Consider the following 72,089-nt stretch of genomic DNA (forward strand, 5'->3'; position numbering starts at 1 on the left):
TTTTCTCTGAATTATCCATGTTTTCATGTAGTTTCCTATATTCTGCCTTCTGGTCCAAGTATAAGCTTTGCCCACTTTATCAAACAACTTCCTACACAGGGTTATGAACTGAGGCAGCTTGGGAACATTGTCTCTCAACTGTGTTATAGAGTGTAGTTCAACATTTCAGTGAAGTGTAAGGCTTTCCAAAGCTGCCGAACGTGTTTCTTTCTCTATTTCAATGGTATTCTGACTTGTATAACACACATTTACCACTCTAGAGTCCTTTAGGGAAAGAATATAGGATTCATACAGTGTTTCATGTGATCTTAACTCGAATTAAGGATTTCCCTTATCTTAGCTACCTTTTCTACACTAAGAACTGACTTGGAGAATCTCTTTAAGCTGTTCTAAGCGAGTTCTCATCTGTTTACAGTCATTTTCTCTGAATTATCCATGTTTTCATGTAGTTTCCTATATTCTGCCTTCTGGTTCAAGTATAAGCTTTGCCCACTTTATCAAACAACTTCCTGCACACTGTTATGAACTGAGGCAGCTTGGGAACTTTGTCTCTCAACTGTGTTATAGAGTGTATTACTACATTTCAGTGAAGTGTAAGGCTTTCCAAAGCTGCCGAACGTGTTTCTTTCTCTATTTCAATGGTATTCTGACTTGTATAACACACATTTACCACTCTAGAGACCTTTAGGGAAAGAATATAGGATTCATACAGTGTTTCATGTGATCTTAACTCGAATTAAGTATTTCCCTTATCTTAGCTACCTTTTCTACACTAAGAACTGACTTGGAGAATCTCTTTCAGCTGTTCTAAACGAGTTCTCATCTGTTTACAGTCATTTTCTCTGAATTATCCATGTTTTCATGTAGTTTCCTATATTCTGCCTTCTGGTCCAAGTATAAACTTTGCCCACTTTATCAAACAACTTTCTACACACTGTTATGAACTGAGGCAGCTTAGGAACATTGTCTCTCAACTGTGTTATAGAGTGTAGTACTACATTTCAGTGAAGTGTAAGGCTTTACAAATCTGCCGAACATGTTTCTTTCACTATTTCAATGGTATCCTGCCTTGTATAACACACTTTTACCACTCTAGTCTCCTTTAAGTAAAGAATATAGGATTCAAACACTGTTTCATGTCATATTAACTCGAATTAAGGATGTCCCGGATCTTAGCTACCTTTTCTACACTAAGAACTTACTTGGAGAATCTCTTTGAGCTGTTCTAAACAAGTTCTCATCTGTTTACAGTCATTTTCTCTGAATTATCCATGGTTTCATGTAGTTTCCTATATTCTGCCTTCTGGTCCAGGTATAAGCTTTGCCCACTTTATCAAACAACTTCCTACACACTGTCATGAACTGAGGCAGCTTGGGAACATTGTCTCTCAACTGTGTTATAGAGTGTAGTACTACATTTCAGTGAAGTGTAAGGCTTTCCAAAGCTGCCGAACGTGTTTCTTTCTCTATTTCAATGGTATTCTGACTTGTATAACACACATATACCACTCTGGAGTCCTTTAAGTAAAGAATATAGGATTCATACAGTGTTTCATGTGATCTTAACTCGAATTAAGGATTTCCCTTATCTTAGATACCTTTTCTACACTAAGAACTGACTTGGAGAATCTCTTTCAGCTGTTCTAAACGAGTTCTCATCTGTTTACAGTCATTTTCTCTGAATTATCCATGTTTTCATGTAGTTTCCTATATTCTGCCTTCTGGTCCAAGTATAAGCTTTGCCCACTTTATCAAACAACTTCCTACACACTGTTATGAACTGAGGCAGCTTGGGAACATTGTCTCTCAACTGTGTTTTAGAGTGTAGTACTACATTTCAGTGAAGTGTAAGGCTTTACAAAGCTGCCGAACGTGTTTCTTTCACTATTTCAATGGTATCCTGCTTTGTATAACACACTTTTACCACTCTAGTCTCCTTTAAGTAAAGAATATAGGATTCAAACACTGTTTCTTGTCATATTAACTCGAATTAAGGATGTCCCGGATCTTAGCTACCTTTTCTACACTAAGAACTTACTTGGAGAATCTCTTTGAGCTGTTCTAAACAAGTTCTCATCTGTTTACAGTCATTTTCTCTGAATTATCCATGTTTTCATGTAGTTTCCTATATTCTGCCTTCTGGTCCAGGTATAAGCTTTGCCCACTTTATCAAAGAACTTCCTACACACTGTCATGAACTGAGGCAGCTTGGGAACATTGTCTCTCAACTGTGTTATAGAGTGTAGTACTACATTTCAGTGAAGTGTAAGGCTTTCCAAAGCTGCCGAACGTGTTTCTTTCTCTATTTCAATGGTATTCTGACTTGTATAACACACATATACCACTCTAGAGTCCTTTAAGTAAAGAATATAGGATTCATACAGTGTTTCATGTGATCTTAACTCAAATTAAGGATTTCCCTTTTCTTAGCTACCTTTTCTATACTAACAACTGACTTGGAGAATCTCTTTCAGCTGTTCTAAACGAGTTCTCATCTGTTTACAGTCATTTTCTCTGAATTATCCATGTTTTCATGTACTTTCCTATATTCTGCCTTCTGGTCCAAGTATAAACTTTGCCCACTTTATCAAACAACTTCCTGCACACTGTTATGAACTGAGGCAGCTTGGGAACATTGTCTCTCAACTGTGTTATAGAGTGTAGTACTACATTTCAGTGAAGTGTAAGGCTTTCCAAAGCTGCCGAACGTGTTTCTTTCTCTATTTCAATGGTATTCTGACTTGTATAACACACATATACCACTCTGGAGTCCTTTAAGTAAAGAATATAGGATTCATACAGTGTTTCATGTGATCTTAACTCGAATTAAGGATTTCCCTTATCTTAGCTACCTTTTCTACACTAAGAACTGACTTGGAGAATCTCTTTCAGCTGTTCTAAACGAGTTCTCATCAGTTTACAGTCATTTTCTCTGAATTATCCATGTTTTCATGTAGTTTCCTATATTCTGCCTTCTGGTCCAAGTATAAGCTTTGCCCACTTTATCAAACAACTTCCTACACACTGTTATGAACTGAGGCAGCTTGGGAACATTGTCTCTCAACTGTGTTATAGAGTGTAGTACTACATTTCAGTGAAGTGTAAGGCTTTCCAAAGCTGCCGAACGTGTTTCTTTCTCTATTTCAATGGTATCCTGCTTTGTATAACACACTTTTACCACTCTAGTCTCCTTTAAGTAAAGAATATAGGATTCAAACACTGTTTCTTGTCATATTAACTCGAATTAAGGATGTCCCGGATCTTAGCTACCTTTTCTACACTAAGAACTTACTTGGAGAATCTCTTTGAGCTGTTCTAAACAAGTTCTCATCTGTTTACAGTCATTTTCTCTGAAATATCCATGGTTTCATGTAGTTTCCTATATTCTGCCTTTTGGTCCAAGTATAAGCTTTGCCCACTTTATCAAACAACTTCCTACACACTGTTATGAACTGATGCAGCTCGGGAACATTGTCTCTCAACTGTGTTATAGAGTGTAGTACTATATTTCAGTGAAGTGTAAGGCTTTCCAAAGCTACCGAACGTGTTTCTTTTTCTATTTCAATGGTATTCTGCCTTGTATAACACACATTTACCACTCTAGTCTCCTTTAAGTAAAGAATATAGGATTCATACAGTGTTTCATGTGATATTAACTCCAAATAAGGATTTCCCCGATCTTAGCTACCTTTTCTACACTAAGAACTGACTTGGAGAATCTCTTTCAGCTGTTCTAAACGAGTTCTCATCTGTTTACAGTCATTTTCTCTGAATTATCCATGTTTTCATGTAGTTTCCTATATTCTGCCTTCTGGTCCAAGTATAAGCTTTGCCCACTTTATCAAACAACTTCCTACACACTGTTATGAACTGAGGCAGCTTGGGAACATTGTCTCTCAACTGTGTTATAGAGTGTAGTACTACATTTCAGTGAAGTGTAAGGCTTTACAAAGCTGCCGAACGTGTTTCTTTCACTATTTCAATGGTATCCTGCTTTGTATAACACACTTTTACCACTCTAGTCTCCTTTAAGTAAAGAATATAGGATTCAAACACTGTTTCTTGTCATATTAACTCGAATTAAGGATGTCCCGGATCTTAGCTACCTTTTCTACACTAAGAACTTACTTGGAGAATCTCTTTGAGCTGTTCTAAACAAGTTCTCATCTGTTTACAGTCATTTTCTCTGAAATATCCATGGTTTCATGTAGTTTCCTATATTCTGCCTTCTGGTCCAAGTATAAGCTTTGCCCACTTTATCAAACAACTTCCTACACACTGTTATGAACTGATGCAGCTCGGGAACATTGTCTCTCAACTGTGTTATAGAGTGTAGTACTATATTTCAGTGAAGTGTAAGGCTTTCCAAAGCTACCGAACGTGTTTCTTTTTCTATTTCAATGGTATTCTGCCTTGTATAACACACATTTACCACTCTAGTCTCCTTTAAGTAAAGAATATAGGATTCATACAGTGTTTCATGTGATATTAACTCCAAATAAGGATTTCCCCGATCTTAGCTACCTTTTCTACACTAAGAACTGACTTGGAGAATCTCTTTCAGCTGTTCTAAACGAGTTCTCATCTGTTTACAGTCATTTTCTCTGAATTATCCATGTTTTCATGTAGTTTCCTATATTCTGCCTTCTGGTCCAAGTATAAGCTTTGCCCACTTTATCAAACAACTTCCTACACAGTGTTATGAACTGAGGCAGCTTGGGAACATTGTCTCTCAACTGTGTTATAGAGTGTAGTTCAACATTTCAGTGAAGTGTAAGGCGTTCCAAAGCTGCCGAACGTGTTTCTTTCTCTATTTCAATGGTATTCTGACTTGTATAACACACATATACCACTCTAGAGTCCTTTAAGTAAAGAATATAGGATTCATACAGGGTTTCATGTGATCTTAAATCAAATTAAGGATTTCCCTTATCTTACCTACCTTTTCTATACTAACAACTGACTTGGAGAATCTCTTTCAGCTGTTCTAAACGAGTTCTCATCTGTTTACAGTCATTTTCTCTGAATTATCCATGTTTTCATGTACTTTCCTATATTCTGCCTTCTGGTCCAAGTATAAGCTTTGCCCACTTTATCAAACAACTTCCTGCACACTGTTATGAACTGAGGCAGCTTGGGAACATTGTCTCTCAACTGTGTTATAGAGTGTAGTACTACATTTCAGTGAAGTGTAAGGCTTTCCAAAGCTGCCGAACATGTTTCTTTCTCTATTTCAATGGTATTCTGACTTGTATAACACACATTTACCACTCTAGAGTCCTTTAGGGAAAGAATATAGGATTCATACAGTGTTTCATGTGATCTTAACTCGAATTAAGGATTTCCCTTATCTTAGCTACCTTTTCTACACTAAGAACTGACTTGGAGAATCTCTTTCAGCTGTTCTAAACCAGTTCTCATCTGTTTACAGTCATTTTCTCTGAATTATCCATGTTTTCATGTAGTTTCCTATATTCTGCCTTCTGGTCCAAGTATAAACTTTGCCCACTTTATCAAACAACTTACTACACACTGTTATGAACTGAGGCAGCTTGGGAACATTGTCTCTCAACTGTGTTATAGAGTGTAGTACTACATTTCAGTGAAGTGTAAGGCTTTACAAAGCTGCCGAACGTGTTTCTTTCACTATTTCAATGGTATCCTGCTTTGTATAACACACTTTTACCACTCTAGTCTCCTTTAAGTAAAGAATATAGGATTCAAACACTGTTTCTTGTCATATTAACTCGAATTAAGGATGTCCCGGATCTTAGCTACCTTTTCTACACTAAGAACTTACTTGGAGAATCTCTTTGAGCTGTTCTAAACAAGTTCTCATCTGTTTACAGTCATTTTCTCTGAATTATCCATGTTTTCATGTAGTTTCCTATATTCTGCCTTCTGGTCCAAGTATAAGCTTTGCCCACTTTATCAAGCAACTTCCTACACACTGTTACGAACTGAGGCAGCTTGGGAACATTGTCTCTCAACTGTGTTATAGAGTGTAGTACTACATTTCAGTGAAGTGTAAGGCTTTCCAAAGCTGCCGAACGTGTTTCTTTCTCTATTTCACTGGTATTCTGACTTGTATAACACACATTTACCACTCTAGAGTCCTTTAGGGAAAGAATATAGGATTCATACAGTGTTTCATGTGATCTTAACTCGAATTAAGGATTTCCCTTATCTTAGCTACCTTTTCTACACTAAGAACTGAATTGGAGAATCTCTTTCAGCTGTTCTAAACGAGTTCTCATCTGTTTACAGTCATTTTCTCTGAATTATCCATGTTTTCATGTAGTTTCCTATATTCTGCCTTCTGGTCCAAGTATAAGCTTTGCCCACTTTATCAAACAACTTCCTACACACTGTTATAAACTGAGGCAGCTTGGGAACATTGTCTCTCAACTGTGTTATAGAGTGTAGTACTACATTTCAGTGAAGTGTAAGGCTTTCCAAAGCTGCCGAACGTGTTTCTTTCACTATTTCAATGGTATCCTGCTTTGTATAACACACTTTTACCACTCTAGTCTCCTTTAAGTAAAGAATATAGGATTCAAACACTGTTTCTTGTCATATTAACTCGAATTAAGGATGTCCCGGATCTTAGCTACCTTTTCTACACTAAGAACTTACTTGGAGAATCTCTTTGAGCTGTTCTAAACAAGTTCTCATCTGTTTACAGTCATTTTCTCTGAAATATCCATGGTTTCATGTAGTTTCCTATATTCTGCCTTTTGGTCCAAGTATAAGCTTTGCCCACTTTATCAAACAACTTCCTACACACTGTTATGAACTGATGCAGCTCGGGAACATTGTCTCTCAACTGTGTTATAGAGTGTAGTACTATATTTCTGTGAAGTGTAAGGCTTTCCAAAGCTACCGAACGTGTTTCTTTTTCTATTTCAATGGTATTCTGCCTTGTATAACACACATTTACCACTCTAGTCTCCTTTAAGTAAAGAATATAGGATTCATACAGTGTTTCATGTGATATTAACTCCAAATAAGGATTTCCCCGATCTTAGCTACCTTTTCTACACTAAGAACTGACTTGGAGAATCTCTTTCAGCTGTTCTAAACGAGTTCTCATCTGTTTACAGTCATTTTCTCTGAATTATCCATGTTTTCATGTAGTTTCCTATATTCTGCCTTCTGGTCCAAGTATAAGCTTTGCCCACTTTATCAAACAACTTCCTACACAGGGTTATGAACTGAGGCAGCTTGGGAACATTGTCTCTCAACTGTGTTATAGAGTGTAGTTCAACATTTCAGTGAAGTGTAAGGCTTTCCAAAGCTGCCGAACGTGTTTCTTTCTCTATTTCAATGGTATTCTGACTTGTATAACACACATTTACCACTCTAGAGTCCTTTAGGGAAAGAATATAGGATTCATACAGTGTTTCATGTGATCTTAACTCGAATTAAGGATTTCCCTTATCTTAGCTACCTTTTCTACACTAAGAACTGACTTGGAGAATCTCTTTAAGCTGTTCTAAGCGAGTTCTCATCTGTTTACAGTCATTTTCTCTGAATTATCCATGTTTTCATGTAGTTTCCTATATTCTGCCTTCTGGTTCAAGTATAAGCTTTGCCCACTTTATCAAACAACTTCCTGCACACTGTTATGAACTGAGGCAGCTTGGGAACTTTGTCTCTCAACTGTGTTATAGAGTGTATTACTACATTTCAGTGAAGTGTAAGGCTTTCCAAAGCTGCCGAACGTGTTTCTTTCTCTATTTCAATGGTATTCTGACTTGTATAACACACATTTACCACTCTAGAGACCTTTAGGGAAAGAATATAGGATTCATACAGTGTTTCATGTGATCTTAACTCGAATTAAGTATTTCCCTTATCTTAGCTACCTTTTCTACACTAAGAACTGACTTGGAGAATCTCTTTCAGCTGTTCTAAACGAGTTCTCATCTGTTTACAGTCATTTTCTCTGAATTATCCATGTTTTCATGTAGTTTCCTATATTCTGCCTTCTGGTCCAAGTATAAACTTTGCCCACTTTATCAAACAACTTTCTACACACTGTTATGAACTGAGGCAGCTTAGGAACATTGTCTCTCAACTGTGTTATAGAGTGTAGTACTACATTTCAGTGAAGTGTAAGGCTTTACAAATCTGCCCAACATGTTTCTTTCACTATTTCAATGGTATCCTGCCTTGTATAACACACTTTTACCACTCTAGTCTCCTTTAAGTAAAGAATATAGGATTCAAACACTGTTTCATGTCATATTAACTCGAATTAAGGATGTCCCGGATCTTAGCTACCTTTTCTACACTAAGAACTTACTTGGAGAATCTCTTTGAGCTGTTCTAAACAAGTTCTCATCTGTTTACAGTCATTTTCTCTGAATTATCCATGGTTTCATGTAGTTTCCTATATTCTGCCTTCTGGTCCAGGTATAAGCTTTGCCCACTTTATCAAACAACTTCCTACACACTGTCATGAACTGAGGCAGCTTGGGAACATTGTCTCTCAACTGTGTTATAGAGTGTAGTACTACATTTCAGTGAAGTGTAAGGCTTTCCAAAGCTGCCGAACGTGTTTCTTTCTCTATTTCAATGGTATTCTGACTTGTATAACACACATATACCACTCTAGAGTCCTTTAAGTAAAGAATATAGGATTCATACAGTGTTTCATGTGATCTTAACTCAAATTAAGGATTTCCCTTTTCTTAGCTACCTTTTCTATACTAACAACTGACTTGGAGAATCTCTTTCAGCTGTTCTAAACGAGTTCTCATCTGTTTACAGCCATTTTCTCTGAATTATCCATGTTTTCATGTACTTTCCTATATTCTGCCTTCTGGTCCAAGTATAAGCTTTGCCCACTTTATCAAACAACTTCCTGCACACTGTTATGAACTGAGGCAGCTTGGGAACATTGTCTCTCAACTGTGTTATAGAGTGTAGTACTACATTTCAGTGAAGTGTAAGGCTTTCCAAAGCTGCCGAACGTGTTTCTTTCTCTATTTCAATGGTATTCTGACTTGTATAACACACATATACCACTCTGGAGTCCTTTAAGTAAAGAATATAGGATTCATACAGTGTTTCATGTGATCTTAACTCGAATTAAGGATTTCCCTTATCTTAGCTACCTTTTCTACACTAAGAACTGACTTGGAGAATCTCTTTCAGCTGTTCTAAACGAGTTCTCATCTGTTTACAGTCATTTTCTCTGAATTATCCATGTTTTCATGTAGTTTCCTATATTCTGCCTTCTGGTCCAAGTATAAGCTTTGCCCACTTTATCAAACAACTTCCTACACACTGTTATGAACTGAGGCAGCTTGGGAACATTGTCTCTCAACTGTGTTTTAGAGTGTAGTACTACATTTCAGTGAAGTGTAAGGCTTTACAAAGCTGCCGAACGTGTTTCTTTCACTATTTCAATGGTATCCTGCTTTGTATAACACACTTTTACCACTCTAGTCTCCTTTAAGTAAAGAATATAGGATTCAAACACTGTTTCTTGTCATATTAACTCGAATTAAGGATGTCCCGGATCTTAGCTACCTTTTCTACACTAAGAACTTACTTGGAGAATCTCTTTGAGCTGTTCTAAACAAGTTCTCATCTGTTTACAGTCATTTTCTCTGAATTATCCATGTTTTCATGTAGTTTCCTATATTCTGCCTTCTGGTCCAAGTATAAGCTTTGCCCACTTTATCAAACAACTTCCTACACACTGTCATGAACTGAGGCAGCTTGGGAACATTGTCTCTCAACTGTGTTATATAGTGTAGTACTACATTTCAGTAAAGTGTAAGGCTTTCCAAAGCTGCCGAACGTGTTTCTTTCTCTATTTCAATGGTATTCTGACTTGTATAACACACATTTACCACTCTAGAGTCCTTTAGGGAAAGAATATAGGATTCATACAGTGTTTCATGTGATCTAAACTCGAATTAAGGATATCCCTTATCTTAGCTACCTTTTCTACACTAAGAACTGACTTGGAGAATCTCTTTCAGCTGTTCTAAACCAGTTCTCATCTGTTTACAGTCATTTTCTCTGAATTATCCATGGTTTCATGTAGTTTCCTATATTCTGCCTTCTGGTCCAGGTATAAGCTTTGCCCACTTTATCAAAGAACTTCCTACACACTGTCATGAACTGATGCAGCTCGGGAACATTGTCTCTCAACTGTGTTATAGAGTGTAGTACTATATTTCAGTGAAGTGTAAGGCTTTCCAAAGCTACCGAACGTGTTTCTTTTTCTATTTCAATGGTATTCTGCCTTGTATAACACACATTTACCACTCTAGTCTCCTTTAAGTAAAGAATATAGGATTCATACAGTGTTTCATGTGATATTAACTCCAAATAAGGATTTCCCCGATCTTAGCTACCTTTTCTACACTAAGAACTGACTTGGAGAATCTCTTTCAGCTGTTCTAAACGAGTTCTCATCTGTTTACAGTCATTTTCTCTGAATTATCCATGTTTTCATGTAGTTTCCTATATTCTGCCTTCTGGTCCAAGTATAAGCTTTGCCCACTTTATCAAACAACTTCCTACACACTGTTATGAACTGAGGCAGCTTGGGAACATTGTCTCTCAACTGTGTTATAGAGTGTAGTACTACATTTCAGTGAAGTGTAAGGCTTTACAAAGCTGCCGAACGTGTTTCTTTCACTATTTCAATGGTATCCTGCTTTGTATAACACACTTTTACCACTCTAGTCTCCTTTAAGTAAAGAATATAGGATTCAAACACTGTTTCTTGTCATATTAACTCGAATTAAGGATGTCCCGGATCTTAGCTACCTTTTCTACACTAAGAACTTACTTGGAGAATCTCTTTGAGCTGTTCTAAACAAGTTCTCATCTGTTTACAGTCATTTTCTCTGAAATATCCATGGTTTCATGTAGTTTCCTATATTCTGCCTTCTGGTCCAAGTATAAGCTTTGCCCACTTTATCAAACAACTTCCTACACACTGTTATGAACTGATGCAGCTCGGGAACATTGTCTCTCAACTGTGTTATAGAGTGTAGTACTATATTTCAGTGAAGTGTAAGGCTTTCCAAAGCTACCGAACGTGTTTCTTTTTCTATTTCAATGGTATTCTGCCTTGTATAACACACATTTACCACTCTAGTCTCCTTTAAGTAAAGAATATAGGATTCATACAGTGTTTCATGTGATATTAACTCCAAATAAGGATTTCCCCGATCTTAGCTACCTTTTCTACACTAAGAACTGACTTGGAGAATCTCTTTCAGCTGTTCTAAACGAGTTCTCATCTGTTTACAGTCATTTTCTCTGAATTATCCATGTTTTCATGTAGTTTCCTATATTCTGCCTTCTGGTCCAAGTATAAGCTTTGCCCACTTTATCAAACAACTTCCTACACAGTGTTATGAACTGAGGCAGCTTGGGAACATTGTCTCTCAACTGTGTTATAGAGTGTAGTTCAACATTTCAGTGAAGTGTAAGGCGTTCCAAAGCTGCCGAACGTGTTTCTTTCTCTATTTCAATGGTATTCTGACTTGTATAACACACATATACCACTCTAGAGTCCTTTAAGTAAAGAATATAGGATTCATACAGGGTTTCATGTGATCTTAAATCAAATTAAGGATTTCCCTTATCTTACCTACCTTTTCTATACTAACAACTGACTTGGAGAATCTCTTTCAGCTCTTCTAAACGAGTTCTCATCTGTTTACAGGCATTTTCTCTGAATTATCCATGTTTTCATGTACTTTCCTATATTCTGCCTTCTGGTCCAAGTATAAGCTTTGCCCACTTTATCAAACAACTTCCTGCACACTGTTATGAACTGAGGCAGCTTGGGAACATTGTCTCTCAACTGTGTTATAGAGTGTAGTACTACATTTCAGTGAAGTGTAAGGCTTTCCAAAGCTGCCGAACGTGTTTCTTTCTCTATTTCAATGGTATTCTGACTTGTATAACACACATTTACCACTCTAGAGTCCTTTAGGGAAAGAATATAGGATTCATACAGTGTTTCATGTGATCTTAACTCGAATTAAGGATTTCCCTTATCTTAGCTACCTTTTCTACACTAAGAACTGACTTGGAGAATCTCTTTCAGCTGTTCTAAACCAGTTCTCATCTGTTTACAGTCATTTTCTCTGAATTATCCATGTTTTCATGTAGTTTCCTATATTCTGCCTTCTGGTCCAAGTATAAACTTTGCCCACTTTATCAAACAACTTACTACACACTGTTATGAACTGAGGCAGCTTGGGAACATTGTCTCTCAACTGTGTTATAGAGTGTAGTACTACATTTCAGTGAAGTGTAAGGCTTTACAAAGCTGCCGAACGTGTTTCTTTCACTATTTCAATGGTATCCTGCTTTGTATAACACACTTTTACCACTCTAGTCTCCTTTAAGTAAAGAATATAGGATTCAAACACTGTTTCTTGTCATATTAACTCGAATTAAGGATATCCCTTATCTTAGCTACCTTTTCTACACTAAGAACTGACTTGGAGAATCTCTTTCAGCTGTTCTAAACCAGTTCTCATCTGTTTACAGTAATTTTCTCTGAATTATCCATGTTTTCATGTAGTTTCCTATATGCTGCCTTCTGGTCCAAGTATAAGCATTGCCCACTTTATCAAACAACTTCCTACACACTGTTATGAACTGAGGCAGCTTGGGAACATTGTCTCTCAACTGTGTTATAGAGTGTAGTACTACATTTCAGTGAAGTGTAAGGCTTTCCAAAGCTGCCGAACGTGTTTCTTTCTCTATTTCAATGGTATTCTGACTTGTATAACACACATTTACCACTCTAGAGTCCTTTAAGTAAAGAATATAGGATTCATACAGTGTTTCATGTGATCTTAACTCGAATTAAGGATTTCCCTTATCTTAGCTACCTTTTCTACACTAAGAACTGACTTGGAGAATCTCTTTGAGCTGTTCTAAACGAGTTCTCATCTGTTTACAGTCATTTTCTCTGAATTATCCATGTTTTCGTGTAGTTTCCTATATGCTGCCTTCTGGTTCAATTATAAGCTTTGCCCACTTTATCAAAGAACTTCCTACACACTGTTATGAACTGAGGCAGCTTGGGAACATTGTCTCTCAACTGTGTTATACAGTGTAGTACTACATTTCAGTGAAGTGTAAGGCTTTCCAAAGCTGCCGAACGTGTTTCTTTCTCTATTTCAATGGTATTCTGACTTGTATAACACACATTTACCACTCTAGAGACATTTAGGGAAAGAATATAGGATTCATACAGTGTTTCATGTGATCTTAACTCGAATTAAGGATTTCCCTTATCTTAGCTACCTTTTCTACACTAAGAACTGACTTGGAGAATCTCTTTCAGCTGTTCTAAATGAGTTCTCATCTGTTTACAGTCATTTTCTCTGAATTATCCATGTTTTCATGTAGTTTCCTATATTCTGCCTTCTGGTCCAAGTATAAGCTTTGCCCACTTTATCAAACAACTTCCTACACACTGTTATGAACTGAGGCAGCTTGGGAACATTGTCTCTCAACTGTGTTATAGAGTGTAGTACTACATTTCAGTGAAGTGTAAGGCTTTACAAAGCTGCCGAACGTGTTTCTTTCACTATTTCAATGGTATCCTGCCTTGTATAACACACTTTTACCACTCTAGTCTCCTTTAAGTAAAGAATATAGGATTCAAACACTGTTTCATGTCATATTAACTCGAATTAAGGATGTCCCGGATCTTAGCTACCTTTTCTACACTAAGAACTTACTTGGAGAATCTCTTTGAGCTGTTCTAAACAAGTTCTCATCTGTTTACAGTCATTTTCTCTGAATTATCCATGTTTTCATGTAGTTTCCTATATTCTGCCTTCTGGTCCAAGTATAAGCTTTGCCCACTTTATCAAACAACTTCCTACACACTGTCATGAACTGAGGCAGCTTGGGAACATTGTCTCTCAACTGTGTTATATAGTGTAGTACTACATTTCAGTAAAGTGTAAGGCTTTCCAAAGCTGCCGAACGTGTTTCTTTCTCTATTTCAATGGTATTCTGACTTGTATAACACACATTTACCACTCTAGAGTCCTTTAGGGAAAGAATATAGGATTCATACAGTGTTTCATGTGACCTAAACTCGAATTAAGGATATCCCTTATCTTAGCTACCTTTTCTACACTAAGAACTGACTTGGAGAATCTCTTTCAGCTGTTCTAAACCAGTTCTCATCTGTTTACAGTCATTTTCTCTGAATTATCCATGGTTTCATGTAGTTTCCTATATTCTGCCTTCTGGTCCAGGTATAAGCTTTGCCCACTTTATCAAAGAACTTCCTACACACTGTCATGAACTGAGGCAGCTTGGGAACATTGTCTCTCAACTGTGTTATAGAGTGTAGTACTACATTTCAGTGAAGTGTAAGGCTTTCCAAAGCTGCCGAACGTGTTTCTTTCTCTATTTCAATGGTATTCTGACTTGTATAACACACATATACCACTCTAGAGTCCTTTAAGTAAAGAATATAGGATTCATACAGTGTTTCATGTGATCTTAACTCAAATTAAGGATTTCCCTTTTCTTAGCTACCTTTTCTATACTAACAACTGACTTGGAGAATCTCTTTCAGCTGTTCTAAACGAGTTCTCATCTGTTTACAGTCATTTTCTCTGAATTATCCATGTTTTCATGTACTTTCCTATATTCTGCCTTCTGGTCCAAGTATAAACTTTGCCCACTTTATCAAACAACTTCCTGCACACTGTTATGAACTGAGGCAGCTTGGGAACATTGTCTCTCAACTGTGTTATAGAGTGTAGTACTACATTTCAGTGAAGTGTAAGGCTTTCCAAAGCAGCCGAACGTGTTTCTTTCTCTATTTCAATGGTATTCTGACTTGTATAACACACATATACCACTCTGGAGTCCTTTAAGTAAAGAATATAGGATTCAAACACTGTTTCTTGTCATATTAACTCGAATTAAGGATGTCCCGGATCTTAGCTACCTTTTCTACACTAAGAACTTACTTGGAGAATCTCTTTGAGCTGTTCTAAACAAGTTCTCATCTGTTTACAGTCATTTTCTCTGAAATATCCATGGTTTCATGTAGTTTCCTATATTCTGCCTTTTGGTCCAAGTATAAGCTTTGCCCACTTTATCAAACAACTTCCTACACACTGTTATGAACTGATGCAGCTCGGGAACATTGTCTCTCAACTGTGTTATAGAGTGTAGTACTATATTTCAGTGAAGTGTAAGGCTTTCCAAAGCTGCCGAACGTGTTTCTTTCTCTATTTCAATGGTATTCTGACTTGTATAACACACATTTACCACTCTAGAGTCCTTTAAGTAAAGAATATAGGATTCATACAGTGTTTCATGTGATCTTAACTCAAAATAAGGATTTTCCTTTTCTTAGCTACCTTTTCTATACTAACAACTGACTTGGAGAATCTCTTTCAGCTGTTCTAAACGAGTTCTCATCTGTTTACAGCCATTTTCTCTGAATTATCCATGTTTTCATGTACTTTCCTATATTCTGCCTTCTGGTCCAAGTATAAGCTTTGCCCACTTTATCAAACAACTTCCTGCACACTGTTATGAACTGAGGCAGCTTGGGAACATTGTCTCTCAACTGTGTTATAGAGTGTAGTACTACATTTCAGTGAAGTGTAAGGCTTTACAAATCTGCCGAACATGTTTCTTTCACTATTTCAATGGTATCCTGCCTTGTATAACACACTTTTACCACTCTAGTCTCCTTTAAGTAAAGAATATAGGATTCAAACACTGTTTCATGTCATATTAACTCGAATTAAGGATGTCCCGGATCTTAGCTACCTTTTCTACACTAAGAACTTACTTGGAGAATCTCTTTGAGCTGTTCTAAACAAGTTCTCATCTGTTTACAGTCATTTTCTCTGAATTATCCATGGTTTCATGTAGTTTCCTATATTCTGCCTTCTGGTCCAGGTATAAGCTTTGCCCACTTTATCAAACAACTTCCTACACACTGTCATGAACTGAGGCAGCTTGGGAACATTGTCTCTCAACTGTGTTATAGAGTGTAGTACTACATTTCAGTGAAGTGTAAGGCTTTCCAAAGCTGCCGAACGTGTTTCTTTCTCTATTTCAATGGTATTCTGACTTGTATAACACACATATACCACTCTGGAGTCCTTTAAGTAAAGAATATAGGATTCATACAGTGTTTCATGTGATCTTAAGTCGAATTAAGGATTTCCCTTATCTTAGCTACCTTTTCTACACTAAGAACTGACTTGGAGAATCTCTTTCAGCTGTTCTAAACGAGTTCTCATCTGTTTACAGTCATTTTCTCTGAATTATCCATGTTTTCATGTAGTTTCCTATATTCTGCCTTCTGGTCCAAGTATAATCTTTGCCCACTTTATCAAACAACTTCCTACACACTGTTATGAACTGATGCAGCTCGGGAACATTGTCTCTCAACTGTGTTATAGAGTGTAGTACTATATTTCAGTGAAGTGTAAGGCTTTCCAAAGCTACCGAACGTGTTTCTTTTTCTATTTCAATGGTATTCTGCCTTGTATAACACACATTTACCACTCTAGTCTCCTTTAAGTAAAGAATATAGGATTCATACAGTGTTTCATGTGATATTAACTCCAAATAAGGATTTCCCCGATCTTAGCTACCTTTTCTACACTAAGAACTGACTTGGAGAATCTCTTTCAGCTGTTCTAAACGAGTTCTCATCTGTTTACAGTCATTTTCTCTGAATTATCCATGTTTTCATGTAGTTTCCTATATTCTGCCTTCTGGTCCAAGTATAAGCTTTGCCCACTTTATCAAACAACTTCCTACACAGTGTTATGAACTGAGGCAGCTTGGGAACATTGTCTCTCAACTGTGTTATAGAGTGTAGTTCAACATTTCAGTGAAGTGTAAGGCTTTCCAAAGCTGCCGAACGTGTTTCTTTCTCTATTTCAATGGTATTCTGACTTGTATAACACACATATACCACTCTAGAGTCCTTTAAGTAAAGAATATAGGATTCATACAGGGTTTCATGTGATCTTAAATCAAATTAAGGATTTCCCTTATCTTACCTACCTTTTCTATACTAACAACTGACTTGGAGAATCTCTTTCAGCTCTTCTAAACGAGTTCTCATCTGTTTACAGTCATTTTCTCTGAATTATCCATGTTTTCATGTACTTTCCTATATTCTGCCTTCTGGTCCAAGTATAAGCTTTGCCCACTTTATCAAACAACTTCCTGCACACTGTTATGAACTGAGGCAGCTTGGGAACATTGTCTCTCAACTGTGTTATAGAGTGTAGTACTACATTTCAGTGAAGTGTAAGGCTTTCCAAAGCTGCCGAACGTGTTTCTTTCTCTATTTCAATGGTATTCTGACTTGTATAACACACATTTACCACTCTAGAGTCCTTTAGGGAAAGAATATAGGATTCATACAGTGTTTCATGTGATCTTAACTCGAATTAAGGATTTCCCTTATCTTAGCTACCTTTTCTACACTAAGAACTGACTTGGAGAATCTCTTTCAGCTGTTCTAAACCAGTTCTCATCTGTTTACAGTCATTTTCTCTGAATTATCCATGTTTTCATGTAGTTTCCTATATTCTGCCTTCTGGTCCAAGTATAAACTTTGCCCACTTTATCAAACAACTTCCTACACACTGTTATGAACTGAGGCAGCTTGGGAACATTGTCTCTCAACTGTGTTATAGAGTGTAGTACTACATTTCAGTGAAGTGTAAGGCTTTACAAAGCTGCCGAACGTGTTTCTTTCACTATTTCAATGGTATCCTGCTTTGTATAACACACTTTTACCACTCTAGTCTCCTTTAAGTAAAGAATATAGGATTCAAACACTGTTTCTTGTCATATTAACTCGAATTAAGGATGTCCCGGATCTTAGCTACCTTTTCTACACTAAGAACTTACTTGGAGAATTTCTTTGAGCTGTTCTAAACAAGTTCTCATCTGTTTACAGTCATTTTCTCTGAATTATCCATGTTTTCATGTAGTTTCCTATATTCTGCCTTCTGGTCCAAGTATAAGCTTTGCCCACTTTATCAAGCAACTTCCTACACACTGTTACGAAGTGAGGCAGCTTGGGAACATTGTCTCTCAACTGTGTTATAGAGTGTAGTACTACATTTCAGTGAAGTGTAAGGCTTTCCAAAGCTGCCGAACGTGTTTCTTTCTCTATTTCACTGGTATTCTGACTTGTATAACACACATTTACCACTCTAGAGTCCTTTAGGGAAAGAATATAGGATTCATACAGTGTTTCATGTGATCTTAACTGGAATTAAGGATTTCCCTTATCTTAGCTACCTTTTCTACACTAAGAACTGACTTGGAGAATCTCTTTCAGCTGTTCTAAACCAGTTCTCATCTGTTTACAGTCATTTTCTCTGAATTATCCATGTTTTCATGTAGTTTCCTATATTCTGCCTTCTGGTCCAAGTATAAACTTTGCCCACTTTATCAAACAACTTCCTGCACACTGTTATGAACTGAGGCAGCTTGGGAACATTGTCTCTCAACTGTGTTATAGAGTGTAGTACTACATTTCAGTGAAGTGTAAGGCTTTCCACAGCTCCCGAACGTGTTTCTTTCTCTATTTCAATGGTATTCTGACTTGTATAACACACATATACCACTCTGGAGTCCTTTAAGTAAAGAATATAGGATTCATACAGTGTTTCATGTGATCTTAACTCGAATTAAGGATTTCCCTTATCTTAGCTACCTTTTCTACACTAAGAACTGACTTGGAGAATCTCTTTCAGCTGTTCTAAACGAGTTCTCATCTGTTTACAGTCATTTTCTCTGAATTATCCATGTTTTCATGTAGTTTCCTATATTCTGCCTTCTGGTCCAAGTATAAGCTTTGCCCACTTTATCAAACAACTTCCTACACACTGTTATGAACTGAGGCAGCTTGGGAACATTGTCTCTCAACTGTGTTATAGAGTGTAGTACTACATTTCAGTGAAGTGTAAGGCTTTACAAAGCTGCCGAACGTGTTTCTTTCACTATTTCAATGGTATCCTGCTTTGTATAACACACTTTTACCACTCTAGTCTCCTTTAAGTAAAGAATATAGGATTCAAACACTGTTTCTTGTCATATTAACTCGAATTAAGGATGTCCCGGATCTTAGCTACCTTTTCTACACTAAGAACTTACTTGGAGAATTTCTTTGAGCTGTTCTAAACAAGTTCTCATCTGTTTACAGTCATTTTCTCTGAATTATCCATGTTTTCATGTAGTTTCCTATATTCTGCCTTCTGGTACAAGTATAAGCTTTGCCCACTTTATCAAGCAACTTCCTACACACTGTTACGAACTGAGGCAGCTTGGGAACATTGTCTCTCAACTGTGTTATAGAGTGTAGTACTACATTTCAGTGAAGTGTAAGGCTTTCCAAAGCTGCCGAACGTGTTTCTTTCTCTATTTCAATGGTATTCTGACTTGTATAACACACATTTACCACTCTAGAGTCCTTTAGGGAAAGAATATAGGATTCATACAGTGTTTCATGTGATCTTAACTCGAATTAAGGATTTCCCTTATCTTAGCTACCTTTTCTACACTAAGAACTGACTTGGAGAATCTCTTTCAGCTGTTCTAAACCAGTTCTCATCTGTTTACAGTCATTTTCTCTGAATTATCCATGTTTTCATGTAGTTTCCTATATTCTGCCTTCTGGTCCAAGTATAAACTTTGCCCACTTTATCAAACAACTTCCTGCACACTGTTATGAACTGAGGCAGCTTGGGAACATTGTCTCTCAACTGTGTTATAGAGTGTAGTACTACATTTCAGTGAAGTGTAAGGCTTTCCACAGCTCCCGAACGTGTTTCTTTCTCTATTTCAATGGTATTCTGACTTGTATAACACACATATACCACTCTGGAGTCCTTTAAGTAAAGAATATAGGATTCATACAGTGTTTCATGTGATCTTAACTCGAATTAAGGATTTCCCTTATCTTAGCTACCTTTTCTACACTAAGAACTGACTTGGAGAATCTCTTTCAGCTGTTCTAAACGAGTTCTCATCTGTTTACAGTCATTTTCTCTGAATTATCCATGTTTTCATGTAGTTTCCTATATTCTGCCTTCTGGTCCAAGTATAAGCTTTGCCCACTTTATCAAACAACTTCCTACACACTGTTATGAACTGAGGCAGCTTGGGAACATTGTCTCTCAACTGTGTTATAGAGTGTAGTACTACATTTCAGTGAAGTGTAAGGCTTTACAAAGCTGCCGAACGTGTTTCTTTCACTATTTCAATGGTATCCTGCTTTGTATAACACACTTTTACCACTCTAGTCTCCTTTAAGTAAAGAATATAGGATTCAAACACTGTTTCTTGTCATATTAACTCGAATTAAGGATGTCCCGGATCTTAGCTACCTTTTCTACACTAAGAACTTACTTGGAGAATCTCTTTGAGCTGTTCTAAACAAGTTCTCATCTGTTTACAGTCATTTTCTCTGAAATATCCATGGTTTCATGTAGTTTCCTATATTCTGCCTTTTGGTCCAAGTATAAGCTTTGCCCACTTTATCAAACAACTTCCTACACACTGTTATGAACTGATGCAGCTCGGGAACATTGTCTCTCAACTGTGTTATAGAGTGTAGTACTAGATTTCAGTGAAGTGTAAGGCTTTCCAAAGCTACCGAACGTGTTTCTTTTTCTATTTCAATGGTATTCTGCCTTGTATAACACACATTTACCACTCTAGTCTCCTTTAAGTAAAGAATATAGGATTCATACAGTGTTTCATGTGATATTAACTCCAAATAAGGATTTCCCCGATCTTAGCTACCTTTTCTACACTAAGAACTGACTTGGAGAATCTCTTTCAGCTGTTCTAAACCAGTTCTCATCTGTTTACAGTCATTTTCTCTGAATTATCCATGTTTTCATGTAGTTTCCTATATTCTGCCTTCTGGTCCAAGTATAAGCTTTGCCCACTTTATCAAACAACTTCCTACACACTGTTACGAACTGAGGCAGCTTGGGAACATTGTCTCTCAACTGTGTTATAGAGTGTAGTACTACATTTCAGTGAAGTGTAAGGCTTTCCAAAGCTGCCGAACGTGTTTCTTTCTCTATTTCACTGGTATTCTGACTTGTATAACACACATTTACCACTCTAGAGTCCTTTAGGGAAAGAATATAGGATTCATACAGTGTTTCATGTGATCTTAACTCGAATTAAGGATTTCCCTTATCTTAGCTACCTTTTCTACACTAAGAACTGACTTGGAGAATCTCTTTCAGCTGTTCTAAACCAGTTCTCATCTGTTTACAGTCATTTTCTCTGAATTATCCATGTTTTCATGTAGTTTCCTATATTCTGCCTTCTGGTCCAAGTATAAACTTTGCCCACTTTATCAAACAACTTCCTGCACACTGTTATGAACTGAGGCAGCTTGGGAACATTGTCTCTCAACTGTGTTATAGAGTGTAGTACTACATTTCAGTGAAGTGTAAGGCTTTCCACAGCTCCCGAACGTGTTTCTTTCTCTATTTCAATGGTATTCTGACTTGTATAACACACATATACCACTCTGGAGTCCTTTAAGTAAAGAATATAGGATTCATACAGTGTTTCATGTGATCTTAACTCGAATTAAGGATTTCCCTTATCTTAGCTACCTTTTCTACACTAAGAACTGACTTGGAGAATCTCTTTCAGCTGTTCTAAACGAGTTCTCATCTGTTTACAGTCATTTTCTCTGAATTATCCATGTTTTCATGTAGTTTCCTATATTCTGCCTTCTGGTCCAAGTATAAGCTTTGCCCACTTTATCAAACAACTTCCTACACACTGTTATGAACTGAGGCAGCTTGGGAACATTGTCTCTCAACTGTGTTATAGAGTGTAGTACTACATTTCAGTGAAGTGTAAGGCTTTACAAAGCTGCCGAACGTGTTTCTTTCACTATTTCAATGGTATCCTGCTTTGTATAACACACTTTTACCACTCTAGTCTCCTTTAAGTAAAGAATATAGGATTCAAACACTGTTTCTTGTCATATTAACTCGAATTAAGGATGTCCCGGATCTTAGCTACCTTTTCTACACTAAGAACTTACTTGGAGAATCTCTTTGAGCTGTTCTAAACAAGTTCTCATCTGTTTACAGTCATTTTCTCTGAAATATCCATGGTTTCATGTAGTTTCCTATATTCTGCCTTTTGGTCCAAGTATAAGCTTTGCCCACTTTATCAAACAACTTCCTACACACTGTTATGAACTGATGCAGCTCGGGAACATTGTCTCTCAACTGTGTTATAGAGTGTAGTACTAGATTTCAGTGAAGTGTAAGGCTTTCCAAAGCTACCGAACGTGTTTCTTTTTCTATTTCAATGGTATTCTGCCTTGTATAACACACATTTACCACTCTAGTCTCCTTTAAGTAAAGAATATAGGATTCATACAGTGTTTCATGTGATATTAACTCCAAATAAGGATTTCCCCGATCTTAGCTACCTTTTCTACACTAAGAACTGACTTGGAGAATCTCTTTCAGCTGTTCTAAACCAGTTCTCATCTGTTTACAGTCATTTTCTCTGAATTATCCATGTTTTCATGTAGTTTCCTATATTCTGCCTTCTGGTCCAAGTATAAGCTTTGCCCACTTTATCAAACAACTTCCTACACAGGGTTATGAACTGAGGCAGCTTGGGAACATTGTCTCTCAACTGTGTTATAGAGTGTAGTTCAACATTTCAGTGAAGTGTAAGGCTTTCCAAAGCTGCCGAACGTGTTTCTTTCTCTATTTCAATGGTATTCTGACTTGTATAACACACATTTACCACTCTAGAGTCCTTTAGGGAAAGAATATAGGATCCATACAGTGTTTCATGTGATCTTAACTCGAATTAAGGATTTCCCTTATCTTAGCTACCTTTTCTATACTAAGAACTGACTTGGAGAATCTCTTTCAGCTGTTCTAAGCGAGTTCTCATCTGTTTACAGTCATTTTCTCTGAATTATCCATGTTTTCATGTAGTTTCCTATATTCTGCCTTCTGGTTCAAGTATAAGCTTTGCCCACTTTATCAAACAACTTCCTGCACACTGTTATGAACTGAGGCAGCTTGGGAACTTTGTCTCTCAACTGTGTTATAGAGTGTATTACTACATTTCAGTGAAGTGTAAGGCTTTCCAAAGCTGCCGAACGTGTTTCTTTCTCTATTTCAATGGTATTCTGACTTGTATAACACACATATACCACTCTGGAGTCCTTTAAGTAAAGAATATAGGATTCATACAGTGTTTCATGTGATCTTAACTCGAATTAAGGATTTCCCTTATCTTAGCTACCTTTTCTACACTAAGAACTGACTTGGAGAATCTCTTTCAGCTGTTCTAAACGAGTTCTCATCTGTTTACAGTCATTTTCTCTGAATTATCCATGTTTTCATGTAGTTTCCTATATTCTGCCTTCTGGTCCAAGTATAAGCTTTGCCCACTTTATCAAACAACTTCCTACACACTGTTATGAACTGAGGCAGCTTGGGAACATTGTCTCTCAACTGTGTTATAGAGTGTAGTACTACATTTCAGTGAAGTGTAAGGCTTTACAAAGCTGCCGAACGTGTTTCTTTCACTATTTCAATGGTATCCTGCTTTGTATAACACACTTTTACCACTCTAGTCTCCTTTAAGTAAAGAATATAGGATTCAAACACTGTTTCTTGTCATATTAACTCGAATTAAGGATGTCCCGGATCTTAGCTACCTTTTCTACACTAAGAACTTACTTGGAGAATCTCTTTGAGCTGTTCTAAACAAGTTCTCATCTGTTTACAGTCATTTTCTCTGAAATATCCATGGTTTCATGTAGTTTCCTATATTCTGCCTTTTGGTCCAAGTATAAGCTTTGCCCACTTTATCAAACAACTTCCTACACACTGTTATGAACTGATGCAGCTCGGGAACATTGTCTCTCAACTGTGTTATAGAGTGTAGTACTAGATTTCAGTGAAGTGTAAGGCTTTCCAAAGCTACCGAACGTGTTTCTTTTTCTATTTCAATGGTATTCTGCCTTGTATAACACACATTTACCACTCTAGTCTCCTTTAAGTAAAGAATATAGGATTCATACAGTGTTTCATGTGATATTAACTCCAAATAAGGATTTCCCCGATCTTAGCTACCTTTTCTACACTAAGAACTGACTTGGAGAATCTCTTTCAGCTGTTCTAAACCAGTTCTCATCTGTTTACAGTCATTTTCTCTGAATTATCCATGTTTTCATGTAGTTTCCTATATTCTGCCTTCTGGTCCAAGTATAAGCTTTGCCCACTTTATCAAACAACTTCCTACACACTGTTACGAACTGAGGCAGCTTGGGAACATTGTCTCTCAACTGTGTTATAGAGTGTAGTACTACATTTCAGTGAAGTGTAAGGCTTTCCAAAGCTGCCGAACGTGTTTCTTTCTCTATTTCACTGGTATTCTGACTTGTATAACACACATTTACCACTCTAGAGTCCTTTAGGGAAAGAATATAGGATTCATACAGTGTTTCATGTGATCTTAACTCGAATTAAGGATTTCCCTTATCTTAGCTACCTTTTCTACACTAAGAACTGACTTGGAGAATCTCTTTCAGCTGTTCTAAACCAGTTCTCATCTGTTTACAGTCATTTTCTCTGAATTATCCATGTTTTCATGTAGTTTCCTATATTCTGCCTTCTGGTCCAAGTATAAACTTTGCCCACTTTATCAAACAACTTCCTGCACACTGTTATGAACTGAGGCAGCTTGGGAACATTGTCTCTCAACTGTGTTATAGAGTGTAGTACTACATTTCAGTGAAGTGTAAGGCTTTCCACAGCTCCCGAACGTGTTTCTTTCTCTATTTCAATGGTATTCTGACTTGTATAACACACATATACCACTCTGGAGTCCTTTAAGTAAAGAATATAGGATTCATACAGTGTTTCATGTGATCTTAACTCGAATTAAGGATTTCCCTTATCTTAGCTACCTTTTCTACACTAAGAACTGACTTGGAGAATCTCTTTCAGCTGTTCTAAACGAGTTCTCATCTGTTTACAGTCATTTTCTCTGAATTATCCATGTTTTCATGTAGTTTCCTATATTCTGCCTTCTGGTCCAAGTATAAGCTTTGCCCACTTTATCAAACAACTTCCTACACACTGTTATGAACTGAGGCAGCTTGGGAACATTGTCTCTCAACTGTGTTATAGAGTGTAGTACTACATTTCAGTGAAGTGTAAGGCTTTACAAAGCTGCCGAACGTGTTTCTTTCACTATTTCAATGGTATCCTGCTTTGTATAACACACTTTTACCACTCTAGTCTCCTTTAAGTAAAGAATATAGGATTCAAACACTGTTTCTTGTCATATTAACTCGAATTAAGGATGTCCCGGATCTTAGCTACCTTTTCTACACTAAGAACTTACTTGGAGAATCTCTTTGAGCTGTTCTAAACAAGTTCTCATCTGTTTACAGTCATTTTCTCTGAAATATCCATGGTTTCATGTAGTTTCCTATATTCTGCCTTTTGGTCCAAGTATAAGCTTTGCCCACTTTATCAAACAACTTCCTACACACTGTTATGAACTGATGCAGCTCGGGAACATTGTCTCTCAACTGTGTTATAGAGTGTAGTACTAGATTTCAGTGAAGTGTAAGGCTTTCCAAAGCTACCGAACGTGTTTCTTTTTCTATTTCAATGGTATTCTGCCTTGTATAACACACATTTACCACTCTAGTCTCCTTTAAGTAAAGAATATAGGATTCATACAGTGTTTCATGTGATATTAACTCCAAATAAGGATTTCCCCGATCTTAGCTACCTTTTCTACACTAAGAACTGACTTGGAGAATCTCTTTCAGCTGTTCTAAACCAGTTCTCATCTGTTTACAGACATTTTCTCTGAATTATCCATGTTTTCATGTAGTTTCCTATATTCTGCCTTCTGGTCCAAGTATAAGCTTTGCCCACTTTATCAAACAACTTCCTACACAGGGTTATGAACTGAGGCAGCTTGGGAACATTGTCTCTCAACTGTGTTATAGAGTGTAGTTCAACATTTCAGTGAAGTGTAAGGCTTTCCAAAGCTGCCGAACGTGTTTCTTTCTCTATTTCAATGGTATTCTGACTTGTATAACACACATTTACCACTCTAGAGTCCTTTAGGGAAAGAATATAGGATCCATACAGTGTTTCATGTGATCTTAACTCGAATTAAGGATTTCCCTTATCTTAGCTACCTTTTCTATACTAAGAACTGACTTGGAGAATCTCTTTCAGCTGTTCTAAGCGAGTTCTCATCTGTTTACAGTCATTTTCTCTGAATTATCCATGTTTTCATGTAGTTTCCTATATTCTGCCTTCTGGTTCAAGTATAAGCTTTGCCCACTTTATCAAACAACTTCCTGCACACTGTTATGAACTGAGGCAGCTTGGGAACTTTGTCTCTCAACTGTGTTATAGAGTGTATTACTACATTTCAGTGAAGTGTAAGGCTTTCCAAAGCTGCCGAACGTGTTTCTTTCTCTATTTCAATGGTATTCTGACTTGTATAACACACATTTACCACTTTAGAGACCTTTAGGGAAAGAATATAGGATTCATACAGTGTTTCATGTGATCTTAACTCGAATTAAGTATTTCCCTTATCTTAGCTACCTTTTCTACACTAAGAACTGACTTGGAGAATCTCTTTCAGCTGTTCTAAACGAGTTCTCATCTGTTTACAGTCATTTTCTCTGAATTATCCATGTTTTCATGTAGTTTCCTATATTCTGCCTTCTGGTCCAAGTATAAACTTTGCCCACTTTATCAAACAACTTTCTACACACTGTTATGAACTGAGGCAGCTTAGGAACATTGTCTCTCAACTGTGTTATAGAGTGTAGTACTACATTTCAGTGAAGTGTAAGGCTTTAGAAATCTGCCGAACATGTTTCTTTCACTATTTCAATGGTATCCTGCCTTGTATAACACACTTTTACCACTCTAGTCTCCTTTAAGTAAAGAATATAGGATTCAAACACTGTTTCATGTCATATTAACTCGAATTAAGGATGTCCCGGATCTTAGCTACCTTTTCTACACTAAGAACTTACTTGGAGAATCTCTTTGAGCTGTTCTAAACAAGTTCTCATCTGTTTACAGTCATTTTCTCTGAATTATCCATGGTTTCATGTAGTTTCCTATATTCTGCCTTCTGGTCCAGGTATAAGCTTTGCCCACTTTATCAAACAACTTCCTACACACTGTCATGAACTGAGGCAGCTTGGGAACATTGTCTCTCAACTGTGTTATAGAGTGTAGTACTACATTTCAGTGAAGTGTAAGGCTTTCCAAAGCTGCCGAACGTGTTTCTTTCTCTATTTCAATGGTATTCTGACTTGTATAACACACATATACCACTCTGGAGTCCTTTAAGTAAAGAATATAGGATTCATACAGTGTTTCATGTGATCTTAAGTCGAATTAAGGATTTCCCTTATCTTAGCTACCTTTTCTACACTAAGAACTGACTTGGAGAATCTCTTTCAGCTGTTCTAAACGAGTTCTCATCTGTTTACAGTCATTTTCTCTGAATTATCCATGTTTTCATGTAGTTTCCTATATTCTGCCTTCTGGTCCAAGTATAAGCTTTGCCCACTTTATCAAACAACTTCCTACACACTGTTATGAACTGATGCAGCTCGGGAACATTGTCTCTCAACTGTGTTATAGAGTGTAGTACTATATTTCAGTGAAGTGTAAGGCTTTCCAAAGCTACCGAACGTGTTTCTTTTTCTATTTCAATGGTATTCTGCCTTGTATAACACACATTTACCACTCTAGTCTCCTTTAAGTAAAGAATATAGGATTCATACAGTGTTTCATGTGATATTAACTCCAAATAAGGATTTCCCCGATCTTAGCTACCTTTTCTACACTAAGAACTGACTTGGAGAATCTCTTTCAGCTGTTCTAAACGAGTTCTCATCTGTTTACAGTCATTTTCTCTGAATTATCCATGTTTTCATGTAGTTTCCTATATTCTGCCTTCTGGTCCAAGTATAAGCTTTGCCCACTTTATCAAACAACTTCCTACACAGTGTTATGAACTGAGGCAGCTTGGGAACATTGTCTCTCAACTGTGTTATAGAGTGTAGTTCAACATTTCAGTGAAGTGTAAGGCTTTCCAAAGCTGCCGAACGTGTTTCTTTCTCTATTTCAATGGTATTCTGACTTGTATAACACACATATACCACTCTAGAGTCCTTTAAGTAAAGAATATAGGATTCATACAGGGTTTCATGTGATCTTAAATCAAATTAAGGATTTCCCTTATCTTACCTACCTTTTCTATACTAACAACTGACTTGGAGAATCTCTTTCAGCTCTTCTAAACGAGTTCTCATCTGTTTACAGTCATTTTCTCTGAATTATCCATGTTTTCATGTACTTTCCTATACTGTTCCTTCTGGTCCAAGTATAAGCTTTGCCCACTTTATCAAACAACTTCCTGCACACTGTTATGAACTGAGGCAGCTTGGGAACATTGTCTCTCAACTGTGTTATAGAGTGTAGTACTACATTTCAGTGAAGTGTAAGGCTTTCCAAAGCTGCCGAACGTGTTTCTTTCTCTATTTCAATGGTATTCTGACTTGTATAACACACATTTACCACTCTAGAGTCCTTTAGGGAAAGAATATAGGATTCATACAGTGTTTCATGTGATCTTAACTCGAATTAAGGATTTCCCTTATCTTAGCTACCTTTTCTACACTAAGAACTGACTTGGAGAATCTCTTTCAGCTGTTCTAAACCAGTTCTCATCTGTTTACAGTCATTTTCTCTGAATTATCCATGTTTTCATGTAGTTTCCTATATTCTGCCTTCTGGTCCAAGTATAAACTTTGCCCACTTTATCAAACAACTTCCTACACACTGTTATGAACTGAGGCAGCTTGGGAACATTGTCTCTCAACTGTGTTATAGAGTGTAGTACTACATTTCAGTGAAGTGTAAGGCTTTACAAAGCTGCCGAACGTGTTTCTTTCACTATTTCAATGGTATCCTGCTTTGTATAACACACTTTTACCACTCTAGTCTCCTTTAAGTAAAGAATATAGGATTCAAACACTGTTTCTTGTCATATTAACTCGAATTAAGGATGTCCCGGATCTTAGCTACCTTTTCTACACTAAGAACTTACTTGGAGAATTTCTTTGAGCTGTTCTAAACAAGTTCTCATCTGTTTACAGTCATTTTCTCTGAATTATCCATGTTTTCATGTAGTTTCCTATATTCTGCCTTCTGGTCCAAGTATAAGCTTTGCCCACTTTATCAAGCAACTTCCTACACACTGTTACGAACTGAGGCAGCTTGGGAACATTGTCTCTCAACTGTGTTATAGAGTGTAGTACTATATTTCAGTGAAGTGTAAGGCTTTCCAAAGCTGCCGAACGTGTTTCTTTCTCTATTTCACTGGTATTCTGACTTGTATAACACACATTTACCACTCTAGAGTCCTTTAGGGAAAGAATATAGGATTCATACAGTGTTTCATGTGATCTTAACTCGAATTAAGGATTTCCCTTATCTTAGCTACCTTTTCTACACTAAGAACTGACTTGGAGAATCTCTTTCAGCTGTTCTAAACCAGTTCTCATCTGTTTACAGTCATTTTCTCTGAATTATCCATGTTTTCATGTAGTTTCCTATATTCTGCCTTCTGGTCCAAGTATAAGCTTTGCCCACTTTATCAAACAACTTCCTACACACTGTTATGAACTGAGGCAGCTTGGGAACATTGTCTCTCAACTGTGTTATAGAGTGTAGTACTACATTTCAGTGAAGTGTAAGGCTTTACAAAGCTGCCGAACGTGTTTCTTTCACTATTTCAATGGTATCCTGCTTTGTATAACACACTTTTACCACTCTAGTCTCCTTTAAGTAAAGAATATAGGATTCAAACACTGTTTCTTGTCATATTAACTCGAATTAAGGATGTCCCGGATCTTAGCTACCTTTTCTACACTAAGAACTTACTTGGAGAATCTCTTTGAGCTGTTCTAAACAAGTTCTCATCTGTTTACAGTCATTTTCTCTGAAATATCCATGGTTTCATGTAGTTTCCTATATTCTGCCTTTTGGTCCAAGTATAAGCTTTGCCCACTTTATCAAACAACTTCCTACACACTGTTATGAACTGATGCAGCTCGGGAACATTGTCTCTCAACTGTGTTATAGAGTGTAGTACTATATTTCAGTGAAGTGTAAGGCTTTCCAAAGCTACCGAACGTGTTTCTTTTTCTATTTCAATGGTATTCTGCCTTGTATAACACACATTTACCACTCTAGTCTCCTTTAAGTAAAGAATATAGGATTCATACAGTGTTTCATGTGATATTAACTCCAAATAAGGATTTCCCCGATCTTAGCTACCTTTTCTACACTAAGAACTGACTTGGAGAATCTCTTTCAGCTGTTCTAAACGAGTTCTCATCTGTTTACAGTCATTTTCTCTGAATTATCCATGTTTTCATGTAGTTTCCTATATTCTGCCTTCTGGTCCAAGTATAAGCTTTGCCCACTTTATCAAACAACTTCCTACACAGGGTTATGAACTGAGGCAGCTTGGGAACATTGTCTCTCAACTGTGTTATAGAGTGTAGTTCAACATTTCAGTGAAGTGTAAGGCTTTCCAAAGCTGCCGAACGTGTTTCTTTCTCTATTTCAATGGTATTCTGACTTGTATAACACACATTTACCACTCTAGAGTCCTTTAGGGAAAGAATATAGGATCCATACAGTGTTTCATGTGATCTTAACTCGAATTAAGGATTTCCCTTATCTTAGCTACCTTTTCTATACTAAGAACTGACTTGGAGAATCTCTTTCAGCTGTTCTAAGCGAGTTCTCATCTGTTTACAGTCATTTTCTCTGAATTATCCATGTTTTCATGTAGTTTCCTATATTCTGCCTTCTGGTTCAAGTATAAGCTTTGCCCACTTTATCAAACAACTTCCTGCACACTGTTATGAACTGAGGCAGCTTGGGAACTTTGTCTCTCAACTGTGTTATAGAGTGTATTACTACATTTCAGTGAAGTGTAAGGCTTTCCAAAGCTGCCGAACGTGTTTCTTTCTCTATTTCAATGGTATTCTGACTTGTATAACACACATTTACCACTTTAGAGACCTTTAGGGAAAGAATATAGGATTCATACAGTGTTTCATGTGATCTTAACTCGAATTAAGTATTTCCCTTATCTTAGCTACCTTTTCTACACTAAGAACTGACTTGGAGAATCTCTTTCAGCTGTTCTAAACGAGTTCTCATCTGTTTACAGTCATTTTCTCTGAATTATCCATGTTTTCATGTAGTTTCCTATATTCTGCCTTCTGGTCCAAGTATAAACTTTGCCCACTTTATCAAACAACTTTCTACACACTGTTATGAACTGAGGCAGCTTAGGAACATTGTCTCTCAACTGTGTTATAGAGTGTAGTACTACATTTCAGTGAAGTGTAAGGCTTTACAAATCTGCCGAACATGTTTCTTTCACTATTTCAATGGTATCCTGCCTTGTATAACACACTTTTACCACTCTAGTCTCCTTTAAGTAAAGAATATAGGATTCAAACACTGTTTCATGTCATATTAACTCGAATTAAGGATGTCCCGGATCTTAGCTACCTTTTCTACACTAAGAACTTACTTGGAGAATCTCTTTGAGCTGTTCTAAACAAGTTCTCATCTGTTTACAGTCATTTTCTCTGAATTATCCATGGTTTCATGTAGTTTCCTATATTCTGCCTTCTGGTCCAGGTATAAGCTTTGCCCACTTTATCAAACAACTTCCTACACACTGTCATGAACTGAGGCAGCTTGGGAACATTGTCTCTCAACTGTGTTATAGAGTGTAGTACTACATTTCAGTGAAGTGTAAGGCTTTCCAAAGCTGCCGAACGTGTTTCTTTCTCTATTTCAATGGTATTCTGACTTGTATAACACACATATACCACTCTAGAGTCCTTTAAGTAAAGAATATAGGATTCATACAGTGTTTCATGTGATCTTAACTCAAATTAAGGATTTCCCTTTTCTTAGCTACCTTTTCTATACTAACAACTGACTTGGAGAATCTCTTTCAGCTGTTCTAAACGAGTTCTCATCTGTTTACAGCCATTTTCTCTGAATTATCCATGTTTTCATGTACTTTCCTATATTCTGCCTTCTGGTCCAAGTATAAGCTTTGCCCACTTTATCAAACAACTTCCTGCACACTGTTATGAACTGAGGCAGCTTGGGAACATTGTCTCTCAACTGTGTTATAGAGTGTAGTACTACATTTCAGTGAAGTGTAAGGCTTTCCAAAGCTGCCGAACGTGTTTCTTTCTCTATTTCAATGGTATTCTGACTTGTATAACACACATTTACCACTCTAGAGACCTTTAGGGAAAGAATATAGGATTCATACAGTGTTTCATGTGATCTTAACTCGAATTAAGTATTTCCCTTATCTTAGCTACCTTTTCTACACTAAGAACTGACTTGGAGAATCTCTTTCAGCTGTTCTAAACGAGTTCTCATCTGTTTACAGTCATTTTCTCTGAATTATCCATGTTTTCATGTAGTTTCCTATATTCTGCCTTCTGGTCCAAGTATAAACTTTGCCCACTTTATCAAACAACTTTCTACACACTGTTATGAACTGAGGCAGCTTAGGAACATTGTCTCTCAACTGTGTTATAGAGTGTAGTACTACATTTCAGTGAAGTGTAAGGCTTTACAAATCTGCCGAACATGTTTCTTTCACTATTTCAATGGTATCCTGCCTTGTATAACACACTTTTACCACTCTAGTCTCCTTTAAGTAAAGAATATAGGATTCAAACACTGTTTCATGTCATATTAACTCGAATTAAGGATGTCCCGGATCTTAGCTACCTTTTCTACACTAAGAACTTACTTGGAGAATCTCTTTGAGCTGTTCTAAACAAGTTCTCATCTGTTTACAGTCATTTTCTCTGAATTATCCATGGTTTCATGTAGTTTCCTATATTCTGCCTTCTGGTCCAGGTATAAGCTTTGCCCACTTTATCAAACAACTTCCTACACACTGTCATGAACTGAGGCAGCTTGGGAACATTGTCTCTCAACTGTGTTATAGAGTGTAGTACTACATTTCAGTGAAGTGTAAGGCTTTCCAAAGCTGCCGAACGTGTTTCTTTCTCTATTTCAATGGTATTCTGACTTGTATAACACACATATACCACTCTAGAGTCCTTTAAGTAAAGAATATAGGATTCATACAGTGTTTCATGTGATCTTAACTCAAATTAAGGATTTCCCTTTTCTTAGCTACCTTTTCTATACTAACAACTGACTTGGAGAATCTCTTTCAGCTGTTCTAAACGAGTTCTCATCTGTTTACAGCCATTTTCTCTGAATTATCCATGTTTTCATGTACTTTCCTATATTCTGCCTTCTGGTCCAAGTATAAGCTTTGCCCACTTTATCAAACAACTTCCTGCACACTGTTATGAACTGAGGCAGCTTGGGAACATTGTCTCTCAACTGTGTTATAGAGTGTAGTACTACATTTCAGTGAAGTGTAAGGCTTTCCAAAGCTGCCGAACGTGTTTCTTTCTCTATTTCAATGGTATTCTGACTTGTATAACACACATATACCACTCTGGAGTCCTTTAAGTAAAGAATATAGGATTCATACAGTGTTTCATGTGATCTTAACTCAAATTAAGGATTTCCCTTTTCTTAGCTACCTTTTCTATACTAACAACTGACTTGGAGAATCTCTTTCAGCTGTTCTAAACGAGTTCTCATCTGTTTACAGCCATTTTCTCTGAATTATCCATGTTTTCATGTACTTTCCTATATTCTGCCTTCTGGTCCAAGTATAAGCTTTGCCCACTTTATCAAACAACTTCCTGCACACTGTTATGAACTGAGGCAGCTTGGGAACATTGTCTCTCAACTGTGTTATAGAGTGTAGTACTACATTTCAGTGAAGTGTAAGGCTTTCCAAAGCTGCCGAACGTGTTTCTTTCACTATTTCAATGGTATCCTGCTTTGTATAACACACTTTTACCACTCTAGTCTCCTTTAAGTAAAGAATATAGGATTCAAACACTGTTTCATGTGATATTAACTCCAAATAAGGATTTCCCCGATCTTAGCTACCTTTTCTACACTAAGAACTGACTTGGAGAATCTCTTTCAGCTGTTCTAAACGAGTTCTCATCTGTTTACAGTCCTTTTCTCTGAATTATCCATGTTTTCATGTAGTTTCCTATATTCTGCCTTCTGGTCCAAGTATAAGCTTTGCCCACTTTATCAAACAACTTCCTACACAGGGTTATGAACTGAGGCAGCTTGGGAACATTGTCTCTCAACTGTGTTATAGAGTGTAGTTCAACATTTCAGTGAAGTGTAAGGCTTTCCAAAGCTGCCGAACGTGTTTCTTTCTCTATTTCAATGGTATTCTGACTTGTATAACACACATTTACCACTCTAGAGTCCTTTAGGGAAAGAATATAGGATTCATACAGTGTTTCATGTGATCTTAACTCGAATTAAGGATTTCCCTTATCTTAGCTACCTTTTCTATACTAAGAACTGACTTGGAGAATCTCTTTCAGCTGTTCTAAGCGAGTTCTCATCTGTTTACAGTCATTTTCTCTGAATTATCCATGTTTTCATGTAGTTTCCTATATTCTGCCTTCTGGTTCAAGTATAAGCTTTGCCCACTTTATCAAACAACTTCCTGCACACTGTTATGAACTGAGGCAGCTTGGGAACTTTGTCTCTCAACTGTGTTATAGAGTGTATTACTACATTTCAGTGAAGTGTAAGGCTTTCCAAAGCTGCCGAACGTGTTTCTTTCTCTATTTCAATGGTATTCTGACTTGTATAACACACATTTACCACTCTAGAGACCTTTAGGGAAAGAATATAGGATTCATACAGTGTTTCATGTGATCTTAACTCGAATTAAGTATTTCCCTTATCTTAGCTACCTTTTCTACACTAAGAACTGACTTGGAGAATCTCTTTCAGCTGTTCTAAACGAGTTCTCATCTGTTTACAGTCATTTTCTCTGAATTATCCATGTTTTCATGTAGTTTCCTATATTCTGCCTTCTGGTCCAAGTATAAACTTTGCCCACTTTATCAAACAACTTTCTACACACTGTTATGAACTGAGGCAGCTTAGGAACATTGTCTCTCAACTGTGTTATAGAGTGTAGTACTACATTTCAGTGAAGTGTAAGGCTTTACAAATCTGCCGAACATGTTTCTTTCACTATTTCAATGGTATCCTGCCTTGTATAACACACTTTTACCACTCTAGTCTCCTTTAAGTAAAGAATATAGGATTCAAACACTGTTTCATGTCATATTAACTCGAATTAAGGATGTCCCGGATCTTAGCTACCTTTTCTACACTAAGAACTTACTTGGAGAATCTCTTTGAGCTGTTCTAAACAAGTTCTCATCTGTTTACAGTCATTTTCTCTGAATTATCCATGGTTTCATGTAGTTTCCTATATTCTGCCTTCTGGTCCAGGTATAAGCTTTGCCCACTTTATCAAACAACTTCCTACACACTGTCATGAACTGAGGCAGCTTGGGAACATTGTCTCTCAACTGTGTTATAGAGTGTAGTACTACATTTCAGTGAAGTGTAAGGCTTTCCAAAGCTGCCGAACGTGTTTCTTTCTCTATTTCAATGGTATTCTGACTTGTATAACACACATATACCACTCTAGAGTCCTTTAAGTAAAGAATATAGGATTCATACAGTGTTTCATGTGATCTTAACTCAAATTAAGGATTTCCCTTTTCTTAGCTACCTTTTCTATACTAACAACTGACTTGGAGAATCTCTTTCAGCTGTTCTAAACGAGTTCTCATCTGTTTACAGCCATTTTCTCTGAATTATCCATGTTTTCATGTAGTTTCCTATATTCTGCCTTCTGGTCCAAGTATAAGCTTTGCCCACTTTATCAAACAACTTCCTGCACACTGTTATGAACTGAGGCAGCTTGGGAACATTGTCTCTCAACTGTGTTATAGTGTGTAGTACTACATTTCAGTGAAGTGTAAGGCTTTCCAAAGCTGCCGAACGTGTTTCTTTCTCTATTTCAATGGTATTCTGACTTGTATAACACACATTTACCACTCTAGAGACCTTTAGGGAAAGAATATAGGATTCATACAGTGTTTCATGTGATCTTAACTCGAATTAAGGATTTCCCTTATCTTAGCTACCTTTTCTACACTAAGAACTGACTTGGAGAATCTCTTTCAGCTGTTCTAAACGAGTTCTCATCTGTTTACAGTCATTTTCTCTGAATTATCCATGTTTTCATGTAGTTTCCTATATTCTGCCTTCTGGTCCAAGTATAAACTTTGCCCACTTTATCAAACAACTTTCTACACACTGTTATGAACTGAGGCAGCTTAGGAACATTGTCTCTCAACTGTGTTATAGAGTGTAGTACTACATTTCAGTGAAGTGTAAGGCTTTACAAATCTGCCGAACATGTTTCTTTCACTATTTCAATGGTATCCTGCCTTGTATAACACACTTTTACCACTCTAGTCTCCTTTAAGTAAAGAATATAGGATTCAAACACTGTTTCATGTCATATTAACTCGAATTAAGGATGTCCCGGATCTTAGCTACCTTTTCTACACTAAGAACTTACTTGGAGAATCTCTTTGAGCTGTTCTAAACAAGTTCTCATCTGTTTACAGTCATTTTCTCTGAATTATCCATGGTTTCATGTAGTTTCCTATATTCTGCCTTCTGGTCCAGGTATAAGCTTTGCCCACTTTATCAAACAACTTCCTACACACTGTCATGAACTGAGGCAGCTTGGGAACATTGTCTCTCAACTGTGTTATAGAGTGTAGTACTACATTTCAGTGAAGTGTAAGGCTTTCCAAAGCTGCCGAACGTGTTTCTTTCTCTATTTCAATGGTATTCTGACTTGTATAACACACATATACCACTCTAGAGTCCTTTAAGTAAAGAATATAGGATTCATACAGTGTTTCATGTGATCTTAACTCAAATTAAGGATTTCCCTTTTCTTAGCTACCTTTTCTATACTAACAACTGACTTGGAGAATCTCTTTCAGCTGTTCTAAACGAGTTCTCATCTGTTTACAGCCATTTTCTCTGAATTATCCATGTTTTCATGTACTTTCCTATATTCTGCCTTCTGGTCCAAGTATAAGCTTTGCCCACTTTATCAAACAACTTCCTGCACACTGTTATGAACTGAGGCAGCTTGGGAACATTGTCTCTCAACTGTGTTATAGAGTGTAGTACTACATTTCAGTGAAGTGTAAGGCTTTCCAAAGCTGCCGAACGTGTTTCTTTCTCTATTTCAATGGTATTCTGACTTGTATAACACACATATACCACTCTGGAGTCCTTTAAGTAAAGAATATAGGATTCATACAGTGTTTCATGTGATCTTAACTCAAATTAAGGATTTCCCTTTTCTTAGCTACCTTTTCTATACTAACAACTGACTTGGAGAATCTCTTTCAGCTGTTCTAAACGAGTTCTCATCTGTTTACAGCCATTTTCTCTGAATTATCCATGTTTTCATGTACTTTCCTATATTCTGCCTTCTGGTCCAAGTATAAGCTTTGCCCACTTTATCAAACAACTTCCTGCACACTGTTATGAACTGAGGCAGCTTGGGAACATTGTCTCTCAACTGTGTTATAGAGTGTAGTACTACATTTCAGTGAAGTGTAAGGCTTTCCAAAGCTGCCGAACGTGTTTCTTTCTCTATTTCAATGGTATTCTGACTTGTATAACACACATATACCACTCTGGAGTCCTTTAAGTAAAGAATATAGGATTCATACAGTGTTTCATGTGATCTTAACTCGAATTAAGGATTTCCCTTATCTTAGCTACCTTTTCTACACTAAGAACTGACTTGGAGAATCTCTTTCAGCTGTTCTAAACGAGTTCTCATCTGTTTACAGTCATTTTCTCTGAATTATCCATGTTTTCATGTAGTTTCCTATATTCTGCCTTCTGGTCCAAGTATAAGCTTTGCCCACTTTATCAAACAACTTCCTACACACTGTTATGAACTGAGGCAGCTTGGGAACATTGTCTCTCAACTGTGTTATAGAGTGTAGTACTACATTTCAGTGAAGTGTAAGGCTTTACAAAGCTGCCGAACGTGTTTCTTTCACTATTTCAATGGTATCCTGCTTTGTATAACACACTTTTACCACTCTAGTCTCCTTTAAGTAAAGAATATAGGATTCAAACACTGTTTCTTGTCATATTAACTCGAATTAAGGATGTCCCGGATCTTAGCTACCTTTTCTACACTAAGAACTTACTTGGAGAATCTCTTTGAGCTGTTCTAAACAAGTTCTCATCTGTTTACAGTCATTTTCTCTGAAATATCCATGGTTTCATGTAGTTTCCTATATTCTGCCTTTTGGTCCAAGTATAAGCTTTGCCCACTTTATCAAACAACTTCCTACACACTGTTATGAACTGATGCAGCTTGGGAACATTGTCTCTCAACTGTGTTATAGAGTGTAGTACTATATTTCAGTGAAGTGTAAGGCTTTCCAAAGCTACCGAACGTGTTTCTTTTTCTATTTCAATGGTATTCTGCCTTGTATAACACACATTTACCACTCTAGTCTCCTTTAAGTAAAGAATATAGGATTCATACAGTGTTTCATGTGATATTAACTCCAAATAAGGATTTCCCCGATCTTAGCTACCTTTTCTACACTAAGAACTGACTTGGAGAATCTCTTTCAGCTGTTCTAAACGAGTTCTCATCTGTTTACAGTCATTTTCTCTGAATTATCCATGTTTTCATGTAGTTTCCTATATTCTGCCTTCTGGTCCAAGTATAAGCTTTGCCCACTTTATCAAACAACTTCCTACACAGGGTTATGAACTGAGGCAGCTTGGGAACATTGTCTCTCAACTGTGTTATAGAGTGTAGTTCAACATTTCAGTGAAGTGTAAGGCTTTCCAAAGCTGCCGAACGTGTTTCTTTCTCTATTTCAATGGTATTCTGACTTGTATAACACACATTTACCACTCTAGAGTCCTTTAGGGAAAGAATATAGGATCCATACAGTGTTTCATGTGATCTTAACTCGAATTAAGGATTTCCCTTATCTTAGCTACCTTTTCTATACTAAGAACTGACTTGGAGAATCTCTTTCAGCTGTTCTAAGCGAGTTCTCATCTGTTTACAGTCATTTTCTCTGAATTATCCATGTTTTCATGTAGTTTCCTATATTCTGCCTTCTGGTTCAAGTATAAGCTTTGCCCACTTTATCAAACAACTTCCTGCACACTGTTATGAACTGAGGCAGCTTGGGAACTTTGTCTCTCAACTGTGTTATAGAGTGTATTACTACATTTCAGTGAAGTGTAAGGCTTTCCAAAGCTGCCGAACGTGTTTCTTTCTCTATTTCAATGGTATTCTGACTTGTATAACACACATTTACCACTTTAGAGACCTTTAGGGAAAGAATATAGGATTCATACAGTGTTTCATGTGATCTTAACTCGAATTAAGTATTTCCCTTATCTTAGCTACCTTTTCTACACTAAGAACTGACTTGGAGAATCTCTTTCAGCTGTTCTAAACGAGTTCTCATCTTTTTACAGTCATTTTCTCTGAATTATCCATGTTTTCATGTAGTTTCCTATATTCTGCCTTCTGGTTCAAGTATAAGCTTTGCCCACTTTATCAAACAACTTCCTGCACACTGTTATGAACTGAGGCAGCTTGGGAACTTTGTCTCTCAACTGTGTTATAGAGTGTATTACTACATTTCAGTGAAGTGTAAGGCTTTCCAAAGCTGCCGAACGTGTTTCTTTCTCTATTTCAATGGTATTCTGACTTGTATAACACACATTTACCACTTTAGAGACCTTTAGGGAAAGAATATAGGATTCATACAGTGTTTCATGTGATCTTAACTCGAATTAAGTATTTCCCTTATCTTAGCTACCTTTTCTACACTAAGAACTGACTTGGAGAATCTCTTTCAGCTGTTCTAAACGAGTTCTCATCTGTTTACAGTCATTTTCTCTGAATTATCCATGTTTTCATGTAGTTTCCTATATTCTGCCTTCTGGTCCAAGTATAAACTTTGCCCACTTTATCAAACAACTTTCTACACACTGTTATGAACTGAGGCAGCTTAGGAACATTGTCTCTCAACTGTGTTATAGAGTGTAGTACTACATTTCAGTGAAGTGTAAGGCTTTACAAATCTGCCGAACATGTTTCTTTCACTATTTCAATGGTATCCTGCCTTGTATAACACACTTTTACCACTCTAGTCTCCTTTAAGTAAAGAATATAGGATTCAAACACTGTTTCATGTCATATTAACTCGAATTAAGGATGTCCCGGATCTTAGCTACCTTTTCTACACTAAGAACTTACTTGGAGAATCTCTTTGAGCTGTTCTAAACAAGTTCTCATCTGTTTACAGTCATTTTCTCTGAATTATCCATGGTTTCATGTAGTTTCCTATATTCTGCCTTCTGGTCTAGGTATAAGCTTTGCCCACTTTATCAAACAACTTCCTACACACTGTCATGAACTGAGGCAGCTTGGGAACATTGTCTCTCAACTGTGTTATAGAGTGTAGTACTACATTTCAGTGAAGTGTAAGGCTTTCCAAAGCTGCCGAACGTGTTTCTTTCTCTATTTCAATGGTATTCTGACTTGTATAACACACATATACCACTCTAGAGTCCTTTAAGTAAAGAATATAGGATTCATACAGTGTTTCATGTGATCTTAACTCAAATTAAGGATTTCCCTTTTCTTAGCTACCTTTTCTATACTAACAACTGACTTGGAGAATCTCTTTCAGCTGTTCTAAACGAGTTCTCATCTGTTTACAGCCATTTTCTCTGAATTATCCATGTTTTCATGTACTTTCCTATATTCTGCCTTCTGGTCCAAGTATAAGCTTTGCCCACTTTATCAAACAACTTCCTGCACACTGTTATGAACTGAGGCAGCTTGGGAACATTGTCTCTCAACTGTGTTATAGAGTGTAGTACTACATTTCAGTGAAGTGTAAGGCTTTCCAAAGCTGCCGAACGTGTTTCTTTCTCTATTTCAATGGTATTCTGACTTGTATAACACACATTTACCACTCTAGAGACCTTTAGGGAAAGAATATAGGATTCATACAGTGTTTCATGTGATCTTAACTCGAATTAAGTATTTCCCTTATCTTAGCTACCTTTTCTACACTAAGAACTGACTTGGAGAATCTCTTTCAGCTGTTCTAAACGAGTTCTCATCTGTTTACAGTCATTTTCTCTGAATTATCCATGTTTTCATGTAGTTTCCTATATTCTGCCTTCTGGTCCAAGTATAAACTTTGCCCACTTTATCAAACAACTTTCTACACACTGTTATGAACTGAGGCAGCTTAGGAACATTGTCTCTCAACTGTGTTATAGAGTGTAGTACTACATTTCAGTGAAGTGTAAGGCTTTACAAATCTGCCGAACATGTTTCTTTCACTATTTCAATGGTATCCTGCCTTGTATAACACACTTTTACCACTCTAGTCTCCTTTAAGTAAAGAATATAGGATTCAAACACTGTTTCATGTCATATTAACTCGAATTAAGGATGTCCCGGATCTTAGCTACCTTTTCTACACTAAGAACTTACTTGGAGAATCTCTTTGAGCTGTTCTAAACAAGTTCTCATCTGTTTACAGTCATTTTCTCTGAATTATCCATGGTTTCATGTAGTTTCCTATATTCTGCCTTCTGGTCCAGGTATAAGCTTTGCCCACTTTATCAAACAACTTCCTACACACTGTCATGAACTGAGGCAGCTTGGGAACATTGTCTCTCAACTGTGTTATAGAGTGTAGTACTACATTTCAGTGAAGTGTAAGGCTTTCCAAAGCTGCCGAACGTGTTTCTTTCTCTATTTCAATGGTATTCTGACTTGTATAACACACATATACCACTCTAGAGTCCTTTAAGTAAAGAATATAGGATTCATACAGTGTTTCATGTGATCTTAACTCAAATTAAGGATTTCCCTTTTCTTAGCTACCTTTTCTATACTAACAACTGACTTGGAGAATCTCTTTCAGCTGTTCTAAACGAGTTCTCATCTGTTTACAGCCATTTTCTCTGAATTATCCATGTTTTCATGTACTTTCCTATATTCTGCCTTCTGGTCCAAGTATAAGCTTTGCCCACTTTATCAAACAACTTCCTGCACACTGTTATGAACTGAGGCAGCTTGGGAACATTGTCTCTCAACTGTGTTATAGAGTGTAGTACTACATTTCAGTGAAGTGTAAGGCTTTCCAAAGCTGCCGAACGTGTTTCTTTCTCTATTTCAATGGTATTCTGACTTGTATAACACACATATACCACTCTGGAGTCCTTTAAGTAAAGAATATAGGATTCATACAGTGTTTCATGTGATCTTAACTCAAATTAAGGATTTCCCTTTTCTTAGCTACCTTTTCTATACTAACAACTGACTTGGAGAATCTCTTTCAGCTGTTCTAAACGAGTTCTCATCTGTTTACAGCCATTTTCTCTGAATTATCCATGTTTTCATGTACTTTCCTATATTCTGCCTTCTGGTCCAAGTATAAGCTTTGCCCACTTTATCAAACAACTTCCTGCACACTGTTATGAACTGAGGCAGCTTGGGAACATTGTCTCTCAACTGTGTTATAGAGTGTAGTACTACATTTCAGTGAAGTGTAAGGCTTTCCAAAGCTGCCGAACGTGTTTCTTTCTCTATTTCAATGGTATTCTGACTTGTATAACACACATATACCACTCTGGAGTCCTTTAAGTAAAGAATATAGGATTCATACAGTGTTTCATGTGATCTTAACTCGAATTAAGGATTTCCCTTATCTTAGCTACCTTTTCTACACTAAGAACTGACTTGGAGAATCTCTTTCAGCTGTTCTAAACGAGTTCTCATCTGTTTACAGTCATTTTCTCTGAATTATCCATGTTTTCATGTAGTTTCCTATATTCTGCCTTCTGGTCCAAGTATAAGCTTTGCCCACTTTATCAAACAACTTCCTACACACTGTTATGAACTGAGGCAGCTTGGGAACATTGTCTCTCAACTGTGTTATAGAGTGTAGTAATACATTTCAGTGAAGTGTAAGGCTTTACAAAGCTGCCGAACGTGTTTCTTTCACTATTTCAATGGTATCCTGCTTTGTATAACACACTTTTACCACTCTAGTCTCCTTTAAGTAAAGAATATAGGATTCAAACACTGTTTCATGTCATATTAACTCGAATTAAGGATTTCCCTTATCTTAGCTACCTTTTCTACACTAAGAACTGACTTGGAGAATCTCTTTCAGCTGTTCTAAACGAGTTCTCATCTGTTTACAGTCATTTTCTCTGAATTATCCATGTTTTCATGTAGTTTCCTATATTCTGCCTTCTGGTCCAAGTATAAGCTTTGCCCACTTTATCAAACAACTTCCTACACACTGTTATGAACTGAGGCAGCTTGGGAACATTGTCTCTCAACTGTGTTATAGAGTGTAGTACTACATTTCAGTGAAGTGTAAGGCTTTCCAAAGCTACCGAACGTGTTTCTTTTTCTATTTCAATGGTATTCTGCCTTGTATAACACACATTTACCACTCTAGTCTCCTTTAAGTAAAGAATATAGGATTCATACAGTGTTTCATGTGATATTAACTCCAAATAAGGATTTCCCCGATCTTAGCTACCTTTTCTACACTAAGAACTGACTTGGAGAATCTCTTTCAGCTGTTCTAAACGAGTTCTCATCTGTTTACAGTCCTTTTCTCTGAATTATCCATGTTTTCATGTAGTTTCCTATATTCTGCCTTCTGGTCCAAGTATAAGCTTTGCCCACTTTATCAAACAACTTCCTACACAGGGTTATGAACTGAGGCAGCTTGGGAACATTGTCTCTCAACTGTGTTATAGAGTGTAGTTCAACATTTCAGTGAAGTGTAAGGCTTTCCAAAGCTGCCGAACGTGTTTCTTTCTCTATTTCAATGGTATTCTGACTTGTATAACACACATTTACCACTCTAGAGTCCTTTAGGGAAAGAATATAGGATTCATACAGTGTTTCATGTGATCTTAACTCGAATTAAGGATTTCCCTTATCTTAGCTACCTTTTCTATACTAAGAACTGACTTGGAGAATCTCTTTCAGCTGTTCTAAGCGAGTTCTCATCTGTTTACAGTCATTTTCTCTGAATTATCCATGTTTTCATGTAGTTTCCTATATTCTGCCTTCTGGTTCAAGTATAAGCTTTGCCCACTTTATCAAACAACTTCCTGCACACTGTTATGAACTGAGGCAGCTTGGGAACTTTGTCTCTCAACTGTGTTATAGAGTGTATTACTACATTTCAGTGAAGTGTAAGGCTTTCCAAAGCTGCCGAACGTGTTTCTTTCTCTATTTCAATGGTATTCTGACTTGTATAACACACATTTACCACTCTAGAGACCATTAGGGAAAGAATATAGGATTCATACAGTGTTTCATGTGATCTTAACTCGAATTAAGTATTTCCCTTATCTTAGCTACCTTTTCTACACTAAGAACTGACTTGGAGAATCTCTTTCAGCTGTTCTAAACGAGTTCTCATCTGTTTACAGTCATTTTCTCTGAATTATCCATGTTTTCATGTAGTTTCCTATATTCTGCCTTCTGGTCCAAGTATAAACTTTGCCCACTTTATCAAACAACTTTCTACACACTGTTATGAACTGAGGCAGCTTAGGAACATTGTCTCTCAACTGTGTTATAGAGTGTAGTACTACATTTCAGTGAAGTGTAAGGCTTTACAAATCTGCCGAACATGTTTCTTTCACTATTTCAATGGTATCCTGCCTTGTATAACACACTTTTACCACTCTAGTCTCCTTTAAGTAAAGAATATAGGATTCAAACACTGTTTCATGTCATATTAACTCGAATTAAGGATGTCCCGGATCTTAGCTACCTTTTCTACACTAAGAACTTACTTGGAGAATCTCTTTGAGCTGTTCTAAACAAGTTCTCATCTGTTTACAGTCATTTTCTCTGAATTATCCATGGTTTCATGTAGTTTCCTATATTCTGCCTTCTGGTCCAGGTATAAGCTTTGCCCACTTTATCAAACAACTTCCTACACACTGTCATGAACTGAGGCAGCTTGGGAACATTGTCTCTCAACTGTGTTATAGAGTGTAGTACTACATTTCAGTGAAGTGTAAGGCTTTCCAAAGCTGCCGAACGTGTTTCTTTCTCTATTTCAATGGTATTCTGACTTGTATAACACACATTTACCACTCTAGAGTCCTTTAGGGAAAGAATATAGGATTCATACAGTGTTTCATGTGATCTTAACTCGAATTAAGGATTTCCCTTATCTTAGCTACCTTTTCTATACTAAGAACTGACTTGGAGAATCTCTTTCAGCTGTTCTAAGCGAGTTCTCATCTGTTTACAGTCATTTTCTCTGAATTATCCATGTTTTCATGTAGTTTCCTATATTCTGCCTTCTGGTTCAAGTATAAGCTTTGCCCACTTTATCAAACAACTTCCTGCACACTGTTATGAACTGAGGCAGCTTGGGAACTTTGTCTCTCAACTGTGTTATAGAGTGTATTACTACATTTCAGTGAAGTGTAAGGCTTTCCAAAGCTGCCGAACGTGTTTCTTTCTCTATTTCAATGGTATTCTGACTTGTATAACACACATTTACCACTCTAGAGACCATTAGGGAAAGAATATAGGATTCATACAGTGTTTCATGTGATCTTAACTCGAATTAAGTATTTCCCTTATCTTAGCTACCTTTTCTACACTAAGAACTTACTTGGAGAATCTCTTTGAGCTGTTCTAAACAAGTTCTCATCTGTTTACAGTCATTTTCTCTGAATTATCCATGGTTTCATGTAGTTTCCTATATTCTGCCTTCTGGTCCAGGTATAAGCTTTGCCCACTTTATCAAACAACTTCCTACACACTGTCATGAACTGAGGCAGCTTGGGAACATTGTCTCTCAACTGTGTTATAGAGTGTAGTACTACATTTCAGTGAAGTGTAAGGCTTTCCAAAGCTGCCGAACGTGTTTCTTTCTCTATTTCAATGGTATTCTGACTTGTATAACACACATATACCACTCTAGAGTCCTTTAAGTAAAGAATATATGATTCATACAGTGTTTCATGTGATCTTAACTCAAATTAAGGATTTCCCTTTTCTTAGCTACCTTTTCTATACTAACAACTGACTTGGAGAATCTCTTTCAGCTGTTCTAAACGAGTTCTCATCTGTTTACAGCCATTTTCTCTGAATTATCCATGTTTTCATGTAGTTTCCTATATTCTGCCTTCTGGTCCAAGTATAAGCTTTGCCCACTTTATCAAACAACTTCCTGCACACTGTTATGAACTGAGGCAGCTTGGGAACATTGTCTCTCAACTGTGTTATAGTGTGTAGTACTACATTTCAGTGAAGTGTAAGGCTTTCCAAAGCTGCCGAACGTGTTTCTTTCTCTATTTCAATGGTATTCTGACTTGTATAACACACATTTACCACTCTAGAGACCTTTAGGGAAAGAATATAGGATTCATACAGTGTTTCATGTGATCTTAACTCGAATTAAGGATTTCCCTTATCTTAGCTACCTTTTCTACACTAAGAACTGACTTGGAGAATCTCTTTCAGCTGTTCTAAACGAGTTCTCATCTGTTTACAGTCATTTTCTCTGAATTATCCATGTTTTCATGTAGTTTCCTATATTCTGCCTTCTGGTCCAAGTATAAACTTTGCCCACTTTATCAAACAACTTTCTACACACTGTTATGAACTGAGGCAGCTTAGGAACATTGTCTCTCAACTGTGTTATAGAGTGTAGTACTACATTTCAGTGAAGTGTAAGGCTTTACAAATCTGCCGAACATGTTTCTTTCACTATTTCAATGGTATCCTGCCTTGTATAACACACTTTTACCACTCTAGTCTCCTTTAAGTAAAGAATATAGGATTCAAACACTGTTTCATGTCATATTAACTCGAATTAAGGATGTCCCGGATCTTAGCTACCTTTTCTACACTAAGAACTTACTTGGAGAATCTCTTTGAGCTGTTCTAAACAAGTTCTCATCTGTTTACAGTCATTTTCTCTGAATTATCCATGGTTTCATGTAGTTTCCTATATTCTGCCTTCTGGTCCAGGTATAAGCTTTGCCCACTTTATCAAACAACTTCCTACACACTGTCATGAACTGAGGCAGCTTGGGAACATTGTCTCTCAACTGTGTTATAGAGTGTAGTACTACATTTCAGTGAAGTGTAAGGCTTTCCAAAGCTGCCGAACGTGTTTCTTTCTCTATTTCAATGGTATTCTGACTTGTATAACACACATATACCACTCTAGAGTCCTTTAAGTAAAGAATATAGGATTCATACAGTGTTTCATGTGATCTTAACTCAAATTAAGGATTTCCCTTTTCTTAGCTACCTTTTCTATACTAACAACTGACTTGGAGAATCTCTTTCAGCTGTTCTAAACGAGTTCTCATCTGTTTACAGCCATTTTCTCTGAATTATCCATGTTTTCATGTACTTTCCTATATTCTGCCTTCTGGTCCAAGTATAAGCTTTGCCCACTTTATCAAACAACTTCCTGCACACTGTTATGAACTGAGGCAGCTTGGGAACATTGTCTCTCAACTGTGTTATAGAGTGTAGTACTACATTTCAGTGAAGTGTAAGGCTTTCCAAAGCTGCCGAACGTGTTTCTTTCTCTATTTCAATGGTATTCTGACTTGTATAACACACATATACCACTCTGGAGTCCTTTAAGTAAAGAATATAGGATTCATACAGTGTTTCATGTGATCTTAACTCAAATTAAGGATTTCCCTTTTCTTAGCTACCTTTTCTATACTAACAACTGACTTGGAGAATCTCTTTCAGCTGTTCTAAACGAGTTCTCATCTGTTTACAGCCATTTTCTCTGAATTATCCATGTTTTCATGTACTTTCCTATATTCTGCCTTCTGGTCCAAGTATAAGCTTTGCCCACTTTATCAAACAACTTCCTGCACACTGTTATGAACTGAGGCAGCTTGGGAACATTGTCTCTCAACTGTGTTATAGAGTGTAGTACTACATTTCAGTGAAGTGTAAGGCTTTCCAAAGCTGCCGAACGTGTTTCTTTCTCTATTTCAATGGTATTCTGACTTGTATAACACACATATACCACTCTGGAGTCCTTTAAGTAAAGAATATAGGATTCATACAGTGTTTCATGTGATCTTAACTCGAATTAAGGATTTCCCTTATCTTAGCTACCTTTTCTACACTAAGAACTGACTTGGAGAATCTCTTTCAGCTGTTCTAAACGAGTTCTCATCTGTTTACAGTCATTTTCTCTGAATTATCCATGTTTTCATGTAGTTTCCTATATTCTGCCTTCTGGTCCAAGTATAAGCTTTGCCCACTTTATCAAACAACTTCCTACACACTGTTATGAACTGAGGCAGCTTGGGAACATTGTCTCTCAACTGTGTTATAGAGTGTAGTACTACATTTCAGTGAAGTGTAAGGCTTTACAAAGCTGCCGAACGTGTTTCTTTCACTATTTCAATGGTATCCTGCTTTGTATAACACACTTTTACCACTCTAGTCTCCTTTAAGTAAAGAATATAGGATTCAAACACTGTTTCTTGTCATATTAACTCGAATTAAGGATGTCCCGGATCTTAGCTACCTTTTCTACACTAAGAACTTACTTGGAGAATCTCTTTGAGCTGTTCTAAACAAGTTCTCATCTGTTTACAGTCATTTTCTCTGAAATATCCATGGTTTCATGTAGTTTCCTATATTCTGCCTTCTGGTCCAAGTATAAGCTTTGCCCACTTTATCAAACAACTTCCTACACACTGTTATGAACTGATGCAGCTCGGGAACATTGTCTCTCAACTGTGTTATAGAGTGTAGTACTATATTTCAGTGAAGTGTAAGGCTTTCCAAAGCTACCGAACGTGTTTCTTTTTCTATTTCAATGGTATTCTGCCTTGTATAACACACATTTACCACTCTAGTCTCCTTTAAGTAAAGAATATAGGATTCATACAGTGTTTCATGTGATATTAACTCCAAATAAGGATTTCCCCGATCTTAGCTACCTTTTCTACACTAAGAACTGACTTGGAGAATCTCTTTCAGCTGTTCTAAACGAGTTCTCATCTGTTTACAGTCATTTTCTCTGAATTATCCATGTTTTCATGTAGTTTCCTATATTCTGCCTTCTGGTCCAAGTATAAGCTTTGCCCACTTTATCAAACAACTTCCTACACAGTGTTATGAACTGAGGCAGCTTGGGAACATTGTCTCTCAACTGTGTTATAGAGTGTAGTTCAACATTTCAGTGAAGTGTAAGGCTTTCCAAAGCTGCCGAACGTGTTTCTTTCTCTATTTCAATGGTATTCTGACTTGTATAACACACATATACCACTCTAGAGTCCTTTAAGTAAAGAATATAGGATTCATACAGGGTTTCATGTGATCTTAAATGAAATTAAGGATTTCCCTTATCTTACCTACCTTTTCTATACTAACAACTGACTTGGAGAATCTCTTTCAGCTCTTCTAAACGAGTTCTCATCTGTTTACAGTCATTTTCTCTGAATTATCCATGTTTTCATGTACTTTCCTATATTCTGCCTTCTGGTCCAAGTATAAGCTTTGCCCACTTTATCAAACAACTTCCTGCACACTGTTATGAACTGAGGCAGCTTGGGAACATTGTCTCTCAACTGTGTTATAGAGTGTAGTACTACATTTCAGTGAAGTGTAAGGCTTTCCAAAGCTGCCGAACGTGTTTCTTTCTCTATTTCAATGGTATTCTGACTTGTATAACACACATTTACCACTCTAGAGTCCTTTAGGGAAAGAATATAGGATTCATACAGTGTTTCATGTGATCTTAACTCGAATTAAGGATTTCCCTTATCTTAGCTACCTTTTCTACACTAAGAACTGACTTGGAGAATCTCTTTCAGCTGTTCTAAACCAGTTCTCATCTGTTTACAGTCATTTTCTCTGAATTATCCATGTTTTCATGTAGTTTCCTATATTCTGCCTTCTGGTCCAAGTATAAACTTTGCCCACTTTATCAAACAACTTCCTACACACTGTTATGAACTGAGGCAGCTTGGGAACATTGTCTCTCAACTGTGTTATAGAGTGTAGTACTACATTTCAGTGAAGTGTAAGGCTTTACAAAGCTGCCGAACGTGTTTCTTTCACTATTTCAATGGTATCCTGCTTTGTATAACACACTTTTACCACTCTAGTCTCCTTTAAGTAAAGAATATAGGATTCAAACACTGTTTCTTGTCATATTAACTCGAATTAAGGATGTCCCGGATCTTAGCTACCTTTTCTACACTAAGAACTTACTTGGAGAATCTCTTTGAGCTGTTCTAAACAAGTTCTCATCTGTTTACAGTCATTTTCTCTGAATTATCCATGTTTTCATGTAGTTTCCTATATTCTGCCTTCTGGTCCAAGTATAAGCTTTGCCCACTTTATCAAGCAACTTCCTACACACTGTGACGAACTGAGGCAGCTTGGGAACATTGTCTCTCAACTGTGTTATAGAGTGTAGTACTACATTTCAGTGAAGTGTAAGGCTTTCCAAAGCTGCCGAACGTGTTTCTTTCTCTATTTCACTGGTATTCTGACTTGTATAACACACACTTACCACTCTAGAGTCCTTTAGGGAAAGAATATAGGATTCATACAGTGTTTCATGTGATCTTAACTCGAATTAAGGATTTCCCTTATCTTAGCTACCTTTTCTACACTAAGAACTTACTTGGAGAATCTCTTTCAGCTGTTCTAAACCAGTTCTCATCTGTTTACAGTCATTTTCTCTGAATTATCCATGTTTTCATGTAGTTTCCTATATTCTGCCTTCTGGTCCAAGTATAAACTTTGCCCACTTTATCAAACAACTTCCTGCACACTGTTATGAACTGAGGCAGCTTGGGAACATTGTCTCTCAACTGTGTTATAGAGTGTAGTACTACATTTCAGTGAAGTGTAAGGCTTTCCAAAGCTGCCGAACGTGTTTCTTTCTCTATTTCAATGGTATTCTGACTTGTACAACACACATATACCACTCTGGAGTCCTTTAAGTAAAGAATATAGGATTCATACAGTGTTTCATGTGATCTTAACTCGAATTAAGGATTTCCCTTATCTTAGCTACCTTTTCTACACTAAGAACTGACTTGGAGAATCTCTTTCAGCTGTTCTAAACCAGTTCTCATCTGTTTACAGTCATTTTCTCTGAATTATCCATGTTTTCATGTAGTTTCCTATATTCTGCCTTCTGGTCCAAGTATAAGCTTTGCCCACTTTATCAAACAACTTCCTACACACTGTTATGAACTGATGCAGCTCGGGAACATTGTCTCTCAACTGTGTTATAGAGTGTAGTACTATATTTCAGTGAAGTGTAAGGCTTTCCAAAGCTACCGAACGTGTTTCTTTTTCTATTTCAATGGTATTCTGCCTTGTATAACACACATTTACCACTCTAGTCTCCTTTAAGTAAAGAATATAGGATTCATACAGTGTTTCATGTGATATTAACTCCAAATAAGGATTTCCCCGATCTTAGCTACCTTTTCTACACTAAGAACTGACTTGGAGAATCTCTTTCAGCTGTTCTAAACGAGTTCTCATCTGTTTACAGTCATTTTCTCTGAATTATCCATGTTTTCATGTAGTTTCCTATATTCTGCCTTCTGGTCCAAGTATAAGCTTTGCCCACTTTATCAAACAACTTCCTACACAGGGTTATGAACTGAGGCAGCTTGGGAACATTGTCTCTCAACTGTGTTATAGAGTGTAGTTCAACATTTCAGTGAAGTGTAAGGCTTTCCAAAGCTGCCGAACGTGTTTCTTTCTCTATTTCAATGGTATTCTGACTTGTATAACACACATTTACCACTCTAGAGTCCTTTAGGGAAAGAATATAGGATTCATACAGTGTTTCATGTGATCTTAACTCGAATTAAGGATTTCCCTTATCTTAGCTACCTTTTCTACACTAAGAACTGACTTGGAGAATCTCTTTCAGCTGTTCTAAGCGAGTTCTCATCTGTTTACAGTCATTTTCTCTGAATTATCCATGTTTTCATGTAGTTTCCTATATTCTGCCTTCTGGTTCAAGTATAAGCTTTGCCCACTTTATCAAACAACTTCCTGCACACTGTTATGAACTGAGGCAGCTTGGGAACTTTGTCTCTCAACTGTGTTATAGAGTGTATTACTACATTTCAGTGAAGTGTAAGGCTTTCCAAAGCTGCCGAACGTGTTTCTTTCTCTATTTCAATGGTATTCTGATTTGTATAACACACATTTACCACTCTAGAGACCTTTAGGGAAAGAATATAGGATTCATACAGTGTTTCATGTGATCTTAACTCAAATTAAGTATTTCCCTTATCTTAGCTACCTTTTCTACACTAAGAACTGACTTGGAGAATCTCTTTCAGCTGTTCTAAACGAGTTCTCATCTGTTTACAGTCATTTTCTCTGAATTATCCATGTTTTCATGTAGTTTCCTATATTCTGCCTTCTGGTCCAAGTATAAACTTTGCCCACTTTATCAAACAACTTTCTACACACTGTTATGAACTGAGGCAGCTTAGGAACATTGTCTCTCAACTGTGTTATAGAGTGTAGTACTACATTTCAGTGAAGTGTAAGGCTTTACAAATCTGCCGAACATGTTTCTTTCACTATTTCAATGGTATCCTGCCTTGTATAACACACTTTTACCACTCTAGTCTCCTTTAAGTAAAGAATATAGGATTCAAACACTGTTTCATGTCATATTAACTCGAATTAAGGATGTCCCGGATCTTAGCTACCTTTTCTACACTAAGAACTTACTTGGAGAATCTCTTTGAGCTGTTCTAAACAAGTTCTCATCTGTTTACAGTCATTTTCTCTGAATTATCCATGGTTTCATGTAGTTTCCTATATTCTGCCTTCTGGTCCAGGTATAAGCTTTGCCCACTTTATCAAACAACTTCCTACACACTGTCATGAACTGAGGCAGCTTGGGAACATTGTCTCTCAACTGTGTTATAGAGTGTAGTACTACATTTCAGTGAAGTGTAAGGCTTTCCAAAGCTGCCGAACGTGTTTCTTTCTCTATTTCAATGGTATTCTGACTTGTATAACACACATTTACCACTCTAGAGTCCTTTAGGGAAAGAATATAGGATTCATACAGTGTTTCATGTGATCTTAACTCGAATTAAGGATTTCCCTTATCTTAGCTACCTTTTCTACACTAAGAACTGACTTGGAGAATCTCTTTCAGCTGTTCTAAACCAGTTCTCATCTGTTTACAGTCATTTTCTCTGAATTATCCATGTTTTCATGTAGTTTCCTATATTCTGCCTTCTGGTCCAAGTATAAACTTTGCCCACTTTATCAAACAACTTCCTACACACTGTTATGAACTGAGGCAGCTTGGGAACATTGTCTCTCAACTGTGTTATAGAGTGTAGTACTACATTTCAGTGAAGTGTAAGGCTTTACAAAGCTGCCGAACGTGTTTCTTTCACTATTTCAATGGTATCCTGCTTTGTATAACACACTTTTACCACTCTAGTCTCCTTTAAGTAAAGAATATAGGATTCAAACACTGTTTCTTGTCATATTAACTCGAATTAAGGATGTCCCGGATCTTAGCTACCTTTTCTACACTAAGAACTTACTTGGAGAATCTCTTTGAGCTGTTCTAAACAAGTTCTCATCTGTTTACAGTCATTTTCTCTGAATTATCCATGTTTTCATGTAGTTTCCTATATTCTGCCTTCTGGTCCAAGTATAAGCTTTGCCCACTTTATCAAGCAACTTCCTACACACTGTGACGAACTGAGGCAGCTTGGGAACATTGTCTCTCAACTGTGTTATAGAGTGTAGTACTACATTTCAGTGAAGTGTAAGGCTTTCCAAAGCTGCCGAACGTGTTTCTTTCTCTATTTCACTGGTATTCTGACTTGTATAACACACATTTACCACTCTAGAGTCCTTTAGGGAAAGAATATAGGATTCATACAGTGTTTCATGTGATCTTAACTCGAATTAAGGATTTCCCTTATCTTAGCTACCTTTTCTACACTAAGAACTGACTTGGAGAATCTCTTTCAGCTGTTCTAAACCAGTTCTCATCTGTTTACAGTCATTTTCTCTGAATTATCCATGTTTTCATGTAGTTTCCTATATTCTGCCTTCTGGTCCAAGTATAAGCTTTGCCCACTTTATCAAACAACTTCCTACACACTGTTATGAACTGATGCAGCTCGGGAACATTGTCTCTCAACTGTGTTATAGAGTGTAGTACTATATTTCAGTGAAGTGTAAGGCTTTCCAAAGCTACCGAACGTGTTTCTTTTTCTATTTCAATGGTATTCTGCCTTGTATAACACACATTTACCACTCTAGTCTCCTTTAAGTAAAGAATATAGGATTCATACAGTGTTTCATGTGATATTAACTCCAAATAAGGATTTCCCCGATCTTAGCTACCTTTTCTACACTAAGAACTGACTTGGAGAATCTCTTTCAGCTGTTCTAAACGAGTTCTCATCTGTTTACAGTCATTTTCTCTGAATTATCCATGTTTTCATGTAGTTTCCTATATTCTGCCTTCTGGTCCAAGTATAAACTTTGCCCACTTTATCAAACAACTTCCTACACACTGTTATGAACTGAGGCAGCTTGGGAACATTGTCTCTCAACTGTGTTATAGAGTGTAGTACTACATTTCAGTGAAGTGTAAGGCTTTACAAAGCTGCCGAACGTGTTTCTTTCACTATTTCAATGGTATCCTGCTTTGTATAACACACTTTTACCACTCTAGTCTCCTTTAAGTAAAGAATATAGGATTCAAACACTGTTTCTTGTCATATTAACTCGAATTAAGGATGTCCCGGATCTTAGCTACCTTTTCTACACTAAGAACTTACTTGGAGAATCTCTTTGAGCTGTTCTAAACAAGTTCTCATCTGTTTACAGTCATTTTCTCTGAATTATCCATGTTTTCATGTAGTTTCCTATATTCTGCCTTCTGGTCCAAGTATAAGCTTTGCCCACTTTATCAAGCAACTTCCTACACACTGTGACGAACTGAGGCAGCTTGGGAACATTGTCTCTCAACTGTGTTATAGAGTGTAGTACTACATTTCAGTGAAGTGTAAGGCTTTCCAAAGCTGCCGAACGTGTTTCTTTCTCTATTTCACTGGTATTCTGACTTGTATAACACACATTTACCACTCTAGAGTCCTTTAGGGAAAGAATATAGGATTCATACAGTGTTTCATGTGATCTTAACTCGAATTAAGGATTTCCCTTATCTTAGCTACCTTTTCTACACTAAGAACTGACTTGGAGAATCTCTTTCAGCTGTTCTAAACCAGTTCTCATCTGTTTACAGTCATTTTCTCTGAATTATCCATGTTTTCATGTAGTTTCCTATATTCTGCCTTCTGGTCCAAGTATAAGCTTTGCCCACTTTATCAAACAACTTCCTACACACTGTTATGAACTGATGCAGCTCGGGAACATTGTCTCTCAACTGTGTTATAGAGTGTAGTACTATATTTCAGTGAAGTGTAAGGCTTTCCAAAGCTACCGAACGTGTTTCTTTTTCTATTTCAATGGTATTCTGCCTTGTATAACACACATTTACCACTCTAGTCTCCTTTAAGTAAAGAATATAGGATTCATACAGTGTTTCATGTGATATTAACTCCAAATAAGGATTTCCCCGATCTTAGCTACCTTTTCTACACTAAGAACTGACTTGGAGAATCTCTTTCAGCTGTTCTAAACGAGTTCTCATCTGTTTACAGTCATTTTCTCTGAATTATCCATGTTTTCATGTAGTTTCCTATATTCTGCCTTCTGGTCCAAGTATAAGCTTTGCCCACTTTATCAAACAACTTCCTACACAGGGTTGTGAACTGAGGCAGCTTGGGAACATTGTCTCTCAACTGTGTTATAGAGTGTAGTTCAACATTTCAGTGAAGTGTAAGGCTTTCCAAAGCTGCCGAACGTGTTTCTTTCTCTATTTCAATGGTATTCTGACTTGTATAACACACATTTACCACTCTAGAGTCCTTTAGGGAAAGAATATAGGATTCATACAGTGTTTCATGTGATCTTAACTCGAATTAAGGATTTCCCTTATCTTAGCTACCTTTTCTACACTAAGAACTGACTTGGAGAATCTCTTTCAGCTGTTCTAAGCGAGTTCTCATCTGTTTACAGTCATTTTCTCTGAATTATCCATGTTTTCATGTAGTTTCCTATATTCTGCCTTCTGGTTCAAGTATAAGCTTTGCCCACTTTATCAAACAACTTCCTGCACACTGTTATGAACTGAGGCAGCTTGGGAACTTTGTCTCTCAACTGTGTTATAGAGTGTATTACTACATTTCAGTGAAGTGTAAGGCTTTCCAAAGCTGCCGAACGTGTTTCTTTCTCTATTTCAATGGTATTCTGACTTGTATAACACACATTTACCACTCTAGAGACCTTTAGGGAAAGAATATAGGATTCATACAGTGTTTCATGTGATCTTAACTCAAATTAAGTATTTCCCTTATCTTAGCTACCTTTTCTACACTAAGAACTGACTTGGAGAATCTCTTTGAGCTGTTCTAAACGAGTTCTCATCTGTTTACAGTCATTTTCTCTGAATTATCCATGTTTTCATGTAGTTTCCTATATTCTGCCTTCTGGTCCAAGTATAAGCTTTGCCCACTTTATCAAACAACTTCCTACACACTGTTATGAACTGAGGCAGCTTGGGAACATTGTCTCTCAACTGTGTTATAGAGTGTAGTACTACATTTCAGTGAAGTGTAAGGCTTTACAAGGCTGCCGAACGTGTTTCTTTCACTATTTCAATGGTATCCTGCCTTGTATAACACACTTTTACCACTCTAGTCTCCTTTAAGTAAAGAATATAGGATTCAAACACTGTTTCATGTCATATTAACTCGAATTAAGGATGTCCCGGATCTTAGCTACCTTTTCTACACTAAGAACTTACTTGGAGAATCTCTTTGAGCTGTTCTAAACAAGTTCTCATCTGTTTACAGTCATTTTCTCTGAATTATCCATGGTTTCATGTAGTTTCCTATATTCTGCCTTCTGGTCCAGGTATAAGCTTTGCCCACTTTATCAAACAACTTCCTACACACTGTCATGAACTGAGGCAGCTTGGGAACATTGTCTCTCAACTGTGTTATAGAGTGTAGTACTACATTTCAGTGAAGTGTAAGGCTTTCCAAAGCTGCCGAACGTGTTTCTTTCTCTATTTCAATGGTATTCTGACTTGTATAACACACATATACCACTCTAGAGTCCTTTAAGTAAAGAATATAGGATTCATACAGTGTTTCATGTGATCTTAACTCAAATTAAGGATTTCCCTTTTCTTAGCTACCTTTTCTATACTAACAACTGACTTGGAGAATCTCTTTCAGCTGTTCTAAACGAGTTCTCATCTGTTTACAGCCATTTTCTCTGAATTATCCATGTTTTCATGTACTTTCCTATATTCTGCCTTCTGGTCCAAGTATAAGCTTTGCCCACTTTATCAAACAACTTCCTGCACACTGTTATGAACTGAGGCAGCTTGGGAACATTGTCTCTCTACTGTGTTATAGAGTGTAGTACTACATTTCAGTGAAGTGTAAGGCTTTCCAAAGCTGCCGAACGTGTTTCTCTCTATTTCAATGGTATTCTGACTTGTATAACACACATATACCACTCTGGAGTCCTTTAAGTAAAGAATATAGGATTCATACAGTGTTTCATGTGATCTTAACTCGAATTAAGGATTTCCCTTATCTTAGCTACCTTTTCTACACTAAGAACTGACTTGGAGAATCTCTTTGAGCTGTTCTAAACGAGTTCTCATCTGTTTACAGTCATTTTCTCTGAATTATCCATGTTTTCATGTAGTTTCCTATATTCTGCCTTCTGGTCCAAGTATAAGCTTTGCCCACTTTATCAAACAACTTCCTACACACTGTTATGAACTGAGGCAGCTTGGGAACATTGTCTCTCAACTGTGTTATAGAGTGTAGTACTACATTTCAGTGAAGTGTAAGGCTTTACAAGGCTGCCGAACGTGTTTCTTTCACTATTTCAATGGTATCCTGCCTTGTATAACACACTTTTACCACTCTAGTCTCCTTTAAGTAAAGAATATAGGATTCAAACACTGTTTCATGTCATATTAACTCGAATTAAGGATGTCCCGGATCTTAGCTACCTTTTCTACACTAAGAACTTACTTGGAGAATCTCTTTGAGCTGTTCTAAACAAGTTCTCATCTGTTTACAGTCATTTTCTCTGAATTATCCATGGTTTCATGTAGTTTCCTATATTCTGCCTTCTGGTCCAGGTATAAGCTTTGCCCACTTTATCAAACAACTTCCTACACACTGTCATGAACTGAGGCAGCTTGGGAACATTGTCTCTCAACTGTGTTATAGAGTGTAGTACTACATTTCAGTGAAGTGTAAGGCTTTCCAAAGCTGCCGAACGTGTTTCTTTCTCTATTTCAATGGTATTCTGACTTGTATAACACACATATACCACTCTAGAGTCCTTTAAGTAAAGAATATAGGATTCATACAGTGTTTCATGTGATCTTAACTCAAATTAAGGATTTCCCTTTTCTTAGCTACCTTTTCTATACTAACAACTGACTTGGAGAATCTCTTTCAGCTGTTCTAAACGAGTTCTCATCTGTTTACAGCCATTTTCTCTGAATTATCCATGTTTTCATGTACTTTCCTATATTCTGCCTTCTGGTCCAAGTATAAGCTTTGCCCACTTTATCAAACAACTTCCTGCACACTGTTATGAACTGAGGCAGCTTGGGAACATTGTCTCTCAACTGTGTTATAGAGTGTAGTACTACATTTCAGTGAAGTGTAAGGCTTTCCAAAGCTGCCGAACGTGTTTCTCTCTATTTCAATGGTATTCTGACTTGTATAACACACATATACCACTCTGGAGTCCTTTAAGTAAAGAATATAGGATTCATACAGTGTTTCATGTGATCTTAACTCGAATTAAGGATTTCCCTTATGTTAGCTACCTTTTCTACACTAAGAACTGACTTGGAGAATCTCTTTGAGCTGTTCTAAACGAGTTCTCATCTGTTTACAGTCATTTTCTCTGAATTATCCATGTTTTCATGTAGTTTCCTATATTCTGCCTTCTGGTCCAAGTATAAGCTTTGCCCACTTTATCAAACAACTTCCTACACACTGTTATGAACTGAGGCAGCTTGGGAACATTGTCTCTCAACTGTGTTATAGAGTGTAGTACTACATTTCAGTGAAGTGTAAGGCTTTACAAAGCTGCCGAACGTGTTTCTTTCACTATTTCAATGGTATCCTGCTTTGTATAACACACTTTTACCACTCTAGTCTCCTTTAAGTAAAGAATATAGGATTCAAACACTGTTTCTTGTCATATTAACTCGAATTAAGGATTTCCCGGATCTTAGCTACCTTTTCTACACTAAGAACTTACTTGGAGAATCTCTTTGAGCTGTTCTAAACAAGTTCTCATCTGTTTACAGTCATTTTCTCTGAAATATCCATGGTTTCATGTAGTTTCCTATATTCTGCCTTCTGGTCCAAGTATAAGCTTTGCCCACTTTATCAAACAACTTCCTACACACTGTTATGAACTGATGCAGCTCAGGAACATTGTCTCTCAACTGTGTTATAGAGTGTAGTACTATATTTCAGTGAAGTGTAAGGCTTTCCAAAGCTACCGAACGTGTTTCTTTTTCTATTTCAATGGTATTCTGCCTTGTATAACACACATTTACCACTCTAGTCTCCTTTAAGTAAAGAATATAGGATTCATACAGTGTTTCATGTGATATTAACTCCAAATAAGGATTTCCCCGATCTTAGCTACCTTTTCTACACTAAGAACTGACTTGGAGAATCTCTTTCAGCTGTTCTAAACGAGTTCTCATCTGTTTACAGTCATTTTCTCTGAATTATCCATGTTTTCATGTAGTTTCCTATATTCTGCCTTCTGGTCCAAGTATAAGCTTTGCCCACTTTATCAAACAACTTCCTACACAGGGTTGTGAACTGAGGCAGCTTGGGAACATTGTCTCTCAACTGTGTTATAGAGTGTAGTTCAACATTTCAGTGAAGTGTAAGGCTTTCCAAAGCTGCCGAACGTGTTTCTTTCTCTATTTCAATGGTATTCTGACTTGTATAACACACATTTACCACTCTAGAGTCCTTTAGGGAAAGAATATAGGATTCATACAGTGTTTCATGTGATCTTAACTCGAATTAAGGATTTCCCTTATCTTAGCTACCTTTTCTACACTAAGAACTGACTTGGAGAATCTCTTTCAGCTGTTCTAAGCGAGTTCTCATCTGTTTACAGTCATTTTCTCTGAATTATCCATGTTTTCATGTAGTTTCCTATATTCTGCCTTCTGGTTCAAGTATAAGCTTTGCCCACTTTATCAAACAACTTCCTGCACACTGTTATGAACTGAGGCAGCTTGGGAACTTTGTCTCTCAACTGTGTTATAGAGTGTATTACTACATTTCAGTGAAGTGTAAGGCTTTCCAAAGCTGCCGAACGTGTTTCTTTCTCTATTTCAATGGTATTCTGACTTGTATAACACACATTTACCACTCTAGAGACCTTTAGGGAAAGAATATAGGATTCATACAGTGTTTCATGTGATCTTAACTCAAATTAAGTATTTCCCTTATCTTAGCTACCTTTTCTACACTAAGAACTGACTTGGAGAATCTCTTTGAGCTGTTCTAAACGAGTTCTCATCTGTTTACAGTCATTTTCTCTGAATTATCCATGTTTTCATGTAGTTTCCTATATTCTGCCTTCTGGTCCAAGTATAAGCTTTGCCCACTTTATCAAACAACTTCCTACACACTGTTATGAACTGAGGCAGCTTGGGAACATTGTCTCTCAACTGTGTTATAGAGTGTAGTACTACATTTCAGTGAAGTGTAAGGCTTTACAAGGCTGCCGAACGTGTTTCTTTCACTATTTCAATGGTATCCTGCCTTGTATAACACACTTTTACCACTCTAGTCTCCTTTAAGTAAAGAATATAGGATTCAAACACTGTTTCATGTCATATTAACTCGAATTAAGGATGTCCCGGATCTTAGCTACCTTTTCTACACTAAGAACTTACTTGGAGAATCTCTTTGAGCTGTTCTAAACAAGTTCTCATCTGTTTACAGTCATTTTCTCTGAATTATCCATGGTTTCATGTAGTTTCCTATATTCTGCCTTCTGGTCCAGGTATAAGCTTTGCCCACTTTATCAAACAACTTCCTACACACTGTCATGAACTGAGGCAGCTTGGGAACATTGTCTCTCAACTGTGTTATAGAGTGTAGTACTACATTTCAGTGAAGTGTAAGGCTTTCCAAAGCTGCCGAACGTGTTTCTTTCTCTATTTCAATGGTATTCTGACTTGTATAACACACATATACCACTCTAGAGTCCTTTAAGTAAAGAATATAGGATTCATACAGTGTTTCATGTGATCTTAACTCAAATTAAGGATTTCCCTTTTCTTAGCTACCTTTTCTATACTAACAACTGACTTGGAGAATCTCTTTCAGCTGTTCTAAACGAGTTCTCATCTGTTTACAGCCATTTTCTCTGAATTATCCATGTTTTCATGTACTTTCCTATATTCTGCCTTCTGGTCCAAGTATAAGCTTTGCCCACTTTATCAAACAACTTCCTGCACACTGTTATGAACTGAGGCAGCTTGGGAACATTGTCTCTCAACTGTGTTATAGAGTGTAGTACTACATTTCAGTGAAGTGTAAGGCTTTCCAAAGCTGCCGAACGTGTTTCTCTCTATTTCAATGGTATTCTGACTTGTATAACACACATATACCACTCTGGAGTCCTTTAAGTAAAGAATATAGGATTCATACAGTGTTTCATGTGATCTTAACTCGAATTAAGGATTTCCCTTATCTTAGCTACCTTTTCTACACTAAGAACTGACTTGGAGAATCTCTTTGAGCTGTTCTAAACGAGTTCTCATCTGTTTACAGTCATTTTCTCTGAATTATCCATGTTTTCATGTAGTTTCCTATATTCTGCCTTCTGGTCCAAGTATAAGCTTTGCCCACTTTATCAAACAACTTCCTACACACTGTTATGAACTGAGGCAGCTTGGGAACATTGTCTCTCAACTGTGTTATAGAGTGTAGTACTACATTTCAGTGAAGTGTAAGGCTTTACAAGGCTGCCGAACGTGTTTCTTTCACTATTTCAATGGTATCCTGCCTTGTATAACACACTTTTACCACTCTAGTCTCCTTTAAGTAAAGAATATAGGATTCAAACACTGTTTCATGTCATATTAACTCGAATTAAGGATGTCCCGGATCTTAGCTACCTTTTCTACACTAAGAACTTACTTGGAGAATCTCTTTGAGCTGTTCTAAACAAGTTCTCATCTGTTTACAGTCATTTTCTCTGAATTATCCATGGTTTCATGTAGTTTCCTATATTCTGCCTTCTGGTCCAGGTATAAGCTTTGCCCACTTTATCAAACAACTTCCTACACACTGTCATGAACTGAGGCAGCTTGGGAACATTGTCTCTCAACTGTGTTATAGAGTGTAGTACTACATTTCAGTGAAGTGTAAGGCTTTCCAAAGCTGCCGAACGTGTTTCTTTCTCTATTTCAATGGTATTCTGACTTGTATAACACACATATACCACTCTAGAGTCCTTTAAGTAAAGAATATAGGATTCATACAGTGTTTCATGTGATCTTAACTCAAATTAAGGATTTCCCTTTTCTTAGCTACCTTTTCTATACTAACAACTGACTTGGAGAATCTCTTTCAGCTGTTCTAAACGAGTTCTCATCTGTTTACAGCCATTTTCTCTGAATTATCCATGTTTTCATGTACTTTCCTATATTCTGCCTTCTGGTCCAAGTATAAGCTTTGCCCACTTTATCAAACAACTTCCTGCACACTGTTATGAACTGAGGCAGCTTGGGAACATTGTCTCTCAACTGTGTTATAGAGTGTAGTACTACATTTCAGTGAAGTGTAAGGCTTTCCAAAGCTGCCGAACGTGTTTCTCTCTATTTCAATGGTATTCTGACTTGTATAACACACATATACCACTCTGGAGTCCTTTAAGTAAAGAATATAGGATTCATACAGTGTTTCATGTGATCTTAACTCGAATTAAGGATTTCCCTTATGTTAGCTACCTTTTCTACACTAAGAACTGACTTGGAGAATCTCTTTGAGCTGTTCTAAACGAGTTCTCATCTGTTTACAGTCATTTTCTCTGAATTATCCATGTTTTCATGTAGTTTCCTATATTCTGCCTTCTGGTCCAAGTATAAGCTTTGCCCACTTTATCAAACAACTTCCTACACACTGTTATGAACTGAGGCAGCTTGGGAACATTGTCTCTCAACTGTGTTATAGAGTGTAGTACTACATTTCAGTGAAGTGTAAGGCTTTACAAAGCTGCCGAACGTGTTTCTTTCACTATTTCAATGGTATCCTGCTTTGTATAACACACTTTTACCACTCTAGTCTCCTTTAAGTAAAGAATATAGGATTCAAACACTGTTTCTTGTCATATTAACTCGAATTAAGGATTTCCCGGATCTTAGCTACCTTTTCTACACTAAGAACTTACTTGGAGAATCTCTTTGAGCTGTTCTAAACAAGTTCTCATCTGTTTACAGTCATTTTCTCTGAAATATCCATGGTTTCATGTAGTTTCCTATATTCTGCCTTCTGGTCCAAGTATAAGCTTTGCCCACTTTATCAAACAACTTCCTACACACTGTTATGAACTGATGCAGCTCAGGAACATTGTCTCTCAACTGTGTTATAGAGTGTAGTACTATATTTCAGTGAAGTGTAAGGCTTTCCAAAGCTACCGAACGTGTTTCTTTTTCTATTTCAATGGTATTCTGCCTTGTATAACACACATTTACCACTCTAGTCTCCTTTAAGTAAAGAATATAGGATTCATACAGTGTTTCATGTGATATTAACTCCAAATAAGGATTTCCCCGATCTTAGCTACCTTTTCTACACTAAGAACTGACTTGGAGAATCTCTTTCAGCTGTTCTAAACGAGTTCTCATCTGTTTACAGTCATTTTCTCTGAATTATCCATGTTTTCATGTAGTTTCCTATATTCTGCCTTCTGGTCCAAGTATAAGCTTTGCCCACTTTATCAAACAACTTCCTACACAGTGTTATGAACTGAGGCAGCTTGGGAACATTGTCTCTCAACTGTGTTATAGAGTGTAGTTCAACATTTCAGTGAAGTGTAAGGCTTTCCAAAGCTGCCGAACGTGTTTCTTTCTCTATTTCAATGGTATTCTGACTTGTATAACACACATATACCACTCTAGAGTCCTTTAAGTAAAGAATATAGGATTCATACAGGGTTTCATGTGATCTTAAATCAAATTAAGGATTTCCCTTATCTTACCTACCTTTTCTATACTAACAACTGACTTGGAGAATCTCTTTCAGCTCTTCTAAACGAGTTCTCATCTGTTTACAGTCATTTTCTCTGAATTATCCATGTTTTCATGTACTTTCCTATATTCTGCCTTCTGGTCCAAGTATAAGCTTTGCCCACTTTATCAAACAACTTCCTGCACACTGTTATGAACTGAGGCAGCTTGGGAACATTGTCTCTCAACTGTGTTATAGAGTGTAGTACTACATTTCAGTGAAGTGTAAGGCTTTCCAAAGCTGCCGAACGTGTTTCTTTCTCTATTTCAATGGTATTCTGACTTGTATAACACACATTTACCACTCTAGAGTCCTTTAGGGAAAGAATATAGGATTCATACAGTGTTTCATGTGATCTTAACTCGAATTAAGGATTTCCCTTATCTTAGCTACCTTTTCTACACTAAGAACTGACTTGGAGAATCTTTTTCAGCTGTTCTAAACCAGTTCTCATCTGTTTACAGTCATTTTCTCTGAATTATCCATGTTTTCATGTAGTTTCCTATATTCTGCCTTCTGGTCCAAGTATAAACTTTGCCCACTTTATCAAACAACTTCCTACACACTGTTATGAACTGAGGCAGCTTGGGAACATTGTCTCTCAACTGTGTTATAGAGTGTAGTACTACATTTCAGTGAAGTGTAAGGCTTTACAAAGCTGCCGAACGTGTTTCTTTCACTATTTCAATGGTATCCTGCTTTGTATAACACACTTTTACCACTCTAGTCTCCTTTAAGTAAAGAATATAGGATTCAAACACTGTTTCTTGTCAAATTAACTCGAATTAAGGATGTCCCGGATCTTAGCTACCTTTTCTACACTAAGAACTTACTTGGAGAATCTCTTTGAGCTGTTCTAAACAAGTTCTCATCTGTTTACAGTCATTTTCTCTGAAATATCCATGGTTTCATGTAGTTTCCTATATTCTGCCTTCTGGTCCAAGTATAAGCTTTGCCCACTTTATCAAACAACTTCCTACACACTGTTATGAACTGATGCAGCTCGGGAACATTGTCTCTCAACTGTGTTATAGAGTGTAGTACTATATTTCAGTGAAGTGTAAGGCTTTCCAAAGCTACCGAACGTGTTTCTTTTTCTATTTCAATGGTATTCTGCCTTGTATAACACACATTTACCACTCTAGTCTCCTTTAAATAAAGAATATAGGATTCATACAGTGTTTCATGTGATATTAACTCCAAATAAGGATTTCCCCGATCTTAGCTACCTTTTCTACACTAAGAACTGACTTGGAGAATCTCTTTCAGCTGTTCTAAACGAGTTCTCATCTGTTTACAGTCATTTTCTCTGAATTATCCATGTTTTCATGTAGTTTCCTTTATTCTGCCTTCTGGTCCAAGTATAAGCTTTGCCCACTTTATCAAACAACTTCCTACACAGTGTTATGAACTGAGGCAGCTTGGGAACATTGTCTCTCAACTGTGTTATAGAGTGTAGTTCAACATTTCAGTGAAGTGTAAGGCTTTCCAAAGCTGCCGAACGTGTTTCTTTCTCTATTTCAATGGTATTCTGACTTGTATAACACACATATACCACTCTAGAGTCCTTTAAGTAAAGAATATAGGATTCATACAGGGTTTCATGTGATCTTAAATCAAATTAAGGATTTCCCTTATCTTACCTACCTTTTCTATACTAACAACTGACTTGGAGAATCTCTTTCAGCTCTTCTAAACGAGTTCTCATCTGTTTACAGTCATTTTCTCTGAATTATCCATGTTTTCATGTACTTTCCTATATTCTGCCTTCTGGTCCAAGTATAAGCTTTGCCCACTTTATCAAACAACTTCCTGCACACTGTTATGAACTGAGGCAGCTTGGGAACATTGTCTCTCAACTGTGTTATAGAGTGTAGTACTACATTTCAGTGAAGTGTAAGGCTTTCCAAAGCTGCCGAACGTGTTTCTTTCTCTATTTCAATGGTATTCTGACTTGTATAACACACATTTACCACTCTAGAGTCCTTTAGGGAAAGAATATAGGATTCATACAGTGTTTCATGTGATCTTAACTCGAATTAAGGATTTCCCTTATCTTAGCTACCTTTTCTACACTAAGAACTGACTTGGAGAATCTCTTTCAGCTGTTCTAAACCAGTTCTCATCTGTTTACAGTCATTTTCTCTGAATTATCCATGTTTTCATGTAGTTTCCTATATTCTGCCTTCTGGTCCAAGTATAAACTTTGCCCACTTTATCAAACAACTTCCTACACACTGTTATGAACTGAGGCAGCTTGGGAACATTGTCTCTCAACTGTGTTATAGAGTGTAGTACTACATTTCAGTGAAGTGTAAGGCTTTACAAAGCTGCCGAACGTGTTTCTTTCACTATTTCAATGGTATCCTGCTTTGTATAACAGACTTTTACCACTCTAGTCTCCTTTAAGTAAAGAATATAGGATTCAAACACTGTTTCTTGTCATATTAACTCGAATTAAGGATGTCCCGGATCTTAGCTACCTTCTCTACACTAAGAACTGACTTGGAGAATCTCTTTGAGCTGTTCTAAACAAGTTCTCATCTGTTTACAGTCATTTTCTCTGAAATATCCATGGTTTCATGTAGTTTCCTATATTCTGCCTTCTGGTCCAAGTATAAGCTTTGCCCACTTTATCAAACAACTTCCTACACAGTGTTATGAACTGAGGCAGCTTGGGAACATTGTCTCTCAACTGTGTTATAGAGTGTAGTTCAACATTTCAGTGAAGTGTAAGGCTTTCCAAAGCTGCCGAACGTGTTTCTTTCTCTATTTCAATGGTATTCTGACTTGTATAACACACATATACCACTCTAGAGTCCTTTAAGTAAAGAATATAGGATTCATACAGGGTTTCATGTGATCTTAAATCAAATTAAGGATTTCCCTTATCTTACCTACCTTTTCTATACTAACAACTGACTTGGAGAATCTCTTTCAGCTCTTCTAAACGAGTTCTCATCTGTTTACAGTCATTTTCTCTGAATTATCCATGTTTTCATGTACTTTCCTATATTCTGCCTTCTGGTCCAAGTATAAGCTTTGCCCACTTTATCAAACAACTTCCTGCACACTGTTATGAACTGAGGCAGCTTGGGAACATTGTCTCTCAACTGTGTTATAGAGTGTAGTACTACATTTCAGTGAAGTGTAAGGCTTTCCAAAGCTGCCGAACATGTTTCTTTCTCTATTTCAATGGTATTCTGACTTGTATAACACACATTTACCACTCTAGAGTCCTTTAGGGAAAGAATATAGGATTCATACAGTGTTTCATGTGATCTTAACTCAAATTAAGGATTTCCCTTATCTTAGCTACCTTTTCTACACTAAGAACTGACTTGGAGAATCTCTTTCAGCTGTTCTAAACGAGTTCTCATCTGTTTACAGTCATTTTCTCTGAATTATCCATGTTTTCATGTACTTTCCTATATTCTGCCTTCTGGTCCAAGTATAAACTTTGCCCACTTTATCAAACAACTTCCTGCACACTGTTATGAACTGAGGCAGCTTGGGAACATTGTCTCTCAACTGTGTTATAGAGTGTAGTACTACATTTCAGTGAAGTGTAAGGCTTTCCAAAGCTGCCGAACGTGTTTCTTTCTCTATTTCAATGGTATTCTGACATTTATAACACACATTTACCACTCTAGAGTCCTTTTGGGAAAGAATATAGGATTCATGCAGTGTTTCATGTGATCTTAACTCGAATTAAGGATTTCCCTTATCTTAGCTACCTTTTCTACACTAAGAACTGACTTCAGAATCTCTTTCAGCTGTTCTAAAGGAGTTCTCATCTGTTTACAGTCATTTTCTCTGAATTATCCATGTTTTCATGTAGTTTCCTATATTCTGCCTTCTGGTCCAAGTATAAGCTTTGCCCACTTTATCAAACAACCTCCTACACACTGTTATGAACTGAGGCAGCTGGGGAACATTGTCTCTCAACTGTGTTATAGAGTGTAGTTCAACATTTCAGTGAAGTGTAAGGCTTTCCAAAGCTGCCGAACGTGTTCCTTTCTCTACTTCAATGGTATTCTGACTTGTATAACACACATTTACCACTCTAGAGTCCTTTAGGGAAAGAATATAGGATTCGTACAGTGTTTCATGTGATCTTAACTCGAATTAAGGATTTCCCTTATCTTAGCTACCTTTTCTACACTAAGAACTGACTTGGAGAATCTCTTTCAGCTGTTCTAAACGAGTTCTCATCTGTTTACAGTCATTTTCTATGAATTATCCACGTTTTCATGTAGTTTCCTATATTCTGCCTTCTGGTCCAAGTATAAGCTTTGCCCACTTTATCAAACAACTTTCTACACACTGTTATGAACTGAGGCAGCTTGGGAACATTGTCTCTCAACTGTGTTATAGAGTGTAGTACTACATTTCAGTGAAGTGTAAGGCTTTCCAAAGCTGTCGAACGTGTTTCTTTCTCTATTTCAATGGTATTCTGACATGTATAACACACATTTACCACTCTAGAGTCCTTTAAGTAAAGAATATAGGATTCATAAAGTGTTTCTTGTGATCTTAACTCGAATTAAGGATTTCTCTTATCTTAGCTACCTTTTCTACACTAAGAACTTACTTGGAGAATCTCTTTCAGCTGTTCTAAACGAGTTCTCATGTGTTTACAGTCATTTTCTCTGAATTATCCATATTTTCATGTAGTTTCCTATATTCTGCCTTCTGGTCCAAGAATAAGCTTTGCCCACTTTATCAAACAACTTCCTACACACTGTTATGAACTGAGGCAGCTTGGGAAACATTGTCTCTCAACTGTGTTATAGAGTGTAGTTCAACATTTCAGTGAAGTGTAAGGCTTTCCAAAGCTGCCAAACGTGTTCCTTTCTCTATTTCAATGGTATTCTGACTTGTATAACACACATTTACCACTCTAGAGTCCTTTAAGTAAAGAATATAGGATTCATACAGTGTTTCATGTGATCTTAACTCGAATTAAGGATTTCCCTTATCTTAGCTACCTTTTCTACACTAAGAACTGACTTGGAGAATCTCTTTCAGCTCTTCTAAATGAGTTCTCATCTGTTTACAGTCATTTTCTCTGAATTATCCATGTTTTAATGTAGTTTCCTATATTCTGCCTTCTGGTCCAAGTATAAGCTTTGCCCACTTTATCAAACAACTTCCTACACACTGTTATGAACTGAGGCAGCTGGGGAACATTGTCTCTCAACTATGTTATAGAGTGTAGTACTACATTTCAGTGAAGTGTAAGGCTTTCCAAAGCTGCCGAACGTGTTTCTTTCTCTATTTCAATGGTATTCTGACATGTATAACACACATTTACCACTCTAGAGTCCTTTTGGGAAAGAATATAGGATTCATACAGTGTTTCATGTGATGTTAACTCGAATTAAGGATTTCCCTTATCTTAGCTACCTTTTCTACACTAAGAACTGACTTCAGAATCTCTTTCAGCTGTTCTAAAGGAGTTCTCATCTGTTTACAGTCATTTTCTCTGAATTATCCATGTTTTCATGTAGTTTCCTATATTCTGCCTTCTGGTCCAAGTATAAGCTTTGCCCACTTTATCAAACAACCTCCTACACACTGTTATGAACTGAGGCTGCTGGGGAACATTGTCTCTCAACTGTGTTATAGAGTGTAGTTCAACATTTCAGTGTAGTGTAAGGCTTTCCAAAGCTGCCGAACGTGTTCCTTTCTCTATTTCAATGGTATTCTGACTTGTATAACACACATTTACCACTCTAGAGTCCTTTAAGTAAAGAATATAGGATTCATACAGTGTTTCTTGTGATCTTAACTCGAATTAAGGATTTCCCTTATCTTAGCTACCTTTTCTACACTAAGAACTGACTTGGAGAATCTCTGTCAGCTGTTCTAAACGAGTTCTCATCTGTTTACAGTCATTTTCCCTGAATTATCCATGTTTTCATGTAGTTTCCTATATTCTGCCTTCTGGTCCAAGTATAAGCTTTGCCCACTTTATCAAACAACCTCCTACACACTGTTATGAACTGAGGCAGCTGGGGAACATTGTCTCTCAACTGTGTTATAGAGTGTAGTTCAACATTTCAGTGAAGTGTAAGGCTTTCCAAAGCTGCCGAACGTGTTCCTTTCTCTACTTCAATGGTATTCTGACTTGTATAACACACATTTACCACTCTAGAGTCCTTTAGGGAAAGAATATAGGATTCGTACAGTGTTTCATGTGATCTTAACTCGAATTAAGGATTTCCCTTATCTTAGCTACCTTTTCTACACTAAGAACTGACTTGGAGAATCTCTTTCAGCTGTTCTAAACGAGTTCTCATCTGTTTACAGTCATTTTCTATGAATTATCCATGTTTTCATGTAGTTTCCTATATTCTGCCTTTTGGTCCAAGTATAAGCTTTGCCCACTTTATCAAACAACTTCCTACACACTGTTATGAACTGAGGCAGCTTGGGAACATTGTCTCTCAACTGTGTTATAGAGTGTAGTACTACATTTCAGTGAAGTGTAAGGCTTTCCAAAGCTGTCGAACGTGTTTCTTTCTCTATTTCAATGGTATTCTGACATGTATAACACACATTTACCACTCTAGAGTCCTTTAAGTAAAGAATATAGGATTCATAAAGTGTTTCATGTGATCTTAACTCGAATTAAGGATTTCCCTTATCTTAGCTACCTTTTCTACACTAAGAACTGACTTCAGAATCTCTTTCAGCTGTTCTAAAGGAGTTCTCATCTGTTTACAGTCATTTTCTCTGAATTATCCATGTTTTCATGTAGTTTCCTATATTCTGCCTTCTGGTCCAAGTATAAGCTTTGCCCACTTTATCAAACAACTTCCTACACACTGTTATGAACTGAGGCAGCTTGGGAACATTGTCTCTCAACTGTGTTATAGAGTGTAGTACTACATTTCAGTGAAGTATCAGGCTTTCCAAAGCTGCCGAACGTGTTTCTTTCTCTATTTCAATGGTATTCTGACTTGTATAACACACATTTACCACTCTAGAGTCATTTAAGTAAAGAATATAGGATTCATACAGTGTTTCATGTGATCTTAACTCGAATTAAGGATTTCCCTTATCTTAGCTACCTTTTCTACACTAAGAACTGACTTGGAGAATCTCTTTCAGCTGTTCTAAACGAGTTCTCATCTGTTTACAGTCATTTTCTCTGAATTAACCATGTTTTCATGTAGTTTCCTATATTCTGCCTTCTGGTCCAAGTATAAGCTTTACCCACTTTATCAAACAACTTCCTACACACTGTTATGAACTGAGGCAGCTTGGGAACATTGTCTCTCAACTGTGTTATAGAGTGTAGTTCAACATTTCAGTGAAGTGTAAGGCTTTTCAAAGCTGCTGAACGTG

Source organism: Pipistrellus hanaki, assembly GCF_964339955.1.
Source record: "Pipistrellus hanaki genome assembly, contig: scaffold_23, whole genome shotgun sequence".
NCBI lineage: Eukaryota > Metazoa > Chordata > Mammalia > Chiroptera > Vespertilionidae > Pipistrellus > Pipistrellus hanaki.